Below are 72,089 nucleotides of genomic sequence, written 5' to 3'. Positions count from 1 at the left end.
GAACGCACAATAATGGTTCCTACTTTTTTGCCACTTTTGACAATGAGATGAACATTTTTAAAATAATCTTCAACTTCTGACAACTATAACTTTTAAACTATTAATAATTTGGAGATGATGTAAAATACTGATTTGTAATAGTTTGTCTCTAGATTCTGAATATTTAAAAAAAAAAAAAAAAAAATCATTTCCTTAGAAAAGTATTGTTTTACAACAAACTACATTTTTTAAGAGTGATGTGCCTCTTGAAACACATAATTTTTTTCTATAAATGATATAAACTCAATTCTTTCAAATTTTGGTTTCTAACATCAATATCCAAGGCTTGTTGTTGGTTTGATCATGATATGTTAAATTTTTTTTCATTTTATTAAGTTTTGAATTTTGACTAATTATAATTTAGACATAGGTTCAAGTTTGAACACATAACTTGTTCTATATCTATCGAAATTCAATTTTACTTTTTTTGTTAGAAGGAAGACATCAATACCTGGGGCATAGATTTTTTTTAGAATTTTTTTGAATTAGTTTCCTATTTTTCCTAATGCATTGAACAGAGAAGTTCATGTTCGGTGAAAAACCAATATTCCATAAAATTAAAAAAATAAGAACATAATAAATTCACAATGTAATAAAATTATACTCATTGGAAAGCTTTCTCCAAGCACTACCATCTTATATTTTTGGGTTATCTAGATTATTTAATTTATGCCTTGAACCAAAGGTCTGAAGGCAAAAACTTCTCAGAACTCTAAAAAAATTGGGGAGAGATCTCTAAAAAGGGGATTCGAATGAACAACGGTTCGAGTGAAGGGGGGTTCGATCGAACCTCTCAGGAAAAATAATGACACGTACTTTCATGTAATGGTTGGGTTCAAACGAACCCGACCTTTTATAACTATGAGCATTCGTTCAATCCTTGGTTGACCCAAAAAAAAAAAATTTACATTATTGTACAGTCATATAAACATACATAATTCTTTTCAATTTTTAACACACAAATGATTAAAAAAATTTGCATTTTTGGATGAAAGAAGATATTTGAAATTTATTTTGAGGGCAATAATTTTAAGATATCTGAAGGTTATTTTAAAAGCATAGGGAACAAGAAGAGAAGGAAAAATAAGACTTCAAGGAATTATTCTCCCAAAACGGAACAAAGATATCGAGAACAAAGAAGGCAAAGATATCATGATGCAAGTATGTATTTTTATTTTTATTTCTATTTAATTTTATATGTATTACATGTTAGTGTAGGTTTTTTATTTTCCTTATGTTAGGGGGTATTTATTTTTCCTACACATATATTATTTAAGCTTGCTTAGGTTAATATGAGTGGTTTATATGAGGACACGTGGCGAAATACTTTAGCTACATGTGTAACTCTCCACCTCACATGCGTAGTTGAGTTACACACCCTCTTTTGGCTTGTTGTGCCACCTCTCATAACCACTATTTTGTCATTTCCTAAGTGGGTTATGGGGTAGTTGGGTTTCACACCCTCTTTTGGCCTTATGTGCCAACTTTCACAACTCCTTTTTTGTCTTCATGTAAGAAGGTTATGCCACATGTTTTGGCATTTACCAAGAAGGTAAAACCTCTCACTTTTTTATGGGGAATAGGAGTTAATGCACTCCTTGGATGTATATGCTTATATTTTTCTATATAATAAGCAATATACTCTCACCTTCACTAGTTAAGTTAGTGGAGTGATAGCTCAGTGAGAGTGTTCTCCAAACCCTCCTCTTTGTCTCTATTTCTCTCTCATATTGAAATTATCTTCATTTAGCTATTTTGATCTTCGATCATCCGTTGTGCCTTCTTTCTTGCACTTTTCCTGATTCTTTGCAATCTTCTTTTCTACTATCATGGATGCATCTATAGTTCCACTTTTAACACCATATAATTATTTTGAATGGAAATCTAAGATGATAATATATCTGAAAAGACATGGATATCATCGTGTTACTATGGGACTTGAAACTGAACCTCCAGATGCTACAGAAAAGAATAAATGGTTTAATAAATGTGATGAAGCCTTTGGTACTCTATGTATGTTAGTCTCTCCAGACCTTCTTTTTCACATTGAATCTACCACTACACCAAATGCAGTGTGGACCACTTTGGAAAACCTCTTTGGTAAGAAAGATGAGCTAAGAGGTCATCAGTTAGAGAATGAACTCATAGGGTTGAATCCAACCAATTTTGATACTACACAAGACTTCTTCACTAAACTTAAGTCTATAAGATTGTAGTTGGAATGGTGTGGAACTAAGAAATATGATAAGCAACTAATCTTGAGTATTCTTTCTAAGCTTGGTCCTAACTATTCAGTGTTTGTTTCTACATTCTATTCTACAAAATGTGCCCTAGGTACCACATTCAAAATGTCTTCTTTGGATGAATTTGCTGCAGAACTCACTAGGGAGCAAGACAAATTAGTTCAAATGGGTACAATAAAACCCTCTAAGTCACATGCCTTAGTTGTAAATCAAGGCACAAAAGAACAAAAAGGGTCTAGTAAACAAGATAAGAAACAAAAGAACCAAGGAGAGAAGAAAAAAGATCTGAAATCTGCTACTTCAAAATCAGATAATCAAACTTCTTCATCAAGAGGTGAACAACCTAAGAAGGAGAAGGTCAAGTGTTCTTATTGTAAGAGGCCTAGTCATGATGAACATAAGTGTTTAAAGAGACAAATTGATCACCTTTCAAATCTTCTTGAAGAGATTAATATCAAGGTGCCTGATTCAGTCAAACAAAGTTCATTAGAAGGATCTTCTAAGGATACAGATAAGAGTAAAGGGAAAGGAAAGGGTAAGGCCCTAGTTGCTGTTGCTTCACAACCCAATTCTTGGATAATTGACTCGAGTGCTTCGCACCACATGGCTTCTTCAAAATATGATTTCACCTCTTTAGAGCCATGTTCTATGCCTTCCATACTAATGGGTGATGACACTCCTGTTGAAGTGCATGAGAGAGTGTCTGTTGATGTGGGTGAAGGAACATTTAAGGATGTCCTTTGTGTTCCATCTTTATCAACTAATCTCCTATCTGTTTATTAGATCACTTACACTGGTTCTAGCAAGCAAGTTGAGTTCACACCAGATACAGTGGTAATCAGTGAAATGCATAATGAGTCTACTATTGCTGTGGGAAAAGCAGATCATCAATCTAGATTATATCAGTTTTCTCACTTTGTTCCCGACTCTCCTTCGACAATTTTACTCACTCATGCAGATGAGATTAGTTGTTTGTGGCATCAACGATTTGACCACTTGAACTATCATTACTTGCAACAACTCAATCAACAAGACATGGTTTCAGGGTTGCCTTCTATTCAATTTTCTGATGGAGTTTGCCAGGGATGTATTCTTGGTAAGCATCCTGAGGACAAGTATGATAAAGGAAAAGTGTGGAGATCTCCACAACTATTGGAGTTGGTACATAGTGACTTGGCAGGACCATTTCCACAACCATCTTTTAGCAGGGCTAGATATGTCTTAACATTTATTGATGACTTTTCTAGATTTACATGGGTTTACTTTCTCAAACAAAAGTCTGAGGTATTTGAGAATTTTCTAGATTTCAAAGCTTTTGCAGAGAAACAATCTAGGAAGTTCATCAAGATTCTATGTACAGATAATGGGGGTGAATATGTTAATAATCAATTTGAACAATTTTGTGCTTCAGAAGGTATCAACATGCAGCACACAGTTCCATACAGTCCTCAACAGAGTGGTGTCACAGAACAGAAGAATAGGTCCTTGAAGGAGATGGCAAATTGTATGATTCACTCCAAGTATTTGGCACCTCAGTATTGGGCATAGGCCATCAATTGTGCATGTTACATCCAGAACTGAGTTCCTCATAAAGCTATGAAGGGGTAACTCCTTCTCAAGCTTGGACTGGTCGGAAACCTATAGTTAAGCATTTTAGAGTGTTTGGTTCTCTTGCATGGGCCCACATTCTAGCAGAGAAATGCAAGGCTATGGATCCACAGAGCAAGCCTTGCATATTTGCTGGGTATCCAGATGATGTCAAATGGTATAGACTTCTCCATCCCTCTACACATGAGTTGTTCATTGAGAGGATTGTTCATTTTGAGGAGAGTTCTTCTATTTCTTCTCATAACACTTCTCCATCCACTATCACATTGGAGACATTGCATGATGATGACAATTCTTCTAAGGATCTTAATCCTCCTAATCCTATTGAGGAGTCTTCTTCCTCCACTTTAGATGGTGATAGTGATGGTGAGGATTCACATTCTTCTCATAGTCATCCTTCATAGGTTGATGATTCTCCCCCAGACTCTCTAGCTTCAGTTCCTCTTTGGGCTTGATAAACTTTTGAGTCAGCAGGAGATTGGCTTGGTGATCCATCAGATTCTAGAAGAACTAGGTTACAATTTCAGCAAGCTCCACATCTCTTCATTGCTTCAACTTCTGATCCACAATTTTTTTGAGAAGCTACAGGTGTTCCCAAATGGGATGTTGTAATGCAAGAAGATTTTAATTCCTTGGAAAGGAATCACACATGGGATTTAGTTCCTCTTCCTAAGGGAAGGAAACTTGTTCAATGCAAGTGGATCTATCAAACAAAATTTGCAGTAGATGGGTTGGTTGAAAAGTATAAGGCTCGCTTGGTACCAAAAGGCTTTTCCTAAGTTCCAAGAGTTGATTACTCTGAGACTTTTACTCCAGTTGCTAAGATGAACTCCATCTAGCTTGTCCTTGCTATTGCTGCAACCCATCGTTGGGAAGTTCATCAGATGGATGTCAAGAGTGCATTTCTTCATGGTGACCTTCAGGAGGAAATCTACATGGAGCAGCCACAAGGGTTTTTTCAAGATCCTTCACTTGTGTGTCAACTTCGAAAGTCTCTCTATGGCCTCAAACAAGCTCCTCAAGCTTGGTATGCCAAGATGGACTCCTTCTTTCTGACAGTTGGTTTTACTCGATGTCATTCTGATCCGAACGTCTACATTCTATACCAGGATGATACTCTCACATTTCTAGTTCTCTATGTTGATGACTTATTGATCATAGGGAGTCACTTATCCACCATCAAGGTAGTTAAAACTACTCTACATGATAGATTTCTGATGTCAGACTTGGGTCTTCTACATTACTTCTTGGGAATTGAGATTACTCAATCTTCTTTAGGCATCTTCCTTGGACAACCCAATTATGCACTTGATATACTCTCTAGATTTTGCATGGTTGATTGTAAGCCTGCACCTACTCCTTTTTTGTCTGGGGTCAAACTTGAGGCTAAGTGCTCTTCACCCTTGGTTGATAGCACTTTATATTGACAAATTGTTGGGAGCCTCATCTACTTGACTCATAGGAGACCTGACATTTCATATGCAATGGGCATGGTCTCTAGATTCATGCAGGAGCCACATGAGTTGCATTGGAAAGCAGCTAAGTGGATTCTCGACTACATTCAAGGTACTCACAATTATGGAATTTAGTATGTAGTAGGCATGGATATTGACTTGGTGGGATATATGGATTCAGATTGGGTGGGTGATTCTCAAGATTGCAAATCCACTTTAGGGTATTGCTTCTCACTTGGTTCTGGTCCAGTTTGTTGGTCAAGTAAGAAGCAGTCTGCAATTGCTCTTTCATCAATAGAGGCTGAGTATCAAGGGGAAATTAATGCCACCACTGAGGCTATTTGGCTTCAGAATATTCTCACTGAGTTTGGTATTCTAGTTAGGAAGCCTACTATCATCTTTTGTGATAATCAAAGTGCTATACAGATCTCAAGAAATCTAGTTCATCACCAGAGGATGAAACACATTGAGATACATATGCACTATATTCAAAAGCTCATTCAGGAAGGCATCATTGATCTTAAGTATTGTTCTACAATAGAGCAAACTACGGACATCTTCACCAAACCCTTCACCGAAAGCAAGTTCCTTCATTTGTGATCTCTGCTTGGGATACGACAGGTGTCTACTTTAGGAGGGACTTCTTAGTCCTTCTTTCTTTCTTTCTTTCTCTCCTTATTGAGGGGGGGGCTATTCCTCTTATGGGGGCCTTCTTCTTTTGGGGGGGCTATCTATGTACATGGGTACCTAACATGGTTGCATTTACCGAGACCCATATTTTCACCCACCTAAGCTATGCTTAAGCGGGGGTGTTAGTGTAGGTTTTTTATTTTCCTTATGTTAGGGGGTATTTATTTTTCCTACTTATATATTATTTAAGCTTGCTTAGGTTAATAGGAGTGGTTTATATGAGGACACGTGGTGAAATAATTTAGCTACATGTGTAACTCTCCACCTCACATGGGTAGTTGAGTTACACACCCTCTTTTGGCTTGTTGTGCCACCTCTCATAACCACTATTTTGTCATTTCCTAAGTGGGTTATGGGGTAGTTGGGTTTCACACCCTCTTTTGGCCTTATGTGCCAACTTTCACAACTCCTTTTTTGTCTTCATGTAAGGAGGTTATGCCACATGTTTTGGAATTTACCAAGAAGGTAAAACCTCCCACATTTTATGGGAAATAGGAGTTAATGCACCCCTTGGATGTATATGCTTATATTTTTCTATATAATAAGAACTATACTCTCACCTTCACTAGTTAAGTTAGTGGAGTGATAGCTCGGTGAGAGTGTTCTCCAAATTCTCCTCTTTGTCTCTATATCTCTCTCATATTGAAATTATCTTCATTCAACTATTTTGATCTTTGATCATCCGTTGTGTGAGGAGTTGCATGTGATCTACGACCGACATCAAATCTTGGCTTGAGTCTCGCTTCTCACAAAATCTCACATTACATACCAAAAATTGTGTCTATTTGTTAGTATTAGTTAAATATTTTTTATCTAATATTTTTTATGAAAATTATTTTAAATAATATTAATTAAATTAAATTAATTTAATTTATATAATAATTCTATCTTAATTAATTTTAAATGATGTTATTTTTATTAAATTAATTGAAAATAGTAGGATTAAAAATAATCTCATTTTAATTAAAAATAATTATTTTTTAATTTGAAATATTATGTGTATTTGCAAATTTCAAATTCCATTAACTTGCTTGTTGTGTAATTGACATTTTCTCTCCCCCCTTAAGTCCATTTATAATAGATCATGGTTTTAATTTAATATTTAGATCTTTACGACCACCCTCTTTCCCATTTATTATTTATAATTTATAATTTAATTTAGATAGTCCATAAATATATAATTTAATTTAGATTTTGAAACCATGTGTCTTTATAGTTTAGCCATCACATCAATTGATGCTCTAAAATTAACAAACTTATCTTTTGTGTCTTCAGCAATAGGCCCTTTTTTTTTTTATTCTTAGAAAGGGGCATGCCTCCCGAGTATCCCTTAAGGCTCGGTGAGAGGGAACGGCCCAAAGTGATAACAAGCTAAAGACAAGCTCTTCCAAGCCACTATAAATAAATGTGTTTGTGACGAAAGTTGCAAGCAACAAATGTTACATGCTGCTATAACAACGTTATGACTCCGCATAAACCCTATAGAGTGCAACCTCTATAGGATGGGAGGCCTTCCATTTGATGGAGCATAACATGCTACTGATTATAGCCACCCGAACGAATTCCCTTACTAGACACCTTTTGTGTTAGAACCCAAAAACCTTCTAGTTGTTGGCGTAGGAGGTCAGACATTTGAAGCAGCTCACATTCTTATAGTTCTTAGTAGAGATACAATTTTTTTCACAAGGATTTTTCGTGGGGACTAGTGCTTGGCTGTCCTAGAGAAGTGAGTGTTGTGGAGGGGAGCTAGTGGGGTCAAGCACCTAAGTATCCACTTTGAATTGCATAGCTCAGGGTAACCTTCCAAGTGAGATTCAACAACTCTTGTCTCGTCCAGCCCTAAGATTTGTGCTTGCATGATCAAAACAATCAAACACTTTCAAACAAACAAACATTGTGTTTTCTTTGTTTTCAAGTGTATGCAAAAATATTTCACATTATACTTGAGTCCCCATAAAACCTATATTATGTGATACTAGGACCTATTATGTGATATTAAGACCTATTATATGCGGTAATACCTATCATAAATATGACATAATAGAACCTATTATGAAATAATAGGTCTTATTGTGACTTAATAACATGACCACGTATGCAAAACCATTTCACATTATATACTTGAGTTCGGGCCTTAAGACCTATATTTATGATATATTAGGGCATATTATGTACATGTGATAAATTAATGACCTATTGTCACATAATTTAGGTCCTAATATCACATACATAATAGGTCCTAATATTTGCATAATATAGGTCTTAAGGGGAGTCAAGTATACTATGAAATGTTTTTGCATATGTGGTCATGTATTAAATCATAATTAATAGGACCTATTATGTCATAATAGGTTCTAACTTATATCATATTTAAGACCTACTTAATTTCATGTGATAGGTCCTTTAATATCACATAATATATTTGTCTTAAGGGGTGTCAAGTATATTAATGTGAAATGTTTTTACATACGTGGTCATATTAAGTAATAATAAGGCCTATTATGTGATATTAGGACTTATTATGTGATTAAAGGTCTTAAATATGACATAAGTTTAGAACCTATTATGTCATAATAGGTTCTATTTATATGACTGGACGTATGCAAAAAGATTTCACATTATACTCAAGAGTCCCCTTAAGACCTATATTATGCAGATATTAGGACCTATTACATGTGATATTAGGAGGTCTATCATGCAATAATAGGTCTTAAATATGACATAATAGTCCACCTGTTATGACATAATTTTTAGGTCATACTAAATGACTTGAAAATTTGGTTTCAAATTAAACTTGGAATTTCATTGCATTAAAAATATTCTATCATCTTAAATTATGTGCAGAACAGGCTCGAGAAGAAGGGATTTCTCAAGCGAGAGTCGAGGCAAACAAAGTTGTTGAAGAACACAATATAGTTGATGAACATAGGGAGGATCTTGCCCAAGTTGAACCAATGGAGGCTGAAGGAGAGGGGTCAGGCTCCTTACCTCCTACTACCGGTATGGATGAGCATATTGTGGATCTAGCTAAATAGGTGAAGAGAAATATTTCTTATAAAAATTTAGTTCATTTACTTGAAATGGATGTGGATGAGTTGAAACGTCTCAGTGAAGAACCTAGACATACTAAAAGGAGGTCAATGAATAAAAGTGTAAAAGAAATAATGTCTCATTTCTACAATCTTGATACTACACTAGATAAAGATCAATTGTTATCAATTGTAATTACTCGTAAAGACTTAATAGATCCACTAAAAACATTGGGTATAGATACAACAAGTCAAAATAGGAAAACTTCTCAGCTACAAAAATCTATTGTTGATAATGTTAAGAAAGGTTTGGTGAACATTGGTAAAAAATATCAAACAATAGATAAGACCATTTCAAGAAGAGTGATGTTGACATCTTTAGTAAATGAAAGATTGCCTCAAAAAAGACAAATTTCTTCACTGTCATCTAAGTTTGGTTTTAGTAGAAGGACAATATCAAAATATGTGAAAAGGAGAAAAAGTTTGGATGATACTACCTTAGAAGGGAATTGGGCAATTATGTGTAGAGCTCCTCATTTTGATAGAACTGAAGATGTTGTTAGGAACTTTGTGACAAGTTTTCGGAATGATAATACTTGTCCTTCATCAAACAGTAGAGATGTTATCAAGCAAAGGATTGGCCTCGATCATTATGATCTTCATGTAAAACATTTGTTAGACACAATAAAACATGAATTTTATGTGTTGTTTACTAAAACAAACCCTCATATAAAGATTGGGGAAATCATGTTTGAACGGTTAAGGCCACATTATGTGAGGGTAAACAAAGTCTTTGAATCTTGTTGGTGTCGTTATCACATCAAATTTGATCTGTGCTATCAGGTGTTTCAAAATATTAGAGAAGATAGTGATGGTTATAAAAAAGCTCCTCCAAAATGAACAAGTCAATTCATAGCATCCATCTTATGTGATAAATCAGATGATAATGCAACCTGTCAAATAAATTGCCTTTGAGAGATGAAGATATTGTTGGCATTACAGTAAGAAATATTGTTGATATTTAATAAGGATATTGAGAAGGTTGTTGAAGATTATTGATATAACTGAAGAAGGATGATAATTATCTTTATAACATTATTTTTTCATTGATGTCAAGAAATTAATTATCTAATTGAGTATGATGTTGCCATATCTTAAGAAGATTGATTAGAAGAGAATTAAGATGTCGGTAAAAGACACAAAAAGAATGTGATGAATAAAGGGAGGAATAAGTTATTCAATGGGCAACTATTACTGAGTTAGACAATGATGAGATCATGATGTTTATATTGTTTTGATATCCTACATATGTTGTTGATTGTAAGGTTAATACTATACTATGCAACCAAGCAAAGAACCTAGTCGGTAAACCCTAAGGAACCTAGTCAGTAAACCCTAAGGTTATCAATATCGGTTAATGAAGGTGAAATGTCTACTGAGTAAAGTTTAGTATTTACCAAGTTGCAACCGAGTTATGACATTGTGCATTGCATGGATAAAATCATTATTTAATGAAGGACAATGATTAGCTGGAAATGTATAAATGATTGGTATGTCGTGCATGAAGTTTGTTAAGGATCTATGACAAAGGAAAATCGTCAGGAAGATCTATAGCATAGATTGAACCACAATAACCTTGTGAAAGTTATAAGAAGGGAATGCAACTCCTGAAGTAAGGTAAAACAAGGATACATTGAACCTAGTCAAGTTTGAAGATCTGATGGCTAAGATTGATCATGGGAAATGTGATCAAGGAGATTTAGTGGTTATCAATTGTTTATAAATAAGGAATTGTTAATAAATAATGTATGCAGGCAAGTGTATGCACAGGGATGCTACATAGTGATTACAAGGCACAGAAGCTTGAAGACCTATTTGAATAATAGAGTAGAGAGCCTAGTAGAGGGACAAGATAATTCCTATGACTAGATTATTTTGAGCAAATAAGAATCTACTTTAGCATTTTAGATGTGAAGTTACAGATAGATTTTTATTATTGTTATTTTGTAAGTGACAGAAAATCTTTTAAATGAGTGGACTTAACAATCTTATATATAAACCCTCTAGCAAGGTAACATTCTAAATGAGTGTTTGAAATCCTTTGACAAGGTCACTTCTAACAAAGTGAAGATCCTAACAGATCTGAGGGAAATCCCTTAACTGGGTCACATCTAGCAATGTGTTTGTAATCTTTAACAAGATTTTCTTTTAACCGAGCATACTCTAGAAGAGTATATTTCTTAGTGGGTCCGAAAACCCATAGTGGTTTTTTCCTATTTGGGTTTCCATGTTAAATCTGGTGTTATGAGTGTTATTATGATTGTGTGTTCATAAGTTTGCATGTTTAGCAGTTTTTTGGTTAAGTTGTTGAAGTATAAGTTACCGAGGTTGAATCTGTTGATTTTATGGAAGTTTAAGTTTGTATGATTCACCCCCCCCTCTCATCTTGTTAGCTATTGGTATCTATGCTTTACATTAAGTATCAAAACTAACAATTGGTATCAGAGCTTTGGACTCTAGAAGAAAAATTTTAAAGGTAATTGAGGAAAAGATTCGAAGATGTATAAAAGGGATGCATCGAAGCTGAACAAGTCAGGTTTCTCCACATGGCAGAAAAGGATGAAGCTGCATTTATCAGGAATTGGAGAATATGCAACATATTATCTGGAGAATGATTAAATTGCACCGAGCACCAACCCTATGTCCTTGGAAGAGATTAAGGCAAAGCAAGAACATATTCAAGCTATGATTGAAATAACATCAGCATTGACCAACTCGGAGTTTAATGATCTAGAAGGCTGTAATGATGCAAAAGCAATGTGGACTAAGCTCATATATGTGTATGGAGGTGATGAACATGTTCAAAGAGAAAAAGTAGATAGTCTAAGAGGACAACTTGAATCCATGAGGATGATTGAAGGTGAGAACATAACCCAATACAGCATGAGACTAAAGGAGATTGTCAATCAAATTAAAGAAGCAGGTGGAACTATTGAAGAAAAGGATATAACAAGTAAGTTGTTGAGAACCCTTCTACCAGCTTATGTTATTTGAGTCTCTGTAATCAATGAATTGAAGTCTATACCTAACATGTTAGTTTCTTTAGATGCTACTATTGGTAAGCTACATGCATTTGAGTTAAGTAATTTTGATAACAGTGGGTCTTCCGTAAATAAAGTAGAATCTGCATTCAGTTATTTTCATATTGGTGAATCTGATGATTACAATGATAGAATGAGTAAGTACTCTGAAGGGGATCATAGTGGAGCAAGTGAAAGATTTCACATGAAAATGGAAAAAGTGCACAAACTATATGAGGAAATCAAGAAGCAAGAAGAATTTGAAGCATTATTAGCTAGAAGGTTACCGAGAGGAAAAGGTAAGTATAAAGGAAAGCTACCTTTAAAATATTTCAATTGTGATAAAATAGGACATATGGCTTCTAACTGCCCTGACAAAGAATCTAGTGAAAAGAGAGAATAGCAAGATAACATGCAGAAAGATAACCAATACAGAGGACACCAAGACTTTAGAATGAGAGATAGAAAGACATGTCTAGTAGCAGATGAGGAATCCAATGATGACAAATCTGATGAAACTGATACTGAGGAAGTTGTTTATGTGGCTATTAAAGATGGATCTGATGAAGAAAGGTATGAAGAAAAAGCTCTAATATCTCACATAAATAATAATAATGATTCTTGGATCATAGACAGTGGATGCTCACATCATATGACAGGTGATAAACACAAGTTTGTTAAATTAGAAGACTATGATGGAGGCTATGTAAGATTTGGTAATGATGCACCATGTTCAGGAAAAGGTAAAGGATCTATAACACTTCTTGACAATGCTAAATGTGATGATGTATATTGGATTGAAGGTTTGAAATACAATTTGTTGAGTGTAGCATAGCTAAACAATACAGGATACCGAATAGAATTTCAGAAATGAATTGTCAATGTTCATGACAAGCATGGAAAGTTAGCTGCTACCGGGACACAAAAAAAAGGTAATACATTTCATTTTGACTCAACTCGGAACAAGTGTCTTTATGCAAAGATAGATGATACCTGGTTATGACATAAAAGGTTTTGTCATGTAAATTTTGATAATCTGATCAAAATAAGTAAGAAGCACTGAGTAAGAGGTCTACCGAGTCTTGAAAAACCTGAGAATGCTATGTGTCAAGAATGCCAGATGGGTAAGATGACAAGATCAAGCTTTAAAAGTAAGTCCTACACTCCTAAAGGAATTTTAGATATAGTACACACTGTTCTTTGTGGTCCTATGAAAGTTCAAATTTATTATGGTGATAAATATTTCATATTATTTGTGGATGATTGCTCAAGGATGATGTCAGTTATGTTTTTAAAAGAAAAAATAGAAGCTTTTCAAATGTTCAAATGGTACAAGGCAAGAGTTGAAAATGAAATAGGAAGACAACTGAAATGTCTTAGATCTGATAGAGGAGGAGAATTCACTTCTGATGAATTTAACTTATACTACAATGATCATGGTATAAAGAGGCAAGTATCTACACCGAGAACACCTCAGCAAAATGGGATATCCAAGAGAAGAAATAGATCAATTGTGGATTGTGAAAGAACCTTGATGATAGAAAAGAGGGTACCTCAAACATTTTATAGAGAAGCAATCAGCACTACAGTTTACACCCTGAACCAAGTTCAACTAAAGAAAGGAACTATGAAGATGCCATATGAGATCTAGTATGACAAGAAACCTAATGTAAGTTACTTTAAAATCTTTGGAAGTAGATGCTATGTTCTCAAAGATGACAGAAATGGAAAGTTTGATTAGAAAAGTGAAGAAGGAACATTTCTTAGTTATTCTTCTAGAAGTAAAGCATTTAAATGTCTGATCAAATCATCTAACAAAATAGTGGAAAGTGCAAATGTGAAAATTGATGAATTTACAAAAAGAAATGATGAAGGAAATTCCAAAGAACCAGAAGATTATGAAGAATTTGTTTATGTTCAACCAAGAAGTCCTACCGAGAAAGCTACTGAAGAAAATGAAGATAATGTCCAGTTACCGAGTGATGAAGAAGATCATACAAAACCTACTGAGCCTATATTAGCCAAATATATCAGAAGACATCATGCATCGAGTCAGATTATAGGAGATAAAGATGATCCAGTGATGACAAGAAACAAACTGAGACAGAACACATGTCTGATTTCTAAATTTGAACTGAGAATAGTGAAAGAGGCATTTAACCGTGAAGATTGGGTAAATGCTATGATAGAAGAAATTGATCAAATCAAGAAGAATGACACATGGACACTAATCCCAAGACCAAAGGACAAAAATGTAATCAGTACTAAGTGGATTTTCAGAAACAAGCTAAATGAAAAAGGTGAGGTCATTCGCAACAAAGCAAGACTAGTTTGCAAAGGTTATGCTCAAGAAGAAGGAATAGATTATGGTGAGACTTTTGCACCTGTGGCTAGACTTGAGGGAGTAAGAACATTGTTGGCATATGTTGCTTTCAAAAATTTCAAGGTATATCAAATGGATGTTAAATCTACATTTTTGAATAGTATACTAGAAGAAGAAGTTTTCATTGAACAACTTGAAGGATTTATTGAAGACATGAGTAAAGATCAGGTATGCAAACTAAACAAAGCCTTATATGGTTTAAAACAAGCACCTAGAGCATGGTATGAAAGATTGCACTCTTATTTAATCAAGATTGGTTTTATAAGGATAAGTGAAAACAACAATATATACATGAAGAAAAATGAGGACAATAGAATACAGATCTCAGCCATATTTGTTGATGACATTATATTTTGTGGTAATGACTCCTTATGCAAGAACTTTGGAAATGAAATGTGTAAAGAATTTGAGATGTCACTAATCGGTGAGATAAAGTATTTTATAGGTTTACAGATATTGCAAATGAAAGATGAGATTTTTATTACTCAATCCAAGTACATAAAGAAAATCTTGAAGAAATTTGGAACGGAGGACTTTAAACCAGTAAGTACTCCTATGACTACTAACTATAAATTATCAAAGAATGATGAATCTGCATCTGTTGATGAGACACTTTAGCGATCTATGATTGGAAAATTGCAATATGTTGTGTATAGTAGACCAGATATAGCACATGTAGTAGGTATTGTAGCAAGATTCTCTGCAGATCCCAAGGAAACCCATATGACAACAATCAAGAGAATTTTCAGATACCTGAGAGGCACTAAAGATTATGGCTTAGTATATGAAAAGAGGAATAATTTCAATTTAAAAGTTTATACCGATGTTGATTGGGTAGGCAACATAGATGATAGGAAAAGCACAAGTGGTGGAGCTTTCTTTTTGGGAGAAAGACTAGTAAGTTGGCTTAGCAAGAAACAAGGATGTATTTCTTAGTCTGTAGCAAAAGCTAAATATGTTTCTACAGCATTGAATTGTACCAATATAGCATGGATCAAACAACTGTTGGAAGGTATAAATGAGAAAGTTACTAAGCTAGTAACTATATTCTATGATAATACTAGTGCCATTAACATTTCAAAGAATCCAGTGATGCACTCCAAGACAGAGTATATATCTATAAAGTACCACTATCTCAAAGAAGAAGTTCAAGAGAAGAAAGTTGTGCTGGAATATATTAGTTCAAAGGAGCAATTAGCAGACATCTTCACAAAGCCATTGCCAAGGGACACTTTTGAGTATCTCAAAAGCAAGTTAGGGGTCCTACTCCTATCTTCTACTCACTGACTGACTTTGGTGAAAGCATCAATTAGATGAATCTACAAAATATTATGTGTGGATTGATGCCGATTTACACACTTTAGGAGGTCACCTTAAGTTGTGCAAGAAAAAGTGAATAGAGACAAGTTGATCTAACCGAGACTGAGATGTTACACAACAAGGCAAATCACTTCACAGAGGAAGAAATAATGATTTAGTTCTTTAACCTATGGCACTATTGTTAAAGGGGGAGAAGACTAAATGGTTGATTGCATGGTAAAGCCCTGAATGATGAAAATAACAGAAGACTAATGACAGGGGAAGTAGATTGCAAAAATGGAGAAGACTTCAGAAGACAATAGATCAAGGATAATAGGAGAAGTCTAACATCAATCTGAATCCAAATCAATTTGAATATCTTGTTGGTATTACCATTTAATTGTTGGTTTTGCCATCAATGCCAAAGGGGGAGATTGTTGGCATTACAGTAAGAAAGATTATTGATATTCAATAAGGATATTGAGAAGGTTGTTGAAGATTATTGATATAACTAAAGAAGGATGATAATTATCTTTATAACATTATTTTGTCATTGATGTCAAGAAATTGATTATCTAATTCAGTATGATGTTGCCATATCTTGAGAAGATTGATTAGAAGAGAATTAAGATGTTGGTAAAAGACATAGAAAGAATGTGATGAATAAAGGGAGGAATAAGTTATTTAATGGGAAACTATTACTGAGTTAGACAATGATGAGATAATGATGTTTAGATTGTTTTGATATCCTACATATGTTGTTGATTGTAAGGTTAATACTATACTATGCAACCGAGAAAAGAACCTAGTCAGTAAACGCTAAGGTTATTGAAATCGGTTAATGAAGGCGAAATGTCTACCAAGTAAAGTTTAGTATTTACCAAGTTGCAACCGAGTTATGATAGTGCACATTGGATGGATAAAAGCATTGTTTAATGAAGGACAATGATTAGCTAGAAATGTATAAATGATTGGTATGCTGTGCATGAAGTTTGTTAAGGATCTATGGCAAAGGAAAATCGACAGGAAGATCTACAGCACAGATTGAACCGCAATAACCTTGTGAAAGTTCCAAGAAGGGAATGCAAGTCTCGAGGTAAGCTAAAAAATTTTCAGATCAGAAGGATACATTGAACCTAGTCAAGTTTGAAGATCTGATGGCTAAGATTGATCATGGGAAATGTGATCAAGGAGATTTAGCAGTTAGCAATTGTTTATAAATAAGGAATTGCTAATAAACAATATATGCGGGCAAGTGTATGCACATGGATGCTACATAGTGATTACTGAGCACAGAAGCTTGAAGACTTGTTTGAATAACAAAGTAGAGAGCCCAACAAAGTGACAAGATAAGTCCTATGACTAGATTGTTTTGAGCAATCAAGAATTTGCTTTAGCATTTTAGATGTGAAGTTGTAGATAGATTTTTATTACTGTTATTTTCTAAGTGATAGAAAATCTCTTAACCGAGTTGACTTAACAGTCTTATATGTAAACCCTTTAGCAAGGTAACATTCTAAATGAGTGTTTGAAATCCTTTGACAAGGTCACTTCTAACAAAGTGAAGATCCTAATAGATTTGAGGGAAATCCCTTAACCGGGTCACATCTAGCAATGTGTTTGTAATCTTTAACAAGATTTGCTTTTAACCGAGCATACTCTAGAAGAGTATATTTCTTAGTGGGTCTGAAATTCCATAGTGGTTTTTCCCTATTTGGGTTTCCATGTTAAATATGATGTTATGAGTGTTATTATGATTGTCTGTTCATAAGTTTGCATGTTTAGCAGTTTTTTGGTTAAGTTGCTGAAGTATAAGTTATCGAGGTTGAATCTGTTGATTTATGGAAGTTTAAGTTTGTATGATTCACCCCTCCCCCTCTCATCTTGTTAGATATTGGTATCTATACTTTACATTAAGTATCAGAACTAACAAATACTAGCATGAGGAATATGGTAAATTGCAAGAGTTACAAGTACAAAAAATTTGAAGAAAAATTTGGAAAGGAATCTACAAGGTTAGATTATGTAGAAGAGGAAATACCTATTGGAACATTTATGGAAATTTTTGTAAGTTGATAAAACCATACACATGCCACGGTTTTTTTCCCAAGTGGCAATCAAAACAATTTAAAACATTAAGAGACACTTTTCCACTTGGAACTATTCTATCTGAAGTAAACTTTGCAGAAAATTACTCTTTTGCACATCAAAAAGAGATTCAATCAAAGTATTACTTTTCAGAGAAAATCATTATTATGGTGCATGTGTGTTATTGACATACACAAATGGATTTGGATGGTGTTGATAGTACATTTGAAAATTGTGTCATTAAGAAAGAGTGACACTTCTATGTCAGTGATGATAAGGAGTGTGACACACTTTTTGTACAACATTGATTTAAGTAGTTTTTTGAATATTTGGAAGAGAGAGGCATAGCAATAGTTAAACATTTTGTTTGGTTTGATGGATGTGTGATAGAATTAAAATCTTTGAGGTCATTTTATGCACTATGTAGATATCATAGAAATGACAAAATACCACATGTTTGGAGTTTTGTTTAGAGTGGTCATGGAAAGGGTGAACATGATGGTGCAGGAGCTTGTATCAAACGTGCTCTAAGAAAGCATCAAATAAATTATATAGGAGGTCATATAGATGATGCACATGATTTTATTGAATGGTGTAGGAAACACTTTGTGCAACCTAATTATCCTGGTGAATCATCATCGACAACATACAGACCCATTCCACATAAAGTGTTCTAGGAGATAACTGGTACGTGTTCTCTTTTAGTGTTTTATTTAGATGTTTTTTTAATTTTTAAAAATGTTCCTAGTTCAAATGTTTTAGTTTAACAACTTGATCTACATGTATGTTCGTGTACACATGTACATTTTGTAGATGTGGATAGAAGATCAATGCATGGATGCAAGAGCATGGAGAGGATAAGATTTTTGCATTGTGTCATGAGTACAAATAATCGCCCATGGACATTGTACACTAGGGATTATTCATCTTTTTGTTTTGATTGCATTTTGGAAAACTATGGTGATTAAAAGAACCAAGAGCTTGGATATCTTAGTGAATAGAAATTGGTGCCGCTAGATGTTTTTGACACATACGAGGATTCAAATGAGGACAAAATATTTGAAGACATTCCTTTGATTTCTAGTGATTATGACCATATTTCAAGATTGATTAAAAACAGTATATGACGTACACATATATTTAAATTATATATATTTATTTCCTTTAAAAATGTTGTGTACATGTAAATAAATTATATGTTTTAAATCAAATACATACATTTTAAATTTATTTAACTTAACTCAAATTGCAGGAGATATTTTTGCAGTCGTAGCAGAAGATGGAAATATAGAAGGTGTTAGTTATTATTTATTGTGTTGCACAGAAGAGAGAAAGAAGTTAACAAAATCTGAAATAAGCAATGTAATGTCCTTTCCCACAGGTTTGAACTGATTTGAACATTTAAATTATTTTAAATAAATTTATTTTAATCATGCACACATCTGCACATGTTTTAATTTTTATATGTACATAGCTTGCTTATGTGCAAATTTTAATTTCTTGTTTCTTATATACATGTACATGCAAGCTCATTTGTAGTGCAAGGGACATATTTCAAATAGGTTAAAATTGTTCAACATGAGATTCATTTCACTAAATACCAAATTGACAACAATGTATATTAGTATAGCCACTTGGTCATTATCATTGGCCTAATTCTCCATATAGTTCCACATCGCGGGTGGTCTCAAAAATGGAGACTAGATAGTGAAGATCATGAGAAAATATTAAGTGTTATTGAAGAGCAGTCTGAACCACTTGATGTGGTATGAAGTATTTAGTAAACCAAAGTACGTGTTTCAACCCATGAATTGAATTAATACTTGATAAATTAGAACTTAACTTGTTTTGAAACTTGGATAAATTATTAAATACATTAAAGTGTTTGAATTTAATATTTGATATATATAAATATGGCTTGTGTGGACCATATATTGTTTACTTAAATATTTGAAATTTTTAATTATATTAAATTAGGATGTATGAAGTTAATGTACATGTTAAATAATACTTACATGCACGTATGTAAAGTAAATCGGGACATGTGGATGAGTTGAAAATGTTTAAAGGCCCGATGTATCCACTTAATTAGGATGTATAGTCTATCTAATTCTAAATGCATGTATTCATATGTAATTTGTAAGTTGTTAAAATAATTTAGCATGTATATAAAGTAAATTAGGACATGTATTTATTTAATTAAAAATGCATATTAAATTAGGATGTACGTGTAAATTTGATATTAAATTAGGATGTGTGTGTAATAATTGAAGAGCAGTTTGAACTACTTGATGTGCTGTGAACTATTTAGTACACCTAGAAGTACATGGCATGAACTATTTAGTAAACCTAGAATTTAAATTATTGAATATGTTCATTGACTTGAGTTTGTTCATTTGATATGAACAAGTGTGATTTTTATATTGTTCATGGCTTTCACAGTGGAGTGGATATATTGCTCACAAATTCATTTAAATTCAATGCATATCTACATATACATGTTACATGTAGTAAAATTTAAAATTTAAAATTTAAATAAACATATCAATATTTTTTTAATCTATGTACATGTACACAAATTCAATCACAGATATATATAAATTTGGAAGTTTTAGAGAACTCTTTAAAACATTTTTAAAATTAAACATTTACACCAATTCAATCTAGATGATCTTACATAATATAATTTAAAAGAATAATCAAACATGCACATATATATACACGTGTGATCTAATAAGTTACATATAATAAAACACATCATTTAACTTAAATAAATATTTAAAGTATATATATCAAATGTGCAAATATGATCAAACACTTGAGTTGTACACACACACACACACACACACACACACACACACACACACACATATAAAGTGTGTAAGTAATCTAACATTTGCATGATCATATATAATTTGAATACAAATGATGTGATATATAAGCCAAGATCAAATGTACAAACTATACATATAAAGTATAATCTAAACATGCATGCACATGATATATATAATCCAGGATCAAACACAAACTATATAAAGTACATAATCTAACATACATGCATGAAATATATAATTTGATCAAACACAAACTATATAAAGTATAATCTAGAAACTTCATACATGCATGAATATATAATATGAAAGTCTAAAATATACATATATAAAAAGATAAACAAATGACCTATAAAGTCCAGCAAATCAACATGCATCATTTCAGCCACGAATAGAGTGACCATTTGAGAGAGAGCCCTGGTGAGAGTCTGGATGTCCAATAGACCCTTGAAAAAGTAGAATTTATTTAAATATTAAATATAGATCTCTACACAAATACATATGTGCATATTTTTAAATATAATCAGATCTGACTAGTTAAATTTAAATTAAAATATAAATTGTAATGCACATACATACATGTAATGCCCCGCTAGGAACCCTAAAGGAAAACAACACAACTAGGCAACTAAAGGGTGAAATATTTTTTAAAAAAAAGATTAAGTGCATTAATTATAACAATTGCACATTTAATAACACTGCGGAAGTCTAACATGTGATTTCCTAAGGGTTACCAACAAAGATTAATTCGCAGATTATATTAACACCATGGTTAATCCAATTGTCCATTTTAATTAGGTAAATTAAATGCTTGAGAATAAACCTGCACATACATCTAAATTCCATAATGAAAGAATCAAAGTATTCCAATGCATTTATTTATCCATAAACCATTTATACAAAAGATCAAAGCAACTGAATTAACATACATTCCACCGATATAATAATATTACAATAACCATAAATACATGGCTTCCAAAAATACCATGGAACCAAAAGTTACAAAATCAAGGTTACATAAAAGTTTGATACAATAACCACAAGGTCTCAACTAAACAATGATCATGAAAAAGAGTTGGTACATGAACCATGAACCAAGAAACACCAGCGAAGCCTTTCCTCGCTTGAAGATACAATCCAGAACATCCAATGGGAAGTGTCACTACCACCCGACCAAGTGATCCTGAAATGGAACCACCCCACCATGCTAGGAGATAGTATAAGACCCTCAAGCAAACAAAATAAGACAAGTACGACAAAACTACATGACTCCGCAAACATCCATGTGACTCAACTCACAAACACTAGTGACTCTAAGGAGAGAGTGTCATCACATTGCTTAAGGTGGTTACCCTGGTAGGCCTCCATAGGTCCCAACCCCCATCTTGGGTTATCCTGGTAACCTCTCCCGAACCTCCAGCTCCATCTAAGCCTCATGCGGACCCTACCAATCCTTTTGTGAAGACAAGGTGATAGGGTCACCATTCCGGGCCTTCTCACCACATCCTGAGCCTATACAAGTGTATACACATAAAAATTGGCTATGAGCAATTACATAAATATTTTATATTTATTTAATAATTATTCTTCTATTAAATAGTTTTTTTGAAAAGATATAATAATTTAATTCATTTTCATTCCTTTCTATTAATTAATATTTTATTAATTAAATCATTTATCCTATTCTCCTAATTAATTAAATATCTAATATTTAATCACTCCTCTAACCAAGTTAATTAAATATCTAATATTTAATTATCTCCTCCAAACAATTAAATATCCAATATTTAATAGTTATTCTCCTATCTTATAGTCTCAAGTATTAAATAATTCCTAAATTATTTAATCCTTCTTATCCAACTCACCCTCCATCTCCATTCCATCTTCCCTTTGCCAACTCATCAAACATGTGGCTAAGGAAATTAATATTTCTTAATATTAATTCATCATTTATCTCGAACCTCCAACTTAATGAAAATTGTGTACGTACACATATTTCATAACCATTTCCTATATTCTTTCCAACACTCCCTACATCTTAGGAAGCACTTGAGTCCACTTGTCCTATCATGCCTAAATCTTCTCCAACCATCCCTAGATTCTCTCAGTTAGCAACCTAGTCAAGGTGAGATGAGTGACACTTGTCTTCTCCTTCCTCCTTTCTCTCAACCTTCACCTTTGCTCACAACCATCCAAATCTGTAGATCTAATCATGACCGTTGATCTAAGCCACATCATCTCATCCTCTCAGAGTCTATAAAATCAAGAGCTTCAATTGAGAGAGAGTTAGACTTCAAGAGACTTCAAGTGCATTTTGCAAGCTAATCATATGCATCCGTGAGTTTTAGTTTTGAATCAAATAGCAATAGCAATTAATTATATATCATTTTAGCATAGTAGTATTTGCATATCATAGTATCTGTTAACTAGAAGTTATCAGTCCATTCTTCATATGCCATCATGGAAGCCATCAGTGCATTCTTTAAGAGCACACCATTTGCGACCAGGAACAGTGGAGTTAGGACACAATGAGACATAAGCCATGAAGGTAATATTAATATTTTATTTCATGTAGTTTCATTGGTTGAGTTTGGATTTCCTGTATGCATTTCCATTTGTATTTTGTGACACTAACTTATTAAAGTTAACATTCTGAGGATAAAATTCAAGTCGACACATTTTGGCGCCCACCATGGGGCTCATAAACCTCACATATACTTTTAAAAATCTCGTAAATAGTTAAATTAATGCATTTGTAATGCAGATTCACGTATCTGTGAATTCTGACAGTGCTTTTGTTCTACAGGTTAGTGCATTTGCACTATAGGTTAGCAAATGAGAATTCTTGGTTAGCGCTTTTATCTTAAAATCTAGGCATTTGCATTACAGGTTCGCGCATTTGTGCCCTAAGTTAGTGCATATGTCAAAGAAATCATGCTTTTGTATCCACAGAGCAACACTTTTGTAGTCTACGTTAGTGCTTTTGATCTGCAGGTTAGTGCTTTTGAGCAAAAAGAGAGTGCATATGTTAGATTAGCGCTTCTGTTTATAAAACTAACAAATTTTCTTGCAGGTCCGAATGTCCAAGAAATTAAATTTTTTCAGATTACTAAAATGCATGTGCAGGATGGCATTTAAGGCAAATTTTATGCATTTCATCATCTAGTTAATTAAAAGTCTTCATTTGGGAAGTAATATATTTTTAGTATTTTCTCCAAAATAGTTGCACATAGACTTTTAACAGGGCTAAAATGAACACCATGCTTGTTGGAGCAACATCTCCAAATAGGACTTAGCCAACAATTTATTTGAAAAGGTTAAAAAGAACTCTTGTATTCTATGTCTCGAAAGTGGTAGGTATATGCTCTTCCCTTAAATGGGTGACCAAAAAGCCAAACCAACTCTTTTACCCTTTCTTTACTTTCAAGTAATTAAATCCTTTAGAGGGTCTGCCTTCCTGAGCTGCATTGAGGGGGCCAGTGAGAAGGGAATGACCTAAAGTGGAAATGGGCTAATACCGAATCCTTCCAATCCACTATAAATAAATCGTGTTTGTGATGAAAGTACCAAACAACATGTGATGATAAGTTCATACTGACACTATGTTTCAACATAAACCCTATGGACCATAACCTCTATTGGCTGGGAACCTTTTGTATTTATAGAGCTGAAAGTGCCGCATGTATGGCCACATGACCAAAAGCCTTTACCAAAAACCACTTGTACTAGTTGCCAAAATCCTTCTAGTTGTTGGCATAGGAGGTCGGACCTCTGAAGCATCTCACAGACATACGATTCCTAGTAGAGATATAAAGTTTGCCATGGGGAGTTTTCATGGAAACTGGTGCTTGGCTGCCCCAAAGAAGTGAGTGCCAAGGGTGGAGCCAGTGGGGTCAAGCATCTAAATATCCGCTTTGAATAGCGTAGCCTTGAGGGAAACCCCACGTGAGATTCAACAACTATTGTCTCAGCCTGCCATAAGATTTGTACTTGCTTGTGCATTTTTTTATTAAACATTGTGTCTTCTATGTCTATAACATGTTCCAAATGGTCAAAAATTGAAGAATATTATCATATACGAGCGAGCAAAAATCCAACAATTTGCTAAAAAAAATTGATCAAAAGGGTAATACAAAGGCTTTCCAACAGTTGAAACATCAGATCAAACCAAGTGATCAGGGGTATATCATCCAACTATCTTAATGGCAACAATACCTAGATAGGTATTCAACTTAGTCAAGTCAAGTTTCCATATCAAGAGACTTTATCCATATCATATGACATACTTTGTCATAGGGGCCTATCGAACAAACCCTCTATTCGACTTAGTGAGCTTGAGTATCCGAAATGAAGTATCCATCAATTCAACAACATAAACCTATCTAAACTGAAACTTTGATCACTCATGTGATCATCCCTTGTCACTTGAAAAAGAAGAAAATTATTCAAAGGAAATGAATCCTAGCCTAAATCAAGATCAAGATATCATGGCTCTCCAATCTAATCCCGTTTTTTATCAAGATCCTACCAATCAAGAATCTTATGATGATCCCCTAAAATTTTGGTATTCCATCCATGATGATCCCATTCTATCTCAAGAGAAGAGTCCCATTCAACATCCACCTCCTAAGAAAGAGCATGATATCCCTTCCATCTCCTTCACTAATCTAATTAAAAATCAAGTGGAAAACATACACTCAAATGATCCTACTCCAGGTCAAGATCAAGAAAAATCTTCATCCCCCAAATCCATTTTAGGTCCTTTCGTTCCAAAGTCAGACTCTTCATCCTCTAAATCCATTTTAGGTCCTTTCATTCTAAATTCAATCTCTTTATCCTCCAAATCCATTTTAGGTCCTTTCGTTCAAAATTCAAACTCTTCATCCTCCAAATCCATTTTAGGTCCTTCCATTCCAAAGTCAAACTCTCTATCCGTTCCATCCATCTTGGGTCCTTACTTTCCTCCATCCACCATTCCATCACCTCAATTGATCCATAAGAAAGATCAACAATGGAACGCATCTTTGAACTTGTTTCAAACATCTATCTAAACATCTTTTCAAAACTATTATTCCATCATTTCCTTTATCTATTTTGGGTTCTTATGTCCCAAAATTTAATTTTCCTCCATCTATTCATCACTTCTCAAGTTGTTTACCAACACTCATCTTGAATACATTTCCATCTATCCTCACACAAATCTTCAAACATTCTGTCTATTATCCAACACATATTTTCTATCCTTCGATCCCTTCCATTCAATCCTTTGCAAAAATCTATCATCTATGAAATAGACATTTGTGTCATTTTGTCACATGCTTTCCCATGCTCAAATCTCATGTTCAATCCATTTCCTAGATATCTATTCATGACACACTTCAGAATCTGAGTTTATTCATCTTCAACATTATCTTTTGGTTGGGATACACACTCAATCCAGAAAAGAACCACTTATCGTATCTTGGTACCGACATCTTTTTGATTACTATATCTCGTACACTTAATCAATTACTCTAAATCATTGTGATCTCTTAGTCAAAGACATGGCTAGTGAAAAATCTAAAATCTTGCTTCAACGCCACTCTAATTATCAAACCCATGTAGGTTTCATTACTTACAAGCCAATGCAATCAAAATAAGAAAAGAAAAAGACAATATCAAAAGATCCAAAGCATGATCAGGAAAAGAAATATCCAGAAAAGAAAAGAAAAAATTCAAATATCAAAAGCTTGGCTATGGGAAAATGTGAGTAACTCCATCAAGGCTATGGATGCCTGGATGGCAATGGAGTAATATTTGTGATATTATAATGATAACCTCATTGGAGCTATGGATTCTTGCTAGCAGCGAGGCTCTATCCAGGATGCTTTTCAAGTCAAAGTAACTCATGTAGCTAACCATGTTGGATTACAAAGATTACAATGATCATATGAGCCAGAATGAACCCAATTGCACACAAATGGGTAATCAAATACTAAGTACCTTGATCCAAGTTGGGATTCTTCTTCCCTTATGAGTCTAATTCCTAGTTTCTAGATATGTTTGGTTTAATTTATCAGAGGTTCTAAGTGTGGGTTGGGTCTCTATCTTTGAAATGTTCAGGAACATTTATTCAGGTGGTGCTAAATACTATGACAATCTTACATATCACCTCTTTACAAATGGAGACTTCTATACTTGTGGTCAAAGTTTCATCCACTCTATTCTTCATACCACATCTCCCATTATCCTTCCTCCAGTATCCATTACCCTATCTAAATTCATCCAGTGCTATCTACGATCTTGCTTCATGCTAATCTATACCATCTATCCTAACTATTCATTTCTTCCATCATCTATTACTATCTATGATATTTTTTCTCCTATCCATATCCTATCTCCATCCATATCCCCTTTTTCCATCCTCGATCTTGATCAAAACTAAGGACAAAAACATGATTTCAAAAAATCTCTTGACGTGTCTCCTCATAAGCTACCTCCATCTTTCACCCATTCATCTTAAGCTCAACAACAAATCCATTCCTTGTCTTTCTATACATTGGGGGAACCAAATACATCTTTCTTCTAATCCAAAAAGGTCAAAAAATAAAAAATGTCAAAAAAAAAAAAAAAAAAAGAACAAAATTGAAAATCAAAGCATGAGCACATGGCCCTTCCATCAAATCAACAATATGAAAACTATCAAAGTCTACAATCAAACTGAATTAATCATCAATTATCAAATCTATCAAATCAAATTTAAGCAACTTAAGCTATCAAATCATTTTTTAAAAAACCTATCAATCATGGTTTTTTATCAATCATTGAGTTCTATCAAAATGATCAATCAAGCCATCAAATCAATCAATCAATCAATCAATCAAATCAATCAATCAATCAAATCAAGCAATCAATCAATCAGTCAAGTAATCAAATCAATCAATCAAGAAATCAAATCAATCAATCAAATCAATCTATCCAACAACATCAATCAATTGATCAATCAAATCAATTAATCAAGTCCTTATTTCATCATACATGTGCATCAAACACATTAAATCTAATCATCAAAGTGATTTTTAGCTTTTGCACTTATCAAATACTGCAATCAATCTACTCACATGTCTTGTTAATCAATTCATCACTTGAAATATATCAACATCAATGTGTCTTATACAGGGATAAGTACACTCAAAACCAAACAGATTGGTCTTACATGGGGTACTCACTCTTTGAAACTAGACATTCTTATCAATCATCGAACAAATCAAAATAATGACATAGATTAGTATGACTTTTTGATTCTATTCTAGGTAGTCTTATCTTTATCAATTGATGGCACGACATGGTTCATCTCTCAAAAATCAATAAAAAACATATAAAGTCCTAAAAAAATCAATAAAAAGCATATAAAGTCTTAAAATTTTTTTTTTTAAATGCAATAAATTTAGATAGTGAAAACTTGATAAACAGACGCTATCTAGAAAGAGAGTTCCTCCATTTCGCATCCATTGCTCTAAACCATTTAACAATAAATATACAGGTTACCAACAATTATCAATCTTTTACATACTTCTTGTAGTCACTGTCTTGGATTTTATCAAAATCAATCATATTTGCATTTGTATTTCTCCATGGTTTGTATCTTGATCAATTCATACATCCATAATAAATTTTTGTTTCCACTGGGGACAAAATCCTAATTCCTTTTGCTAAAATGATCTTTTGAATCTTTGAAAATCCAAAACATAAAAAAACCAAAAACACCTAGGGTTTTGAAACAGATAACGAGCAACAAAGTAACAAAAATCAAGGCATTACATCAACAACTGAATCATGCAACTTAGAAACCAAAGAATCAATTAACAAGTAATAAAGGATTATCAAAGATGATTCATCAAGATGATTATATCAGTTAATGACCATAAGAACATGTGAATGGCATACAAGATTCAGTGTTTATATCTTGATTTTATTGCTAATCATGTACTCTATGCAACTCAAGGATGTCCATGACTAGAGAAGCTATGATGGGGCATGATTATTTTCTTTGATTGTTGTCTGTGGTTTATCTCTTACTACGGTATGAACTTGTCTCAGGATATGACTGGCAAAAGATCAAGGAGGACGTTCCATGTCATGCATGAAAGGAGATAATCCTTGTATGTTCTGCAAGCAATACTCAAGTCAACTTGATCCATTATATCAATTTGCTTGTATTAACTTGCTATATCAAAATCCATGTAAGGAATACTCAGGTCATCTTGAATCATAATGTCAATATGATTGTATTTTCTTACAACATTTTAAATCTCAATGATGAAATCAAGCATTGTTACAAGATAGCATATGAAGAATGGCAGTACAATTTTTAATTAGATCATTTCATTAGCTCATTATTCATCTACATTATAAGCATTCATGGTCAGTTACATTATAAGCATATCATTTCATTAACATATCAATGGTCATAATTAAAGATTGAGTATACTTGGACAAACAAAAACAATTTGCATTTAATCATTATAGGTGCATTCATTTTTTAAGAAACATTTTAATCATCATCCATTGCATTAATTTGCATTCAATTTTGAGCATTTTTATTCATCATATAGTGTATCATCATTATAGTTTGCATTATCATTCCATTAATGATCATTTAGTTGCATCTCTGCACTTAGGTTCATAAACATTACATATCAAAATAAAAAACATTTCATATAGATTCATAATCATCATAAACTCTACATATCAAAATCAAAAACATTTCATGTAGATTCATAATCATCTTAAACATTACATATAAAAATTCAAAAAAAATTCATGTAGATCATTTACATCATCAAAAACAAATCAACCATTCATTTGCATTCCATGTAGATCATTGCATTTGCATCATTTTTGCATCATTTAAGTTAGTAATCATTTTCATTTGCATCCAAGATCATCAAAATCAAAAATCAACAAAAGAATTTATCATTGCATCATCATAATGAAAAGAAAAGATCATATCATCATCCATATAATCAATGCATAATAAATATCATTATCATATAAAGTCCATGTCTACAAATAGATCATCATAAAACAATAAAAGTCCAAGTATACAATGATATCAAATAAACAATACAAGTGCCTCATCAATACAAATCAAGTCAAGAATCATGACTACCTCTCGAGCCTGTGGCTCTAACACTAGGATCACCTGTGGCACTTGCACCAGCATCATCATCCAATGGAATCATTCTTCAATTTAATATCTTCAGCATTCATTCAAATATCATCTATCAAGTCTTATACAGGATGTATCTTTCCTGAAACCAGATGTTTTGATCATTTATCATGTCTTATAAAGGATGTATCTTTCTTGAAACCAGACATTTTGATCATCTATCATGTTTATACAGGATACATCTTTCCTGAAATTAGACATTTTGATCATCTTTTGTCTTATATAGGATGTATCTTTCCTGAAACCAGACTTGATCTCAATCCAATCAATCTTATCAATCTAGTTTATCTGATCAATCTACAATCTATTCGCTCATCTATCCTTCATATAACATTCTTCTTTTATCGAGAGATCATCCATGCATTTAATGCACAAACAATCTCTTGAGGGGGCATCATCATCAAATCAATATCCAAAAATTAGTATCTGGGGCACACAATCAGGATTTTTTTATCTTCGCCAGGCGCATTATCGAGACTTGATTTAATCTTTGAAACAATGTCATCTTAACATTATTTCAAAGAGGGGCAAAATGTATACACATAAAAATTGGCTATGAGCAATTAAATAAATATTTTATATTTATTTAATAATTATTCTTCTATTAAATAGTTGATTTGAAAAGATTAATTTATTTAATTCATTTTCATGTCTTTCTATTAATTAATATTTTATTAATTAATTCATTTATCCTATTCTTCTAATTAATTAAATATCTAATATTTAATTATTCCTCTAACCAAGTTAATTAAATATCTAATATTTAATTATCTCCTCCAAACAATTAAATATCCAATATTTAATAGTTATTCTCCTATCCTATAGTCTCAAATATTAAATAATTCCTAAATTATTTAATCTTTCTTATCCAACTCACCCTCCATCTCCACTTCATCTTCCCTTTGCCAACTCATCAAACACATGGCTAAGGAAATTAATATTTCTTAATATTAATTCATCATTTATCTCCAACCTCCAACTTAATGAAAATTGTGTATGTACACACATTTCATAGCCATTTCCTATATTCTCTCCAACACCCCCTACATCTTAGGAAGGACTTGAGTCCACTTGTCCTATAATGCCTAAATCTTCTCCAACCATCCCTAGATTCTCTCAGTCAGCAACCCAGTCAAGGTGAGATGAGTGACACTTGTCTTCTCCTTCCCCCTTTCTCTCAACCTTCACCTTTGCTCACAACCATGCAAATCTATATATCTGATCATGATTGTTGATCTAAGCCACACCATCTCATCCTCTCAAAGTCTATAAAATCAAGAGCTTCAGTTGAGAGAGAGTTAGACTTCAACAAACTTCAAGAGACTTCAAGTGCATTTTGGAAGCTAATCATATTCATCCGTGAGTTTTAGTTTTGAAGCAAATAGAAAATAGCATAATTATTTTAGCATAATCATGTAGTATTACATATCATAGTATCAAATAACTACAAGTTATCATTCCATTCTTCATATGCCATCTTGGAAGCCATCAGTGCATTGTCTGAGAGCACACCATCTGCAACCAGGAACAGTGGAATTAGGACAGAATGAGACATAAATCATGAAGGTAAAATAATGTTTTATTTTAGTATGCATTTCATGTAGTTTCATTGGTTGAATTTGGACTTCCTATATGCATTTCCATTTGTATTTTGTGAAACTAACTTATTACAGATAACATTCAGAGGATGAAATTCAAGCTCACACAACAAGCACTCAACCATGTGCGAGGAACATTATATTAATTAATATTTTAACTACCCACCCCCTAATCAATTATTAGGTTATCACTTCTTAACTGACTGTCGAGGGGTTATCCTGCCATCCACTTAGGGCACGACACTCGCTTGAAAGACACTCTCTCTCATAGGACACTAACAGGAGAGGTCTCTCTATGGGAACTCTATGGTGAAACAGACAGCCATATCTAATCCTAACAAACCACAGGTGAATGATACATAATCACTAACCCAGGATTGACCATTTGGAACAAACACACAATGGCTCACATCAACAGGGTTATACAACAACACTTGACCAAGGGGTATAACAACATGACATAATGACAACTCAACCAGAATTGCAACAAAATTAAGCTTGACTGTAAATACCATTTACACAAGATCCTAATACAGGCAATCTTTTCTTTAAACAACCAAAAGCATAAAATACTTGCAATTAAAGATTTTCCAGAAAATAAGAAAATACAACTATATTAATACAAGGAAATCAATGTTGTCATTTATCCAATAAGGTTAAATAAAATCACATAAAAATTAACCCCCTAATTATGTATTCATGATTAATTTACAAATAAACCTGATTAGATTATATCAATAATCTAAATTAAAATCCAAATTAAAAAGTATATATAATAGTATAATATAATTACATAAATATATATTCTTCGAATATAATATTATATAATTATATCACATTAAAATATATAATTAAAAAAAAGATTTAATAATGAAATAACTTTTATTTCCAAAATAACATAATAACCCACATAAAATACTATATATATATATATATAATATATATTTTTTTTAAAACATATTAAAAATTAAATAATTGAAAAGAACCGAAATAATAAACTTCGGAGAGTAATCACAAAAGATGGTGCAGTTTTATTTATACATGGCTGCCCCCCCTTGCTACCACATGGTAGCCTGCTACCATATGGTACCAAGTGATACCATATGGTAGCAAATGCTACCCTGCAGCAGCACTGCTACCATAGGGTAGCAACTGCTACCTCACGGTAGTAGTAGCTACCTTACGGTAGCACTGTTACCGTAGGTAGCAGTCACTACCTTGGGGTAGCATTGCTACAATATGGTAGCAGTAGCTATCGTGGGTAGCTTCTGCTCCCGTGGGGTAGTAGGCTCTGCCTCCCCCATTTTTTTTAATTAATTTTTTTTTTTATAATTTTTTTTTAAACTTCAATAACCTAAAAACATTAAATTTTATTTCCAATAAAATTTATTTCCAGGGATTCTAATTAATACTGATTTTCTCCAAAATAATAAAATAAAACAATTTTCCCATAACTTTTAATAACCCAATAAATTTAAAATTAAATTAAATTCATTATTGTATACACATAAAAATTGGCTATGAGTAATTAAATAAATATTTTATATTTATTTAATAATTATTCTTCTATTAAATAGTAAATTTGAAAAGATTAATTTATTTAATTCATTTTTCATATCTTTCTATTAATTAATTCATTTATCCTATTCCTCTAGTTAATTAAATATCTAATATTTAATTATCTCCTCCAAACAATTAAATATCTAATATTTAATGGTTATTCTCCTATCCTATAGTCTCTAATATTAAATAATTTCTAAATTATTTAATCTTTCTTTTCCAACTCACCCTTCATCTCCACTTCATCTTCCCTTCGCCAACTCATCCATCATGTGGCTAAGGAAATTAATATTTCTTAAATATTAATTCATCATTTATCTCCAACTTCAAAAATTCAATGAATATTGTGTACATACACATATTTCATAACCATTTTCTATATTCTCTCCAACACCCTCTACATCTTAGGAAGTACTTGAGTCTACTACTCCTATCATGCCTAAATATTCTCCAACCATCCCTAGATTCTCTCAGTCAGCAACCCAGTCAAGGTGAGATGAGTGACACTTGTCTTCTCTTTCCTCCTTTCTCTCAACCTTCATCTTTGCTCACAGCCATCCAAATCTGTAGATGTGATCATGACCGTTGATCTAAGCCACATCATTTCATCCTCTCAAAGTCTATAAAATCAAGAGCTTCAGTTGAGAGAGAGAGTTAGACTTCAAGAGACTTCAAAAGACTTCAAGTGCATTTTGCAAGCTAATCATATGCATCTGTGAGTTTTAGTTTTAAAGAAAATAGCAATAGCAATTATCATATATCATTTTAGCATAATCATGTAGTATTTGCATATCATAGTATTAGTTAACTACAAGTTATCAGTCCATTCTTCATATGCCATCTTGGAAGCCATCAATGCATTGTCTGAGAGCACAACATCTGCAACCAGGAAAAAATGGAGTTTGGACACAATGAGACATAAGCCATGAAGGTAATATTAATATTTTATTTCATGCAAATTCATTGGTTGAGTTTGGATTTTCTCTATGCATTTCCATTTGTATTTTGTGAAACTAACCTATTACAGGTAACATTCTGAGGATGAAATTTAAGTCGACACATTTTGGCACCCACCGTGGGGCTCATAAACCTCACAAATACTTTTAAAAATCTCGCAAATAGTTAAATTAACATATTTGTAATGTAGATTCATGCATGTGTGAATTCTGACAGTGCTTTTGTTCTATAGGTTAGCGCATTTGCCTTCTAGGTTAGCGCATTTGCACTATAGGTTAGTGCATGAGCATTCTAGGTTAGCACTTTTGTCTTAAAATCTAGGCATTTGCATTATAGGTTCGCACATTTGTGCCCTAGGTTAGCACATATGTCAAAGAAATCATGCTTTTGTATCCACAGAGTAGTGCTTTTGTAGTCTAGGTTAGCGTTGTTGATCTGCAGGTTAGCGCTTTTGAGAAAAAAGATAGCGCATATGGTAGATTAGTGCTTTTGTTTATAAAACTGACAAAATTTTCTTGTAGGTCTGAATGTCCAAGAAATCAAATTTTTCAGATTACTAACATGCATGTGCAGGATGGCATTTAAGACAAATTTTATGCATTTCATCATCTAGTTAATTAAAATTCTTCATTTGGCAAGTAATATATCATATCTTGTTCATCTAGTTTAACTAAGAGGATGAATTGACAACATGCAACTTTCATTTTAGTATTTTCTCCAAAATAGTTGCACATAGACTTTTAAAAGGGCTTAAATGAACACCATGCTTGTTGGAGCAACATCTCCAAATAGGACTTAGCCAACAATTGCTTTGAAAAGGTTAAAAAGAATGCTTGTATTCTGTGTCTCGAAAGTGGTAGGTATATGCTCTCCCCTTAATTGGGTGACCAAAAAGCCAAACCCACTCTTTTACCCTTTCTTTACTTTCAAGAAATTAAATCCTTTAGAGGGTCTGCCTTCCCAAGCTTCCTTTAGGGGGCCAATGAGAAGGGAATGACCTAAAGTGGAAATGGGCTAATACTGAGTCCTTCCAATCCACTATAAATAAATCATGTTTGTGATGAAAGTCCCAAACAACATGTGCTGATAAGTTCATACCGACACTATGTTTCCCCATAAACCCTATGGAGCGTAGCCTCTATAGGCTAGGAACCTTCTGTATTTATAGAGATGAAAGTGTCACATGTATGGCCACATGATCGGAAGCCTTTACTAAAAACCACTTGTACTAGTTATTGGCGCAGGAGGTTAGACCTCTGAAGCGGCTCACATACATACGTTCCTAGTAGAGATATAAAGTTTTCCATGGGGAGTTTTCATGGAAACTGGTGCTTGGCTGCCCCGAAGAAGTGATTGCCAAGGGTGGAGCCAGTGGGGTCAAGCATCTAAATATTTGCTTTGAATAGCGTAGCCTCGAGAGAAACCCCACGTGAGATTCAACAACTATTGTCTCAGCCTGCCATAAGATTTGTACTTGCTTGTGCATTTTGTTTATTAAACATTGTGTCCTCTATGTCTGTAACATGTTCCAAATGGTCAAATATTGAAGAAGATTATCATATACGAGTGAGCAAAAATCCAACAAATTGCTAAAAAAAATTGATCAAAAGGGTAATACAAAGGCTTTCCAACATTTGAAACACTAGATCAAAGCAAGTGATCAAGAGTATATCATCCAACTATCTCAACGACAACAATACCTAGATAGGTATTCAACTTAGTCAAGTCAAGTTTCCATATCAAGAGACTTTATCCATATCATTTGACATACTTTGTCATAGGGGCCTATCGAACAAGCCCTCTATTCGACTTAGTGAGATTGACTATCCAAACTGAACTGTCCATCAATTCAACAACATAAACCTATCTAAACTGAAACTTTGATCGCTCATGTGATCATCCTTTGTCACTTGAAAAAGAAGAAACTTATTCAAAGGAAATGAGTCCTAGCCTAAATCAAGATCAAGATATCATGGCTCTCTAATTTAATCCCATTTTTTATCAAGATCCTACCAATCAAGAATCTTATGATGATCCCCTAAAATTTTGGTATTCCATCCACGATGATCCCATTTTATCTCAAGAGAAGAGTCCCATTCAACATCCACCTCCTAAGAAAGAGAATGATATCCCTTCCATCTCCTTCACTAATCTAATTCAAAATCAAATGGAAAACATAAACTCAAATGATCCTACTCCAAGTCAAGATCAAGAAAATGTTTCATCCTCTAGATCCATTTTAGGTCCTTTCATTTCAAAGTCAGACTCTTCATCCTCCAAATCCATTTTAGGTCCTTTCATTCCAAATTCAATCTCTTTATCCTCCAAATCCATTTTAGGTCCTTTCGTTCAAAATTCAAAATCTTCATCCTCCAAATCCATTTTAGGTCCTTTCACTCCAAAGTCAAACTCTATATCCCTTCCATCCATCTTGGGTCCTTACTTCCCTCCATCCTGTTAGGGGTCCCATAGATACTGAGAGGGGGGTGTGAATCAGTATCTAACTAGTAATAAGAATTTCTCAAGTTAAAACATGTAGAACATAATATAATAGTGTACTAGTATGCAAGAAATAATGCAGTAAACAAAATCAACAATACCCACATGAAAAGTACACCATAACACAAGATGTTTAATGAGGAAACCCGGTGTGGAAAAAACCTTGGTGGGATTTGTGACCCACAATATTCAGTCACTGGCCAATAAGAGAATATTACTTACAATAGGAGCCTGCACATGCAGGAAGGCCAACTGCCTAGAGCTCACTGCTCAATGGGAATTCACACTGACTTACAATAAGGATTATACTAATCCAATGACTTGTACTGCTTTACAATAGCATCTCCAATGCCAGATTCAGTTTGGGTTCCTGCTCTTTTCTTTACATATACCCTTGACCTATAATTTGCACATTAGGTCTGCCTAATAAATTTCTTTATGCCCTTATGCCAATAATCTCCCCCTTTGGCATTGATGGCAACAGTCATGAGAAATTTCAAAAGTATCCAAAAATGTGTAGTCCAAATATGTTACCAAAAAAAATGTTTATATGTGAGCTCCCCCTGAGCATATGATTCCTGTGTTTTGAACTTTCTCATTCCACTACTCCCCCTTTGGCATTAATGACAAAGGTTGTCAAGATGTTAGTAGAGTTTGTAGTTACATCTATCCATATCCTCAACCCTGTAGCTGGGTATTTATTATCTGAAAAAGATGTCCCAAAGTTAAGTTTAAACTATCCATAAACTTTTTACTATCTTTTATTGTTGTTTCAGTCCTCTGTACTGTACCAGTGAGATGCTGCAAATGCTCTACCGGTGTTTTGCTTCCCTATATTAGTACCTCTGAGAATTTCTTCTGCAAAGATGCTAAATAGTCCAATCTTGGACTTAGTTTAGACCTCAGATGTTTTGTCTTGTTTATTATTCTTTCTTTTTCTCTTTCTAGTTTAAGGAATTCTTCCTCAAAATTTGCTATCTTCTCTTCAAAAACTGATAATGAATCTGGTGAGTTGACAAAATTGTCTGCAAGCTTATTTATCTCATCCTATGTCTTGCTTATTTTCTTGTCAATATCTATAGTCAAAAAGTTTATTTTACATGTATCTTTATACATATTTTTGTTTTCTTTCAACAAACTACATAGTTCCAATAGAAGTGTGTCAAAATTTCTATTACACTTCTTTATTTCCTCATCAAAGAATTTTTGTTTCTCTTTTTCTACCTTATCCTTTACTAATTCTTCCTTTATTTTCTCAATGTTTTTAGAAATATATTTACACAATGTATCCAATTGTCCTAAAGAATCTTTATTATCTATGTTGCAGTTTGGAGCTATTGCCTTCAAAATTGGTATTGGATCATCTATTGCTTTATAAGCCTGTGAACTGCAGTCAGTTATTTTCTGAATGGAGTCAAGTAGTACCTCAGTCAGATTTGTTGACTTGAATGTTGATGATGACCCAACAATCTGAGTACTGGTGGAAGTAACCATGCTTGTATTGACCTTTGGTAGGTTAGTTTGTGTCTTCATTTCTTTTAGCACTGGATTTCTTACTTCACTACTTACCGGTGGCACTGTTTCCTTGTGAACCTTTTCCGAAGTCTTTAGCTCTAATGGCTTCTCTGAATGTTGTCTTGTCTCTATCTGTGCTTTAGATTCTACCTTTTTCTCTTTGTCCTCTACTAGTTTCTCTGTTTCCCTTGCTACCGGAGGCTTTTTAGCCATATCTAACTTGTCAGTTGTATCTTTATCAACTATTATGTTGATCTTTTGGGTATCAACATTTACAGTATACAGAACCTCAGAATTAGGATTGCTATCCTCTACATCCATACTTTCTGCTGCTGGTTGATCTTTAGCAGTTGTAATTTTTACCGGTGGGGGTAGGTTGTCTTTAACCTTTATGCTTGGTGATCCACCAACTTTGCCTTTCCCCTTGTCCCTATCCTTCTGATATACTTTTATAGGCTTAGGTTTCCTGTGTTCTTCTTTTTTTTCTTTTTCAATCAAGAATATGTCCCAACCATCTTCTGTTTCCTCTGTTACTTTAGTAACTCTTCCTACCATTAGTGAAATTTGCCGGTGTGCAGTAGAGAATACTGACCAGTTCGCCTAAGCAATCAAATCATCAATTTCCTTGGGAGAGTTTACTGGATATACAACAAGTAGTTTTTCTATTTTTATTTTCTTATCTAATTCAATCACTGCTTGCCTTCTAGCTTCTAACCTTTTGAACAAATCATCAGGAATTTCATTTGCTACTTCCATCAAAAATTTCTTATACATGTCCATATGCAGTATCACACCTTCCTCAACTTGCTCTTTCTCATTAGCAGATAGAGTGTCATAAATTTTCTCTATATTTTTCAGTTTTCCTTCCTCTGTGATTTCATTTAACAATATATCTAGAGGTGAAAAGTCACTGTTTGTTCTTTTCTTTTTCTTTGGTGTTAGCTTCTTCTTGGGTGTGACCTTTCTGACCAGATATCTCACTGCTTGTTGCTTTTGCCTTGTCCTTCTAGATGAAGGAGTGGTTGCCAGTGAGGGATCTCTTTTTCTAACAACTCTTTTAAAAGTTGTTGGCATGTCACCTTCTGAAGAAGTACCTACCAGTGATAGATGAGCTTCAGGTTGTGGAGCTGCCAACTCATCTTCTGTTATGTCAGTTTTATTTAGTACATCTTCCTTAACGGCCTTTGCTTGCCTGGATCCTTTCCACACAAATGCCTCAACCTTCTTTACTCTTTTTTTTAATTGTATTTGGCTTTCTATACTCTCAGCACTACCAAATACTTCTTCCTTGGGTTCATTGGGAGCTTCCAGAAGTGCTTAAGCATAAGTTTCAACTATGTGATCATCTGTCTCATAGCCCATCTCAATTACCCAGATTGTCCTTGGGATGACCGCTTCCATCCATATTTCATCTTTTTTAGTAACAAAGCATATATCATCTTTGTATCTGTCTACTATTTTCTGGGATAACCTTATTCTTTGCTTCATTTTGGTCTTCAATGCTTGGAGAAAGTCATGAATATTGTTCTCCTTGTTTTCACCCATGGTATTGAACAATTATGTCAATTGCTTTCCTACCGGTATGTCATATCCAAGTTCTTTATAACCTATACTAGGAACTTGTTTTGTTATGTGTAGCATTAGACATACTAACAAATTTCCAAATCTGAAAGTTCCTTTCTTGTCCTTCTTTATCTTTCCAAGGTTGTCTATTAATTCATCCGTTAACCATTCACAGATGTCAATTTTTGCATTGTCTGTTACCATATCATAAGCACTCTTAATGCATAAACTTGAAACTGAGTTAAGTATGTTGGCATGAGTGGCTTTGTAACCTAATATCATACTTATGAATCTCACATTGATATCTTTTACATCATTAACCCTTAGAGATCTCTTATCGAATTTTGCACCAGTTAGTTTTATAACTAGGTCATTTGGAACCTTCTTGGTTTTGTCTGGTCTCTTACCGGTGGTCGGTAACCCTATGATAGCTTTCATAGCTTCCTTGGTGATCTTATGGATTGCATCTAGCCAGAAAAATTCTCCATGAACTCTACTTAACACTATCCTAATTACATCCTTAGGGAATTCAAGAATGCTAAGGATTTCTGTGAATCCTAGGGTTTCAATAACCTTGTATTCAGTTTTAACATTGTCATTGTCATCACATATTATGGTTTTATACATGGTTTTGATTTCCTCATCACCTAACTCTTCAATATTCTAGTGGATGTACATTCTAGGGTCTTTAGCATATACAACACCTTTAGGGATTCGAGAAAATGTACCTAAGGTATCATCCTTCTTCGCTATCTCAGGGACTAGCTGAAATACGGGCCTAGGTCTTTTAATTACCTCAACAACAGTAGGGTTTGCTATGTATTCAATTGTAGAGGTGGATGCCATGACTAAATACCTTTTTCGACCTTGGATGGATGATTGCTTGGAGTGTGCTTGCTTCCTGCTCGAAATGCTTTAGCTCAGAATCTTCGCGCTCTCTAAAAATTTGAAATCACAGTGAAATGAAATGGAGCCAAAACCTTATTTTATAATGTCTTTTCACCATCTACCACTTTAATTGCATGCCGGTTAAGTATTCACTTAACATTTTCTACTGCTAATAAGTAATTTTCAACTTCTTATCTCTAATCGAGGGAATAATTAGCATATGTGTCATTTGATTGCCAAACCCTCAAGGAAATTTTCTTCAATTAGATGAAGAGCTTCCTGCCAATGGAGCATTGCTCTGTCCTACCAGTGGAGCATTGATTGGTTCTACCAGTGGAGAAGTATTCTCAATATTTAGATCTGCTTTTCTAATCCATTACTTTGAGAATTCTTGCTTAACCTCTTCAACTTTTTCCTTACCTTTCAAACTAGCACTTTTGTTGTCTACCGGTGTACTTTTACTTCTACAAAATTTAGCAATATGCCCAATCTTGTTACATGCATAACAAGTTACATTATTCTTCTAAATAGCTTTCCCATAACTTATGTCGGTTTTTGTTCTACATTGGTTTGATAAATGTCCAAATCTTCCACAAACATAACATCTCACATTCATTCTGCAGTTTTTCAGAGTTATGACCAAGTTTGTTGCATTTTGAGCATTGATCGGTGGGTGTATTGATATTCTGATAATTCCTAGATCTACATTCATTTTCTCTATGATGATACTTATTATAGTTAAAGCATTTTCCATTGAATTTATAAGCATTAGGTTGTCTTACCGGTTTGTTGTGATCCTGAGTATTTGCAGTACCGGAGCTTTCACCAACTTCAAAGCCAATTCCAAAAGTGTCACCTTTAGGTTTTTGATTCTTTAGCAAGGTACCAAGTTCCTCTGAGCTTTTCTTGAATTTTTCTTTGTGTTGATTTGCAGTTTCCAGTTCCCTTTCCAAGATTTCTTTTTGTCTCATCAGTTCATTTGAGTCATTCTGAGTATGCATCAGATTTGTCTTCAACATGTCATTTTCATAGCTAAGTCTTGTGTTCTCATTTGCTACATCACTTAGTCTTCTAGTCAATTCTTCTTCATTCTTCTTCCTATCTTCAATCTCTTTGCAAAATCTTATAGTCATATCCTGCATTTCATTTTTTTTTGTCATGATCTCTTGTTTCAACTTGCTTATCATGTCATTGAGTGATTCATTTTCATCATTCCCATTTTGCAATTTTTCACAGAGTTCTCTTCTCTTATTTCTTGCAATAGTGAAATTTTCTTGAAGTGCCTGAATGATATCTTGAGCTGCTCTCAAATCATCTTCTAATTTGATATTTTTAAATTTCTCTGCATCATAGTCTATAAGAGCTCCTTCAAGTTGCTTCATTAGATTTTCCATCTTTACCGGTTTCAAGATCTTCCTCAAGCTGTTAGGCTTCTGAAAATAGAGGACCAGGCTCTGATACCAATTGTTAGGGGTCTCATAGATACTGAGAGGGGGGGGTGAATCAGTATCTAACCGGTAATAAGAATTTCTCAAGTTAAAACATGCAGAACATAATATAACAGTGTACCGATATGCAAGAAATAATGCAGTAAACAAAATCAAGAATATCCACATCAAAAGTACACCATAACACAAGATGTTTAATGAGGAAACCCAATGTGGGAAAAACCTTGGTGGGATTTGTGACCCATAATATTCACTCGCTGGCCAATAAGACAATATTACTTACAATAGGGGCCTGCACATGCAGGAAAGCCAACTACCTAGAGCTCACTGCTCAATGGGAAGTCACACTGACTTACAATAAGGATTATACTAATCCAATGCCAGATTCAGTACCGGTTCTTGCTCTGTTCTTTACATATATGCTTGACCTATAATTCTCACATTAGGTCTACCTAATAATTTTCTTTATGCCCTTATATTTTCTTCCATCACATCTATCACATCTACAAATGTCTATAATGATCTCCTTTATATACAAGAGTCATTTTACAATTTGTCAAGTCGGCTTACAATACAAAATATTACATAATAAAAATCTTGTCGGCCTTTGAGCCGGTATACATCTTTTCTTTTGTACCGGTGTCGGTATCTTTGTTGATGTCGGTGCACTATCTTGCCTGTGTAATGCTTTGTCGGTATGATGTCTTGGCAGTGCCATAGGATTGCAAGGTTGCCTGTAATACTTGTCGGTATGATGTCTTGCTCATGCCATAGGATTGCAAGGTTGCCATCAATGAAAAACCCTTCAATCACATACAATGTCTCATTGGAGTGTCCATATGCCAACACATCCACCATTTGATCACCTCAAATGATCCATAAGAAAGATCAACAAAGGACCGCATCTTTGAACTTGTTTCAAACAACTATCTAAACATCTTTTCAAAACTATTCTTCCATCATTTCCTTCATCTATTTTGGGTTCTTATGTCCCAAAATTCAATTATCCTCCATATCTTCATCACTTCTCAAGTTTTGTACCAACACTCATCTTGAATGCATTTCCATCTATCCTCACACAAGTCTTCAAACATTCTATCTATTATCCAACACATCTTTTCTATCCTTCCATCCCTTTCATTCAATCCTTTGCATAAATTCATCATCTGTAAAATAGGCATTTGTGTCATTTTGTGACATGCTTGCTGATGTTCAAATATCATGCTCAATCGATTTCCTAGATATCTATTCATGATACACTTAAGAATCTGAGGTTGTTCCTCTTTAACATTATCTTTTGATTGGGATACACACTCAATCCAGAAAAGAACCACTTATCATATCTTGGTACCAACATCTTTTGATTACTACATCGCATACACTTAATCAATTGCTCTAAATCATTGTGATCTCTTAGTCGAAGACATGGCTAGTGAAAAATCTAAAATCTTGCTTCAGTGCCACTATAATTATCAGACCCAAGTAAGTTTCATTACTTACAAGCCAATGCAATCAAAATAAGAAAAGAAAAAGATAATATCGAAACATCCAAAGCATGATCAAGAAAAGAAATATCCAGAAAAGAAAGAAAAGAAAAAATGAAATATCAAAAACTTGGTATGGGAATATGTGAATAACTCCATTGGGGCTATGGACATTTGGCTGGCAATGGAGAAATATTTGTGATGTTACAGCGATAACCTCATTGGAGCTATGGATTCTTGCTGGCAGCGAGGCTCTATCCAGGATGCTTTTGAAGTCAAGGTAACTCATGTAGCTAGCCACATTGGATTCTAAAGATTACAATGATCATATGAGCCAGAATGAACCCAATTGCACACATGGGTAATCAAAGACTAAGTACCTTGATCTATTTTGGGATTCTTCTTCCTTTTTGAGTATACTTCCTAGTTTCTAGATATGTTTGGTTGAGTTTTCCAGAGGTTCTAAGTGTGGGTTGGATCTCTATCTTTAAAAAGTTTAGGAACACTTATTCAAGTGGTGCTAAATACTGTGACAATCTTACATATCACCTCTTTACAAATGGAGACTTCTATACTTGGGGTCAAAGTTTCATCCACTCTATTCTTCATACCACATCTCCCATTATCCTTTCTCTAGTATCCATTACTCTATCTAAGTTCATCCAGTGCTATCTATGATCTTGCTTCATGATAATCTATACCATATATCCTAACTATTCATTTCTTCCATCATCTATCACTATCTATGATCTTGTTTCTCCTATCCATATCCCCTTTTCCATCCTTGATCTTGATCAAAACTAAGGACAAAAGCATGATTTCAAAAAAAATCTCTTAACGTGTCTCCTCATAAGCTACCTCTATCTTTCACCCATTCATCTTCAGCTCAATAATTCGTCCAATCCTTGTCTTGCTATACATTGGGAAAACCAAATACATCTTTCTTCTAATCCAAAAAACTCAAAAAATAAAAAATGTCCAAAAACTAAAAAAAAAAGAACAAAATTCAAAATCAAAGCATGAGCGCATGGCCCACCATCAAATTAACAATAGGAGAACTATCAAAGTTTGCAATCAAACTGAATCAATCATCAATTATCAAATCTATCAAATCAAATTGAAGCAACTTAAGCTATCAAATCTTTTTTTTAAAACCTATCAATTATGGTTTTCTATCAATCACTGAGTTCAATCAAAACTATGCTAAGCTCTTGCATTAGAAACTAAATCGGTTTCTTAGAGCCAATCAAATAAATCAATCAATCAAATCAATCTATCCAACAACATCAATCAATAGATCAATCAAATCAATCAATCAAGTCCTTATTTCATTATACATGTGCATCAAACACATTAAATCTAATCATCAAAGTGATTTTTAGCTTTTGCACTTATCAAATACTGCAATCAAACTGATCGCATGTCTTGTTAATCAATTCATCACTCTAAATCTATCAACATCAACATGTGTTATACAAGAATAGGTACACTTGAAACTAGACAGATCAGTCTTACATGAGGTACTCACTCTTTGAAACCAGACATTCTTATCAATCATCAAACAAATCAAAACAATGGCATAGATCAGTATCACTACTAGATTTTGTTCTGGGTAGTCTTATCTTTATCAATTGATGGAATGACATTTTTCATCTCTCAAAAATCAATAAAAAATCAAAATATGGAAAAAATGCAATAAATTTAGATGGTGAAAACCTGGTAAACAGGTACTATCTAAAAAAGTGAGTTCCTCCATTTATGAGATCGCTTTGTGCACCTATCCACTCCATCCTATCACATCTATTGCTTCCATCTATTTTAGCTTATCCATTCCATCTTTTGCATCCACTGCTCTGAACCATTTAGCAAAAAATATGCAGCCTACAAACATTTATCAATCTTTGACATACTTGTCGTAGTCATTGTCTTGGACCTTATTAGAATCAATCAATCTGCATTTGTATTCCTCCATGGTTTGGATTTTGATCAATTCATACATCCATAATAAATTTTTGTTTCCACTAGGGGAAAAATCCAAATTCCTTTTGCTAAGGTGATCTTTTGAATCTTTGAAAATCTAAAACATTCAAAAAACATTAAAAAAACCAAAAATGCCTAGGGTTTTGAAATATATAACGAGCAACAAAGCAACAAAAATCAAGGCATTACATCAACAACTGAATCATGCAAATCAGAAACCAAAGAATCAACTAACAAGTAACAAAGGATTATCAAAGATCATTCGTCAAGATGATTATATCAGTTAATGACCATAATAGCATGTGAATGACATACAAGGTTCAATGTTTATATCTTGATTTTGTTGCTAATCATGTACTCTATGCAGCTCGAGGATGTCCATGACTAGATAAGCTATGATGGGGCATGATTATTTTCTTTGATTGTTGTATGTGGTTTATCTCTTACTACAGTATGAACTTGTCTCAGGATATGATCGACAAAAGATCAAGGAGGACGTTCCAAGTCATGCATGAAAGGAGATAATCCTTGTCTATTCTTCAAGCAATACTCAGGTCAACTTGATCCATTATATCAAGTTACTTGCATTAACTTGCTATATTTAAATCCATGTAAAGAATTCTCAGGTCATCTTGAATCATTATGTCAAGTTTCTTGTATTTTCTTACAACATTTTAAAGCTCAATGATGAAATCAAGCACTATTACAAGATAACATTGAAGAATAGGAATACAATTTTTAGGTAGATCATTTCATTAGCTCATTATTTGTCTGCATTATAAGCATTCATTTGTTAGTTGCATTATAAGCATATCATTTTATTAACAGATCAACGGTCATAAATAAAGATTGAGTATACTTGGACAAAAAAAAACAATTTGCATTTAATCATTATAGGTGCATTCATTTTAGAATTATTTTAAATCATTATCCATTTCATTTAGTTGTATATAAATCATTTGCATTAGTTTTCATTCAAATAAGTGCATTTTATTCATCATATAGTGTATCATCATTATAGTTTGCATTATCATTTCATTTAAGATCATTTAGTTGCATCTTTGCACTTAGATTCATTATCATTATAAACATTACATATTAAAATACAAAAACATTTCATATAGATCATTTGCATTATCATAAAAAAAAATCAATCATTCATTTGCATTCCATATAGATCATTGCATTTGCATCATTTAAAAATAGTAATCACTTTCATTTGCATCCAAGCCCATCAAAATAAAATAAAAATCAAACAAAAGCATTTATCATGGCATCGTCTATATAATCACATCATCTATGTAATCACTGCATCTATATAATCACTGTATCCATATAATCACAACATACAAATCACCATCAAATAAGAACATACATGCATCATCATCATATAGAGTCCATGTCTACATATAGATCATCATAAAACAATAAAAGTCCAAGTATAAAATGATATCGGATCAATAATTTACAAAGTCCCATCAATACAAATCAAGTCAAGAATCATGACTACCTCTTGAACCTATGGGTCTAACACCTGGATCACCTGCAGCATCTCCACCAACATCATCATCTGATGGAATCATTCTTCAATTTAATATCATCATCATCCATTCAACTATTGTCTATCAAGTCTTATACAGGATGTATCTTTCCTGAAACCAGACATTTTGATCATCTATCATGTCTTATACAGGATGTATCTTTCCTGAAACCAGACATTTTGATCATCTTTTGTCTTATACAGGATGTGTCCTTCTTGAAACTAGACTTGATCTCAATCCAATTAATCTTATCAATCTAATCAATTTTGTCAATCTGCAATCTATTCACTCATCTATCTTTCATATAACATTCTTCTTCTATCAAGAGATCATTCATTCCTTTAATGCATAAATGCTTTCTCAAGGGGGCATCATCATCAAATCAATATCCAAAAATCAGTATTTGGGGCACACAAACAGGATTTTCAATCTTCATTAGATGCATTATCGAGACTTGATATAATCTTTGAAACAATCTTGTCTCGACATCATTTCAAAGAGGGGCAAAATGTATACACATAAAAATTGGCTATGAGCAATTATTTAATAATTATTCTTCTATTAAATAGTTAATTTGAAAAGATTAATTTATTTAATTCATTTTCGTATCTTTCTATTAATTAATATTTTATTAATTAATTCATTTATCCTATTCCTCTAGTTAATTAAATATCTAATATTTAATGGTTATTCTCCTATCCTATAGTCTCAAATATTAAATCATTTCTAAATTATATAATCTTTCTTTTCCAACTCACCCTTCATCTTCACTTCATCTTCCCTTTGCCAACTCATCCATCATGTGGCTAAGGAAATTAATATTTCTTAAATATTAATTCATCATTTATCTCCAACTTCCAAAATTCAATGAATATTGTGTACGTACACATATTTCATAACCATTTCCTATATTCTCTTCAACACCCTCTACATCTTAGGAAGGAATTGAGTCCACTTGTCCTCTCATGCCTAAATTTCCTCCAACCATCCCTAGATTCTCTCAGTCAACAACCTAGTCAAGGTGAGATGAGTGATACTTGTCTTATCCTCCCCTCTTTCTCTCAACCTTCACCTTTTCTCACAGCCATCCAAATCTATAGATCTGATCATGGTCGTTGATCTAAGCCACATCATCTCATCCTCTCAAAGTCTACAAGATCAAGAGCTTCAGTTGAGAGAGAGTTAGACTTCAAGAGACTTCAAGTGCATTTTGCAAGCTAATCATATGCATCCGTGAGTTTTAGTTTTGAAGCAAATAGAAATAGCAATTATCATATATCATATATCATTTTAGCATAATCATTTTAGCATAACCATGTAGTATTTGAATATCATAGTATCAGTTAACTACAAGCTATCAATCCATTCTTCATATGCCATCTTGGAAGCCATCAATGCATTGTTTGAGAGCACACCATCTGCAACTAGGAATAGTGGAGTTAGGACACAATGTGACATAAGCCATGAAGGTAATATTAATATTTTATTTCATATGTATTTCATGCAGTTTCATTGGTTGAGTTTGGATTTCTTGTATGCATTTCCATTTGTATTTTGTGAAACTAACTTATTGCAGGTAACATTCTGAGGATGAAATTCAAGTCGACACAATTACCAAAGTAACTAAATAATTACATAGAGATGTACAAATATAGACAGAACAACCATAGCAAAATATCAAAACCAATACCAATCCATAGGATGTTTTCTCTGGCATAACCCATTTCTCCCAAAACTTGCAATTTTCATGCACAGTAATAATCTTGGCAAAATTTTACTAGAATAATTTTTCCCAAATTTCTCAAAATTTTAATCTATAACACCCAGGAAATAACTTCTTTCCATAAACTAAAATTAATCTCAGGAATGGATTTTAGCCAAAATCATGAAATAACCAGAAAGGGATTTTGGATTTGACAAATATATTTTAACACACATCATTCAGAAAGAGGGAAGAAATAAAATATTTTCTTTAAAAACAACCAAAAGAGGCCACCTAACCTGTATAGCTTTCCTGGAAGATTCACATGGAAGAACTCAATCATGTATTGGTTATCCAAGCCAATCCCTCTTCCAGCAATCCTTTGATAATTTCTTCTTCAACAAAATATTGCTTCCAAAATAATTTTTCTTCCCCAAAATCTCTGCCCCCTTCTTGTGTACCAAAAAGAGAAAGATCTATTCTTTTTAACCTAATATTTTAGGTTGAACTTATTTTTCCCAAAAACCTAATATTTAATTTTAGTAATAAAAACAATTTTTTTTTTTTTTCTAATTGCTAACAAAGGGATAAATTAACATGCAATAAGCAAAAATCATTTTTTTTTCTTTTCTTTCCTCATGCAAATTAATTAATTTTCTAAACAAAGAAAATAAAGCAATACTTTAATTCTAATTTATTATTTTATTTATTTATTTAAAATTATAGGAAACAATAAATGAAATTAATTTAATTTATTTTTCACTAAAATTTAAATTAGATATAATTTGAATACAATGCAACTTGCAATCTAATTTAATAATTTCTTTTAATTAATTAAATTTAAAATCTCAATGCATAAAATAAATAATTCCAAAAATACCAACTATGAGATAACTCCATAAATTTAATTAATTAATTAAATCTACTAAACACACAAACTGAGAAAACCCCAAGCAAAGACTCATAAAAAGGTCAAATGACAAAATAAGAAGGTCGAACAAACTTACAAGATGACCAACTGACGACACTCACAAGAGTGTAACTGGGTAAAATAGGGTCAACTACTACCTCCTCCACTTCCATCAAAAAAATATAAGGCACGCTCAGACTTATGAAGTCAGGTGGAGATGATACCCTGTACCTACCCGATACTTGTACCTGTAATAATCTGCATCACCGAACCACACATGCATATATACAATATAGAAAACACAACATGGACACTGATGAAAGAGAATCGCGACGTTCCCTATCTCACCGGAGTGAGTGAAGGAAAATCATCCCCTTGCATCCAATACACTTGCAGACATGCAACATATAATTTCACATTGCATAGATAAAATAAAATGTCAGTACATAGCAATAATCCATAAAATGCCATAAATCACAAGTACTGAAATACTGCAAATAATTTATGAATCTCATATCCAGATAAAGCATAAAATTATGTCATATAAGTCTGAATAACATATCATGGTAATGTATCCCCTAAAAGTAAACAATAATAAAATATGAGTCTAATAAGTTCAAATGAGAAGGGGTACTACATTCTCCCCCCCAAAACTAGGCTTACTTCTGGAAGCCTAAAACAAACAAGAATACAACTCTCTCATCTTCACTGCATCCTCCCAAGTCACCAAGGTCTCATCATTTGGATCCCATAGGACCCTTACCTGGTCAATGGTATGACCCTAGAGGATCAAATTCCGACGTTGAAGAATGTTCATGGGCTCCATGGAAAGTTGCCCGTCCTCGACTTGCAAAGAGTTCCAATCAAGAACATGTGTCACATCAAGATGATAAGATCAAAGAACTAAAACATGAAAGACATCATGGATGTGGGATAGACTCAGTGGAAAGGCAAGACAGTAGGCAATAGGTCCTATCCTCTGAAGGATCTCAAAAAGGCCAACAAACTGAGGCGCCAACTTAGAACCCTTTCCATAACGGATCAGACTCTTCCGCAAATGTACTCGTAAGAACACACGATCGCCAACAGAAAACTGATGATCTACCCTATGAGCATCTGCATACTTCTTCTACCTATCTTGTGCAGCTACCAAATGCTCATGAATCTGCTCAACCTACTGCTCCATCTCTCGAAGAATATCCGATCCTATAAGCACCTTGTCCTCTAGCCGATCCCAACTCAAAGGAGTGCGGCAAGGACAACCATACAATGCTTGAAAGGGGGACATACCTATGGAGATATGATATCCAATGTTATAAGAAAACTCCACTAGATAGATATTATCCTCCCAGCATGACTGCTTGTCCATAATATACATGTGAAGCATGTCCTCCAAAACCTGATTCACTCACTCGGTCTGACCATTTGTCTCTGGGTGATAAGTTGAACTAAAGTTCAACTGAGTCTCCAAAGAATTCTGAAGTGAGGTCCATAATGCTGAGGTAAAGACAAGATCTCTATCAATGATGATCCACCTCAGAATCCCATGCAATCTCACCACATCTTCCAAGAAGACTCGTGCCACCAGTGCTGTCATATAGGAAGCTCGAATAGGAACAAAATGAGCAACCTTAGTCAATCTCTAAACTATGACCATGATAGAATCATGATGATGCGAAGAGATAGGTAAACCAACAATGAAATCCATGGAAATGATATCCCATTTGCAATCTGGTACCAAATTAGGCTGTAAAAGCCCTATCGGGTGCTAATGCTCTGCCTTCACCTGCTGACACTCTAAACACTTCAACACAAAATCAGCAATGTTGCATTTCATACCAACCCAATGTTAAATCTATCTAAGATCTTCGTGCATCTTCTTGACACCTGGATGTGCTGAATAAGGTGCATGATGGGCCTCAGTCATGATCAAAATACAAAGACCCTCCAAAGGAGGTACATAAATCCATCCAAGGTGACGAAGAAGTCCGTCTGCCTCAAGGTTATATCCAAAAAATCTACCCTCTAAAGGCCTTCTGGACTCTATCACGGCTCTAACATCCTAATACCAAGTATCCTGAAGAAAAAATCCAAGAATCCTCTCTCTCAAGTCTACTCCAAGGGACAATGCTAAAACTTCATGCCATCTATGACTCAAAGCATCTGCCACTACGTTCTCTTTCCCCTGAATATAACAAACCTCAAAATCATACTCACAAAAGAATTCCATCCATCTCCGCTATTGAGCATTCAAGTTCGGCTCCATGAATATACACTACAGACTGCGGTGATCACTATGCAGCTCAAACCAACGCCCTAACAGGAAATGCCACCATCTAACCAAAGAGTGAACTACAACTGCCAACTCTAAATCATGAACTGGATAGTTCAACTTGTGTTTCTTGAGTTTGCGAGACTCATAAGCAACCACATGCCCATCTTGCATAAGCACTACACCTATACCTTCCAAAGAGGCATCTATGCAAACCATAAAATCTCTAGATGGATCAGGAACTGCCAAAATTGGAGCACTCACAAGGAGTTCCTTCAAGGTATGAAAAGCTACCTCACACTACTCTAACCAAACAAACTTCTTCCCTTTTATCTGAAGAGAAGTAATCGGGTGTCCTATCTGGGAAAAGCCTTCAACAAAGTGACGGTAATATCCAGCCAAACCCATAAAGCTCTGAACTTCAAAAATCTTGGTTAGCATTGGCCAATCAACAATGGCTTGGATCTTTGAAGGATCCATGGATATACCTTCTCCCGAAACCATATTTCCAAGTTAGCTCACCTCAAACTGGAAGAAGTCACACTTCGCCAAATTGGCATAAAGTTGATTCTCCCTCAAGCACTGCAATACCTGATGTAAGTGACCCTCATGCTCTTCAATAGTTCTAGAATAAATCAATATATCATCTAAGAATACAATGACGAAACGATCAAGGTAGGTGCAAAAAACCCCATTCATGAGGCTCATGAAAACTGAAGACGCGTTCGTCAACCCACCACTGTGAACTCATAATGACCATAACGAGTACGAAACACTGTCTTAAGAATGCCTGCATCCACAACTGATGGTATCCAGATTTTAGGTCAATCTTAGAGAACACCTTGGCTCCCTCTACCTGATCGAAAAGATTATCTATATGAGGCAATGGATATCGATTCTAGATGGTTACCTTATTCAGTTGTCGATAATCAATGAATAATCGAAGAGAACCATATTTCTTCTTAACGAAGATAATAGGCGCACCCCAAGGAGAAACACTAAGACAAATGAATCCATTGGCCAACAATTCCTCTATCTGCAATTTCAACTCACTCAACCCCTAAGTAGTCATCTGATATGGAGCTCTCGAAATAGGTTCTGCACCAGGTACCAAATCAATGTGAAAGTCTATGTCTCACTTCGATGGCATACCAGGAATATCCAATGGAAACACATCAACATACTCTTGAAGAATAGGGTGACCATCAAGAGAGATTTCTCGACTCTCTGAATCATCCACATCCTCAAGAGTAACTGCAAAAATTTGACACCCTCTACACATGCACCGCTTAAGTTGCATAGTGGAAATCATAGGTAAGGATATCGGTCTCTGAACTCCAACAATCACCACTTCCCTGCCAAGGTCATGTAAACAATCCACTGTCTTCTTGCGATAGTCTACATGAGCCCTGTGAGTTGAAAGCCAATCCATTCCCAACACAACTCCATAAGAACCCAAAGGAATGACTCAAAGGTCAACTGAGGTAACTATGGTTCCTAGGTCCAACTCACAACTGGGAATAAAAGAATCTATGGAAACACGGACACTTGTAGCCAACTCTACTTTCCACCTATCCACCTGCTTAGCACACGTGATATCGCACCACTCCACAATGGATGAAGAAATGAAATAATCCAAAGCATCGGAGTCAAAAAGTACAGAGATAGCGGTTCCATGCAACATACCTACTGCCTTAATAACTGTACCCTGATGATCAGCTTGGCGGTCATCCACCATTGCAAACACTCTATGGGATCTCCCTGCATCTCTCCTTGTAAGCTTTGATGCTACTGGCCTCTAACTACCTGTATGGTGGAAACGTTGGGGGCACTGCGTGGCTATGTGGCCAAACTATCCACAAGAGAAGCAAGCTCCTCTACCTGGCCCTCTATTACCTATCGGCCCACTAGACTACTAAAAACTTCCCTAGCTAGGGGCGTGAAATGCACTCTGCGAGGACTGCCCTGAAGGGCCTCGTTTGCCCCTTTGCCAGTTCCTGTTCTTCCTATACTGAGAGTTGCCACCCTGCTGGCTCTAGAACTATTTCAGTTTCGACAGTTGTTGCTGCTACTACTATCCACCCTTAACGGGTGCCTGAGGAGTCCTAAACGGTATAGCTAACTGGGACTAATTTCCCCGAGCTCTATTCCCACTGGAAGGTACACTCCTTATCTACACACCTGACTGACCACCAAGTGCATGGCTAAGGTTTAGTTCAACCAATTTGGCTTTCACCACAACTATCTCAACTGAAGGTGGCTCAAACACCCTCACTCCTTCACTAATGTGGTCATTTAAACCTCTCAAGAAGTGTTGAACAAGCATAGCCTCATCATTACCAATCCTGACATACTGTTTGAGCTCATAGAACCTATATTCATACTAGTCTACTGTCATACCATACTAACGCAAGGCATAGAACTCATCTTCCCAAGTCTACCTCCACTGGGGTGAGAGAAATCATGCCTTGAATCTCTCTAGAAATAGCTCCCATGTTATGGTGTTAATGCACACACTGATCTTCTCCTCCTATAGTCTCCACCAAATCAAAGCAAAACTATCAAGACGCATGATAGCACATCTCGCCTTGGTGTTGCTACTATTTGGGAACATAGCAAAACACTGATCCAAACTGATAAGCTAGGTCTCTGCCTCGAGACCGGTACCCATACCATCAAAGAAAGGAGGGTTGGACCTCATCAAGTCCATTATGTGACCAAAAGAAGTTGGATCTCGATCAGCTGGAATCTCCCTCCTCCTGGGTGATCTCTCTCTCTCTCTCTCTCTCTCTCTCTCTCCTCTAGAACCTACTGATGCAACTCCTCAACCTGATATACAAAAAACCATAACTAACATGCCCACTAACAGCCTATGTAGCATTGAAAGAATCTCTCCTATGCACATGCTCAAAGCTCAAGCTAGGAGTGACATGAGCTAACTATTATGCATATACATATATACATGTATTTAAGGATTAGTCTAGGATCAGTTTAAATGATACAAGTTAACTTCTATTATTTATTAAATGATCTATATATATTTATCATACATTACAACATATACATCTTGTAAAAATTTAAACGCACGTGTACATACCTATGTATCAGGAGTAGGTTGTATAGTCTGATCATGTCATGTGATCATATCAACCACATCACTCATACCTACATATCTCTTTGTGGTTTGTACGTATGACTGAGGAGTGTAAGGGGCTAATTAGATGAATAGGCATCATGGATGAAGTGTCTGACTATAGTAGCATATCCATAAACCCAATATGGCTCAAACCTAGTAGTTGCTCCTCAAATGAGTCCAAGGCCTCATCTGTGATATGGACCTAATCAGCTTGTATCTCCTCCTCTATAGCAACAGAGTGATCTGTAGGTGGGTCAATTCCTAGAGAATATGTAGAGTGATGAGAATGTTGTGACTGCCTTGGGGTATGCATTGATGCAGTGGTAGCCTACCCGTCTCTAAGAATCTCCTCTCTAACAACAGCTAATGGTATCCTAAGTCGAGATGAAATAAAATGGTAAGATTGTAGTAGGTCCTCGGCTAAATGTTGTGACATCTATACATGTCTACCACCTCCTACTATAGCCGCTACCTCATCTGGGGAGGGGATACTAGCAGTAATATATTGATCATCTGAATCTGAAGCCACCTCATGACTAGAAGATGCATGATCTATGGATGATCTCGAACATGGTCGGCTCATCATATATCTGCCTAGCCTGTCAGATGATATGGTGGCTCTTGCTGATGCAATCTATCCAATCCTATCAATTTCTTCTCTTTGAGAAGCAATCACAACATGATCCGCTATGGGGGCAAGGGCTGGGACTATTGCTAGAAATCTCTCACCAACAAGGTCCCTATGTCTAGGCAGAGCTCTATCATGCTTATGATATGCATCTCTATCAACATTCCTACCCCTTCCCTATCCATAATATATAGGAATATCAAGGTAGTTTGGTTTCATCTAACAATGAACCTCAACAAATACCTATTGTGCAAATTATAAGGATATCTGGTTGTTATTAGGATAATGACCATGAGCATCTAAGAAGCATGGGTAAATCAATGATGCAACCTATGGATCAGTATATCTCATGACCTAATATCCTCTCACCTTACTCTTCTCCTAATACTATGGAAAACATCTCTCCTTGATGGTCTCCTTTGAGACCACCCTCACCACATCAGCAAAATAATCATGACCCCTCACCTTAATCCTCAACTATTTATAAATATCAGCTATAACCTCAGGTGAAAATGAGGTGTCACTAACTAAGCGGTCCCTCAATATCCACAAACTATCAAAAATGGATTTGCATGTACTCTTTGTCATGCCCAAAATTTAGGGCAAAAATAGAACAATTTTTTTTTAAAAACATACTAATTTAATTAACAAGTTCGCTCACACGACAAGCGTTATTGAAATTTCCATTATTAAATTCGAGCTAGTTCTGAGATGAACCAAGCATCAATAAATTGCTAAATATTATTTGTGGAAAATTAGCTAGTTTAATTTTATCTCCTTGATATACCTAGTCTTTAGGTTTATTAAATCAATCGCGTTAAAGAAAAGTAAGAGAGAAAAATTAATTTAATCTCCAATATGACTATATAGTCTAATCAACTATTTTTAAATTTCTCTTTATTATTTGTTCCAAATTATAACCAGGATTATATAAATGTATATATATATATATATATATTTATATATACATATATATATATATATATTTATAATTAAATACTTAATCCAAAATTATGACCAGAATTTATATATATACATGTATATATATATATATATATCCATATATATATATAGATACATATATATATATATTACATATATTAAATATTTTAATTCTAATTCAAAAGCACATTAACTTTCTAAATATTAATCCATATTTTCTCCAACCCTAATTAGGGTTCTAATTTCATATATATAAATTTTCAAATCTAAATATCATATTATTTTTTTAAAAATCCATCTACCCTAGCCCCACCCGGGCTAGGGTTTATCCCCTATATTTTTTTAACAGAGAATTTTTGCTGGGCCGAAACCCCTTGGCGACCCCCTTTTTTTCTTGTTTGCAGGTTACAGAGAATGGAGGCAGGTATGGCCGTGGCGCCACTGTGTGGGCGCACAGTGGGCGCCGCGGCACCACTGTGTGTCCACACAGTGGGCGCCGCTAGCGGCTCCCCACTGTGTGGCCACATAGTGGCGGCCACGGCCGTCCACTGTGTGTCCACACAGTGGGAGCCGAAGCGGCTCCACTATGTGTGCACACAGTGGGCGCCACACGGCCCTCGCTGTGCGTACACACGATGGGGTCCGCGTGGACCCAAAAACATCCCTCTTTTTTTTTTTATATAAATTTATAATCATAGTTTAAAAAGGGTGTATATATTTCTATATATATATATATATATATATATATTTTTTAAAGAAAAGATTTACATGCAAAAATTTTAAACTAATATAACAAAGGGAAAAGCATCAAGTTAATTCCGAAATATATATGTATATATATATATATATATATATATATATATATATATATATATATATATATATATATATATATATATATATATATATATATATATATATATATAACATTTATATTTATATATATATATATATATATATATGAGAAGCTCTTTAATCAACACTAACTAAAATACAATTTAGAATATACATTTTAAGAAATACAATATACTCACTAGAATAGAAAGATTCATTTTTCCTCTAATAAAATAATTACATCAAACATTTTTTTTTTTCTTTAATGTACTTAAGATCTTTCAGCATAAATAAACTTCTATTTTGCCACAAGTAAAATATAGATAAAATTTAAATGAAAACAATTCTCTTTATTTTTCTTATCCATAATTCAAAGAAGCTTTTGCATGCAACTCAAATTAGCTTTTCTTTTTCTAAAAACCAGAAGTAGAAATAAACAAGCTTTTCTTTTTTTTTAAAACAACTCTAAGATATTCTACCAATTTACAGGATATTTCTTTGAATAGTCACAACAATAAAACTTCAAGTCTGTTTTCAATAACTACAACTTGCTTCTCTTTTCTATGAATGAGACATACTTCTATAACAAATTTAAACAAATATCTTAAACTGAATTTAAGTATCTTCAATAGCAATCTTCTGTGTCTCTTTCATGGTTCCTATTCTCTTTCCTCTGACTTTCTTGCATAATAGAAAACACAAATATGACCATGGAGTGCTCACCTCCCAGCCTAGGCTAACTGGTAGCCACCCTCGAGCTCGGAGAACCAATTCCTAGATGGGTAACACACAGGAAAACACATAGAAAGCAATGCATACAGATATTCCAGACACATTCCCAACTTGGCTTTCACAGCACCACACTTTGGTGATGAACATTTTCAAAGGGTGGTAGTGGACCAATTCCCTGAGGATAACTGCAAGTATGAATTAAACAAGAAGCCACCTCATGGCACAATAATAATATCAAGAATCTCAACCCCTTATTCCTTATGCCCCCCAAAGGCATTCTAGCCTTATATCCCTCCTTATGACCCCCATTGCACAAACAGGCCATGCAGCAAGGGTCACACAAAGATCCCTTGTGATCGCTCTCAAAGAGAGTCTCTCACTCAAGGGTTGTCACTGCTACCACCCTCAAGATCCTCTTCTCTCCCAAGAGTAAGAGACCTTGAGAAAACTCCCAAAACACATCAAATCATAAAGCAAAAATACCAAAAGATTTTCTACACAAACTTTCAAAAACACAGATTTCTTACACCAACAAACTTCCAGACATAAACAAGAAGAAGACATTAAAATGAATAACTGAAACCAACCTTAATCTGCCAAAAGGTATTATGATATTTGATGAAGAGCTGCCCAATCCACAAATCTTTTTCCTTCTACCCTTAATCAATTTTTCTATTCCATAACATTCTTTTCTATTCAAATTTTCTCTTGTCTCCAAAAATGGAGAGTGGGTGATTACCCTCCAATTCTCAAAAATCTTGCTTAAGAAGCTCACTCACAGAGTTCTCACAAGATTCTAAAAAAAACCAAAAAAAGAAGGAAGAAAGCAAAAATGCAAAAAGACTCTCATTCCAAAAGGAAAAACCCTGATTAGATTTAACTTCTAATTTTCAATTTTCGCTCAACTCAGAAAAGCCAATTTTTAAAGCATTAAAAAGATCATTATAAAGCAGAAACTTGCCTAAAATTACCCCTAACCCCTAGGTATACCTTATGGGCTTTAGGAAACCCTATTAAACTACCCGTAGGTGTTCATTTAACCCATCTTAAACCCCTCTGAAGTTTATTTTCGGGTCAAACATAAGTTGACCACCCCAAATATTATATTCCAAAGTATTTATGACAACACATTATTTTATTTAAGAAGAACTATAATTAAACACTTTCCCACCAAGAGACATAAATAAAACATTTAAATTTAAATCCACACATGTGTCAAGTGACACAAATACAACACTTTTACAAAAATAAAACATGAAATTGTCTCTTGTGGTTTTTACATAATAAATTTAATTAACACTTAACACTCATGCAGCATATACTGTTACGAATAAAATACAACACAAACGGGGTGTTGTCTCTTCAAATAGACAAACCCTGGCTTAAGAACATACATAAGTCTAGGTTTGATTCTCCGTAATTTTCCATGGTCACATGGTAAATTTCCTGCACATCTCAATTTACACATTAGTACCTCCAAATATCCACATATAATATAATTCAATAATATAACAATACACATCATTACTTGCATACAATTTTCATCTGCACGGATTGAATACATCTTTTATCAAGCAAATTCACATAAGCAATTTCATCCCAATTCACATAAACTAAACATACATCATAGTTCTATATTCAAATTAAAGTCCTGCAAATTCAATAACGACATCTATCATTGCAATATCATCCTATCTAACAATCATGTAGTGTTCTATCTCATAAAGCATGTAAGTGAATCATCAAATCATAGCAATGTTATCCAAATCCTGAAATCATATAAGTTCTAAGTCTGAAAATGCATCAAAATAAAGTATCCATAATAGTCTAAAATATAAAATCCACTGAATGTCAGACTGAGTCGAGGTGAGGCCTCACATCCTCCCCCTCTAGGCATGAACTTTCTCCTGGAGTTCATCAAAGAGGTGAGGGTACTCTGATCTCATACGTACTGCGTCCTCCCATGAAGCCATAACCTCATCATAACAATCCCACTGGACCCTAACCTGGTCCAGCTCTCGACCTCGAAGGGCCAATGTCCGGCATGCCAAAATGCGAATGGGCTCCAAAGCTAGCTGCCCGTCCGACTCCACCTGCAAGGCATCCCAATCTAGAAGGTGAGACTCATCATAAATATATTTTCTCAAAACTGAAACATGAAACACATCGTGGATGCGTGACAGGCTAGGTGGTAAAGCTAAGCGGTAGGCAACTGGGCCTATCCTCTCCAAAATCTCAAAAGGTCCTACAAAGCGAGGTGCGAGCTTAGAACCCTTTCCGTAACGGATTGGACTCTTATGCGGTCGCACTCTCAAGAAAACTCTGTCTCCAACCAAGTAGCTACGATCTATCCTCTTTGCATTGGCATACTTCTTCTGTCTATCCTGAGCCTCTCTGAGACGCTGCCTAATCAAATCCACCTGCTGTTCCATATCCCGAACTAACTCAGGACCAATGGCAACTCTATCCTCTATGCGATCCCAACTCAAGGGCATCCTGCAAGGCCTGCCGTATAAAGCCTGGTAGGGTGGCATCCCCAAAGAAGTGTGATGCCCATTGTTATAGGCAAACTCCACTAAGGGAAGATACTCCTCCCACCGGGTCTGGTGGTCCATGACATACATACGAAGCATATCCTCTAACACCTGATTGACCCTCTCTATCTGACCATCTGTCTCCGGGTGATAGGCTATACTGAAATTGAGCTTAGTGCCCATAGCTGCCTGTAATGACTTCCAAAAGGTAGAAGTGAAAAGAGAATCTCTGTCAGAAATAATCTTGCAGGGTACGCCATGAAGTCTAAAAATGTCTCGCAAGAACACCTGTGCTGCTGCTGGAGCTGTGAATGTGGTACGAACTGGTGAAAAGTGAGCTACTTTGGTCAACTTGTCAACTGTCACCAAGATAGCATCATGGCGACGAGAAGACATAGGGAGACTAATGATGAAATCCATGGATATAGTATCCCACTTCCACTTTGGTATAGCATGAGACTGAAGCAACCCTCCTGGATGGCGGTGCTCCGCCTTTACCCTCTGACACTCGAGACATCGAGCTACTATCTCAGCAATGAGCTGCCACATTCCCAGCCAATGATATAACTGTCTCAAGTCAGCATGCAACTTCTTAACCCCGGGATGTGCTGCATAAGGAGCTCTATGAGCTTCCGTGACAATGAACTCTCGCAACCCTTCGGAGGAAGGTACATAAATGCGCCCTCTATGGCGTAACAGTCCATCGGACTCCAAAGAATAATCCACATATTTCCCTTCTAGAGTAACCTGAGAACGTAATACCTGACAAACCTCTGCATACCATCCATCCTCTGACAAGTGCCAAAGTATACGGTCTCTCAAGTCTATGCCCATGGATATGGTGTAAACCTCATGACGTCTCCTACTCAAGGCATCTGCAACTACATTTTCCTTTCCTTTGATGTAGTGAACGTCAAAATCATATTCGCACAAGAACTCCATCCATCTCCTCTAACGTGCATTAAGGTTCGGCTGAGTGAAGATGTACTGAAGACTCTGATGGTCTGAATGCAACTCAAAGTGATGTCCTAGAAGGAAGTGTCTCCACCTCACAAGTGCATGCACTACTGCTACAAGCTCAAGGTCGTGAGTGGGATAATTAAGTTCATGAGTCTTAAGTTTCCTAGACTCGAAAGCTATGGCCCTACCATCCTGCATAAGAACTGCCCCTAAACCCTCTAGAGAAGCATCTGTACAAACCATGAAGTCCGCTGAAGGATCTGGTACAACAAGGATAGGAGCGCTAGTAAGTGCCTTCTTGAGTTCCTGAAAGGCCTTCTCGCACTTCTCTGTCCACTCAAATTTCTTCCCTTTACGCTGAAGAGAAGTAATAGGGTGTGCGACTCTAGAGAAACCCTCAACAAAACGTCGGTAATACCCTGCTAAACCCATGAAACTCCTGACCTCTGTCACACTGGTAGGCGTTGGCCAATCCATAATAGCCCTAATCTTTGATGGGTCGACTAAGATCCCATCACCGGAAATAACGTGTCCAAGGTACTTGACCTCAGATCGAAAGAAAGCACACTTCGATAGGCTGCCAAACAACTGGTTATCCCGCAAACACTGCAATACCTATTTCAGGTGCTCCTCATGCTCCTTCTCATTCTGAGAATATATCAGTATATCATCGAGGAACACAATAACAAAATGGTCCAGAAAGGTACGGAACACCCCATTCATGAGGCTCATAAAAATTGCTGGGGCATTCGTAAGTCCGAAGGGGACTACGGTAAACTCATAGTGACCATATCTAGTGCGAAATGCGGTCTTGTGGATATCACTTTCCACTATTCTCAACTGATGGTATCCTGACTTCAGATCTATTTTGGAAAAGACTTTGGCACCCTGAAGCTAGTCAAATAAATCATCAATTCTGGGCAAAGGATATCGGTTCTTGATGGTTACTTTATTTAGCTACCGATAATCCATACACAATCGGAGAGATCCATCCTTCTTCTTAACGAAGATGACTGGTGCACCCCACGGGGATACGCTAGGATGGATATGACCCTTCTCAAGAAGTTCCTCGAGCTAAATTTTAAGTTCATTAAGCTCATTTGTGGTCATCCTATAAGGTGCTCTGGAAACTGGCTTGGCTCCTAGTACTAGGTCTATATGAAAGTCAATCTCTCTGCGGGGAGGCATTCCCGATAACTCTAAAGGAAATACATCTAAATATCCCTTAAGGATAGGATGGTCATCAAGCGACATTTCTTTTTCCTCCTCTTCCCCTCTGTCACTGATCGTGATAGCAAAAAGCTGACATCCCTTTCGCATGCTCCGCTTAAGATGCATTGCGGAGATCATACGAAGAGACAAGGGCCTCTGAATCCTGGTGATAACTATGGGTGAACCATGATCATCCTCACACTCGATCCTTTTCAGGCGGCAATCCATCTTGGCTCTGTAGGCATAAAGCCAATCCATGCCAAGTACGATTCCATAAGATCCAGGTGGAGTCACTCTAAGGTCTACTAAAGTGGTGGTCTTGCCAATCTGCAGCTGACATGCCTTAACCTCTGATTCCACTGACACTCTAGCCCCTGAAGCTAATTCCACTTCCCAATTGACACCCTGTCTAGATGCCACTAGCCCACAATGCTCCACAACCAATGGAGATATAAAGGAGTCAGTAGCTCCTGAATCAAACAAAATAGATACATTGTTACCTTTGATTATACCTGAAGATTCGATAACCGTAGCCTGATGATTAGCCTGGTGGTTGTCAACCGCTGTGAATACTCTATGGGACCTGCCCATATCACCAATTGTCGGCTCTGAAGCGGCCATCCGCTGACTCCCTGCTACCTGTCCCTGAGGGCAATCCCTCGCCAAATGACCCATGGCTCCACAAGTAAAGCAAGCACCCCATGCCTGGAACTGGGCACCCTGAGGCCTAGAGAATGCCTGACCTCCTGTCCTACTGGATCCGCTGTACCCACCCCTGGAGGACTGTTGAGTCCCCGCCGGCTGTGTGTACTGCCCCTGTGCTCTCTGATCACGTTTCTGTCCCTGAGTCTGCCACTATTTGGGCTTAGAGCCCTGCTGATACTGTGGAGGCTTCTGCCTCTGGTTCTGTGGTGTCTGTTGTGGAGGAGGGGGTTTGGAGAACCCCTGAGAATTTCGGTTGTTCCCTTTCCAATGTGGTTTCTAGAATCCATAAGTCTGAGGTGCGGGATTTTGGTTCTGAAACCGATCCCTATTGTCCTGTGGTCTAACCTGAATTTCCTCGGCAATCAGTGCCTTCTCTACAGCAACCCGAAGGCTCTCTAGAGCAGACATCCTAACAAGCCCGGCTATACCGGCATTTAATCCCCTGATGAAGTGGTTTACAAGAAGTTTCTCATCCTTTAGATAATCTACATAAGGCAACAACTCAAAGAATTTACTCTCATACTGGGTTACTGACAAGCCTTTTTGTTGGAGATCATGAAATTCATCTATATGACGCTGCATGAAGTGTTTTGATAGGTACCTCTCATGGAACCTCTCTGTGAATATCTCCCAAGTGAGTGTATCAGGAACTAATCCACATTTGTACTCTTCCTGTCTCCACCAAGTGGAGGCTGTCCCTCTCAGAAGATGAACTGCAACACGTGCTTTCAAGTTGCTCTCATAAGAACGCAACGTAAAGCACCTCTCAAGACTCAAAAGCCATGCCTCAGCCTCTACTCCATCTGTAGAACCTCCGAAGGATGGTGGTTGGAGGCGCATGACCTCCCTGATGAGATCCCCTGGATCTCGACGACCTCTCTCAAAATAAACTGGTTCCACCGCTGGAGGTGGTCCTGGCATATGCACTAACTTTGGCTCATTTCCACCCTGACTCTCTACAGGAATCGGAGCTGGGCTCCTGCTTCATTCTCTATCAATAGATCTATGACTCCCAGAGTCATGACTCCTAACCTGAGGGTTCTCTGCTGGGATCCTTTCCTGAACAATGCCAATAAGATTCTGAATGGCTGCTAAGAGGTCTCGGTTAGGTTCATTTGGCTGTTCGGGAGGTGCTTCTGGGTTCTCCTCTGGAACCGATGCCTCCCTCTCTACCTCATCGCGTGCTATGCGCACACGTCTAGGACCCCGTCCACGCTTGCAAGCTTGTCGCGTCGTCGGAGGAATCCTAAGAGGAAAATAAGGCAAAACAATTAATTTATTTCTTTTAGAATTAAATTCAATTAAATTCAAAAATCAATTTAACAAAATAATTTTAAATATTCTAAGGCGAAACGTAAGTGAGTAAGGTTCCTAGTGTGGAAACCTTGCTCTGATACCAAAATGTCATGCCCAAAATTTAGGGCAAAAATGGAACAATTTTTTTTTAAAAACATACTAATTTAATTAACAAGTTCGCTCACACGACAAGCGTTATTGAAATTTCCATTATTAAGTTCGAGCTAGTTCTGAGATGAACCAAGCATCGATAAATTGATAAATATTATTTGCGGAAAATTAGCTAGTTTAATTTTATCTCCTTGATATACCTAGTCTTTAGGTTTATTAAATCAATCGCGTTAAAGAAAAGTAAGAGAGAAAAATTAATTTAATCTCCAATATGACTATATAGTCTAATCAACTATTTTTAAATTTCTCTTTATTATTTGTTCCAAATTATAACCAAGATTATATAAATGTATATATATATATATTTATATATACATATATATATATATATATATATATATATATATATATATTTATAATTAATTACTTAATCCAAAATTATGACAAGAATTTATATATATACATGTATATATATATATAGATACATATATATATATATATATATATATATATATATTACATATATTAAATATTTTAATTCTAATTCAAAAGCACATTAACTTTCTAAATATTAATCCATATTTTCTCCAGCCCTAATTAGGGTTCTAATTTCATATATATAAATTTTCAAATCTAAATATCATATTATTTTTTTTTAAATCCATCTACCCTAGCCCCACCCGGGCTAGGGTTTATCCCCTATATTTTTTTAACAGAGAATTTTTGCTGGGCCAAAACCCCTTCGCTACCCCCTTTTTTTCTTGTTTGCAGGTTACGGAGAATGGAGGAGGGTATGGTCGTGGCGCCACTGTGTGGGCGCATAGTGGGCGCCGCGGCACCACTGTGTGTCCACGCAGTGGGCGCCGCTAGCGGCTCCCCACTGTGTGGCCACACAGTGGCGGCCGCGGCCGTCCACTATGTGTCCACACAGTGGGAGTCAAAGCGGCTCCACTGTGTGTGCACACAGTGGGCGCTGCGCGGCCCTCGCTGTGCGTACACACAGTGGGGTCCGCGTGGACCCAAAAACATCTCTCTTTTTTTTTTTAAATTTTTTTTTTTTTTTTTTTAAATATAATATATATAAATATATATATATATATATAAATGTATATATATATATATATATATATTTATATTTATATAAATTTATAATCGTAGTTTAAAAAGGGTGAATATATTTCAATATATATATTTTTTTTTAAAGAAAAGATTTACATGTAAAAATTTTAAACTAATATAACAAAAGGAAAAGCATCAAGTTAATTCCGATATATATATATATATATATATATATATATATATATATATATATATATATATATATATATATATATATATATATATATATATATATATATATGAGAAGCTCTTTAATCAACACTAACTAAAATACAATTTAGAATATACATTTTAAGAAATACAATATACTCACTAGAATAGAAAGATTCATTTTTCCTCTAATAAAATAATTACATAAAACATTTTTTTTTTCTTTAATGTACTTAAGATCTTTCAGCATAAATAAACTTCTATTTTGCCACAAGTAAAATATAGATAAAATTTAAATGAAAACAATTCTCTTTTTTTTTCTTATCCATAATTCAAAGAAGCTTTTGCATGCAACTCAAATTAGCTTTTCTTTTTCCAAAAACCAGAAGTAGAAATAAACAAGCTTTTCTTTTTTTTTAAAACAACTCTAAGATATTCTACCAATTTACAGGATGTTTCTTTGAATAGTCACAACAATAAAACTTCAAGTCTGTTTTCAATAACTACAACTTGCTTCTCTTTTCTATGGATGAGGCATACTTCTATAACAAATTTAAACAAATATCTTAAACTGAATTTAAGTATCTTCAATAACAATCTTCTGTGTCTCTTTCATGGTTCCTATTCTCTTTCCTCTGACTTTCCTGCATAATAGAAAACACAAATATGACCACGGAGTGTTCACCTCCCAACCTAGGCTAACTGGTAGCCACCCCCGAGCTAGGAGAACCAATTCCTAGATGGGTAACACACAGGCAAACACATAGAAAGCAATGCATACAGATATTCCAGACACATTCCCAACTTGGCTTTCACAGCACCACACTTTGGTGATGAACATTTTCAAAGGGTGGTAGTGGACCGATTCCTTGAGGAGAACTGCAAGTATGAATTAAACAAGAAGCCACCTCATGGCACAATAATAATATCAAGAATCTCAACCCCTTATTCCTTATGCCCCCCAAAGGCATTCTAGCCTTATATCCCTCCTTATGACCCCCATTGCACAAACAGGCCATGCAGCAAGGGTCACACAAAGATCCCTTGTGATCGCTCTCAAAGAGAGTCTCTCACTCGAGGGTTGTCACTGCTACCACCCTCAAGAGCCTTTTCTCTCCCAAGAGTAAGAGACCTTGAGAAAACTCCCAAAACACATCAAATCATAAAGCAAAAATACCAAAAGATTTTCTACACAAACTTTCAAAAACACAGATTTTTTACACCAACAAACTTCCAGACATAAACAAGAAGAAGACATTAAAATGAATAACTGAAACCAACCTTAATCTGCCAAAAGGTATTATGATATTTGATGAAGCGCTGCCCAATCCACAAATCTTTTTCCTTCTACCCTTAATCAATTTTTCTATTCCATAACATTCTTTTCTATTCAAATTTTATCTTGTCTCCAAAAATGGAGAGTGGGTGATTACCCTCCAATTCCCAAAAATCTTGCTCAAGAAGCTCACTCACAGAGTTCTCACAAGATTCTAAAAAAAACCAAAAAAAGAAGGAAGAAAGCAAAAATGCAAAAAGACTCTCATTCCAAAAGGAAAAATCCTGATTAGATTTAACTTCTAATTTTCAATTTTCGCTCAACTCAGAAATGCCAATTTTTAAAGCGTTAAAAAGATCATTATAAAGCAGAAACTTGCCTAGAATTACCCCTAACTCCTAGGTATACCTTATGGGCTTTAGGAAACCCTATTAAACTACCCGTAGGTGTTCATTTAACCCATCTTAAACCCCTCTGAAGTTTATTTTCGGGTCAAACATAAGTTGACCATCCCAAATATTATATTCCAAAGTATTTATGACAACACATTATTTTATTTAAGAAGAACTATAATTAAACACTTTCCCACCAAGAGACATAAATAAAACATTTAAATTTAAATCCACACGTGTCAAGTGACACAAATACAACACTTTTACAAAAATAAAACATGAAATTGTCTCTTGTGGTTTTTACATAATAAATTTAATTAACACTTAACACTCATGTAGCATATACTATTATGAATAAAATACAACACAAATGGGGTGTTGTCTATCCAAATAGACAAACCCTGGCTTACGAACATACATAAGTCTAGGTTTGATTCTCCGTAATTTTCCATGGTCACATGGTAAATTTCTTGCGCATCTCAATTTACACATTAGTACCTCCAAATATCCACATATAATATAATTCAATAATATAACAATACACATCATTACTTGCATACAATTTTCATCTGCACGAATTGAATACATCTTTTATCAAGCAAATTCACATAAGCAATTTCATCCCAATTCACATAAACTAAACATACATCATAGTTCTATATTCAGAGTAAAGTCTTGCAAATTCAATAATGACATCTATCATTGCAATATCATCCTATCTAACAATCATGTAGTGTTCTATCTCATAAAGCATGTAAGTGAATCATCAAATCATAGCATTGTTATCCAAATCCTGAAATCATATAAGTTCTAAGTCTCAAAATGCATCAAAATAAAGTATCCATAATAGTCTAAAATATAAAATCCACTGAATGTCAGACTGAGTCGAGGTGAGGCCTCACACTCTTGTACATGCCATCAGTCTGTGGATCATCTAATATGACCCTCAACCTTTGTAGCTCACGGTCATTGTAGTGGAAAATGGTAGCAATATCAGGAAATGGGGGATCCTGGTGTGGAGGATCTATATCACCATGTGGCTCCTAATCGGGAGCCTATGTAGGTGGATCTTGATCATGTACATGATCATGCACTGGATCCTGGGATGCCATCCTAGGATCTTGCAACATATTTTGATTCTGTTGTTGATAAAGATGTACAACTTTGTTTCTTACTCAACCAAGAGACTAATCTGTTTCCAAGAAAGAATGCTCTGCTGATGGTGCTTTTTCTATCATCCACATCTCCCACCCAATTTGCATTTGTGTATGCACATAATTCAAAGTTTTCATCTCTGGGGTACCATAATCCATGATTTATAGTGCCTTGTAAGTACCAAAAAATCCTTTTTATTGTTGATTCATGATTTTCTCTAGGATTACTTTGAAATCTTGAAACAATACATTCTGCATTCATAATATCAGGTCTAGTTTGTGTCAAATACAGTAAATCTCCTATCATAGATTTGTATCTAGTTGGATTAACAGGTGTAGTTTCATCTCTAAGTGATAATTTGTCATTTGTTGTCATAGGTGTGCTTACCGGTTTAGAGTTCTCCATCCCAAATATCTTTAGTAACTCTTTTAAGTATTTGGATTGACTCAAGAATATACCTTTATCAGTCTGTGAAATCTGCAATCCTAAAAAGAATTTTATTTCTCCAATCATGGACATTTCAAATTCTTGCTGCATTTTAATAGAAAATTCTTTACATAATCCATCTTCTCCTCTAAAGATTATATCATCAACAAATACTTCTATAATCAAGATGTCATCATTAGTTACTTTATAATATAAATTGTTGTTTGTATTTCCTTTAGTAAAACCAATCTTTAAAAGATACTTATCCAATCTTGCATACCAAGCTCTTGGAGCTTGTTTCAATCCATACAAAGCTTTTCTTAACCTGCAAACCATATCATTGTCATCTGTCAAATAAAATCCATCAGGTTGTTTAATGTATACTTCCTCTTCAAGATCTTCATTCAAAAATGCACATTTAATATCCATTTGATAAACTTTGTAGTTCTCGTGTGCTGCAAAAGCCAAAAATAATCTGACTACCTCAATTCTAGCTACCGATGCAAAGGTTTCATTGTAATCAACTCCTTCCTTCTGAGAATATCCCTTACACACTAGTCTTTCTTTATTTCTGACAACCTTACCATCTTCATTAAGTTTGCTTCTAAATACCCATTTGATTCCAATTACATTTTTATCTTTAGGCCGGGGAACTAATGTCCAAGTGTTGTTTTTCTCAATTTGTTCTAATTCTTCTTCCATAGCTTTGATCCAAAATTTATCTTCACATGCCTCATTAACAGATGATGGTTCAATTTGAGAAATAAGACATACCTCTTCATTTGCCAATCTTCCTCTTGTCATAACTCCTTTAAACTTGTTTCCAATTATCTGATCTTCAGAATGATTTAGTCTTACATACCGGGGTGTCTTTGTTTGTTGTTGTTCCTCAGTTATTGTAGAATCCTCAGATGATACCGGGGTAACTGGATCTTCATTCTGTACCAGTGGATTCAGTGTAGGTTCATTTGTCAAAATTTCTGTTGTCGATTCAGAGTCTATATACCTTCAAGTTCCTTTGAATTGTTCATCAATCTTTACATTTGTACTTTCAACAATTTTCCGCAATCTTTTGTTAAAACATCTATATGCCTTGCTCTTAGATGAATAACCAAGAAATATTCCTTCATCACTTCTAGGATCAAATTTGCCAATATGCTCATCTCTTTTGATATAACATTTACTTCAAAAAATTCTGAAATACTTAAGAGTAGGAGTATTACCAAACCATAGTTCATGAGGGGTCTTACCAGTTTCACCTTTGATGTGAACTTTGTTGAATGTATAGACCATTGTACTGACTACCTATCTCCAATATACATGTGGTAGGTTTGCTTCTAATAACATACTTCTTGCTGCATCCAAGATAGTTATGTTTTTCTTTTCAACAACTACATTCTACTATGGTGTCTGAGGTGCTGATAGTTGTCTTCTAATTCCATTCACTTCACAGAATGTATTAAATTCCTTAGATGTAAATTCACCTCCTTGATATGATCTTAGACATTTGATTTTCTTACCATTTTAATTTTCTACCATTGCTTTGAACAGTTTGAACTTTCCAAGTGCTTTTGATTTTTCTCTGAGAAAAGTAACCCAACACATTCTAGAATAGTCATCAATGATTAGCATGAAATATCTATCACCTTGTAAGCTTTTAGTTCTAGCTAGACCACATAAATTAGTGTGAATCAAATCAAGAGCATTATTGTATTTTTCTGGAATACTTTTGAAACTAGCTCTAACTTGTTTTCCAAATTGACATTCCTTACATGCTATATTATGAGGTTTGACCATTTTAGGTAAATCTCTAACTGCCTTAGTAGTACTGATCTTTACCATGCAATCAAAGTTTACATGACAGAGTCTCTTATGCCATAACCAACTTTCATCTATATGTTCAATTAAGCATGTCTTTTCACTGTTATTCAAATGAAAGATATTAACTCTAGTCTGATTACTGGTTGCAATTTCCAAACCAGTTCTATTCATGATTTTGCATTTTCTATTTTTGAATTGTAACTGAAATCCTTTCTCAACTAATTGACCAACACTCAAAAGATTATGCTTTAATCCTTCAACATAGTAAACATTGTCAGTGTTATGCTTACCATCAAGAGATATTGTACCCTTACCTTTGATTGAACAAGCTTTGTCATCTCCAAATCTCACTAAGCCTCCATTGTATTCTTGAAAGTTCAAGAATTTACCTTTGTCTCCTATCATATGATGTGAGCATCCTGAATCAATGATCCATTCATCCTTTACTTCAAATCTACCTGCCAAGGCCTATACTACCGGTTAAGCAGTAGGTGTCGGTTGATCTTCTGTTATAGCAACAAAAACCCATCCATTGTCTACTGGATCCTCATCAGAATCATCATTCACACCTTCATCAGCAATGTAACAATATTTTCCTTTATTCTTCTTAAATCTATATCTTTGATATTTAGGGTTAGGTTTGTATGTTCTAGCTTCTTATCTTAGTCTAGCATGTCTATCAGGGCATCTTGAAGCCATATGACCAATCTTATTGCAGTTAAAACATTTAAAGGGTGCTTTACCTTCATACTTACTTCCAACTGGACCTTTAGGCATTTTCCTTGCAA

Source organism: Cryptomeria japonica, chromosome 1, assembly GCF_030272615.1.
Source record: "Cryptomeria japonica chromosome 1, Sugi_1.0, whole genome shotgun sequence".
NCBI classification, from domain to species: Eukaryota; Viridiplantae; Streptophyta; class Pinopsida; order Cupressales; family Cupressaceae; genus Cryptomeria; species Cryptomeria japonica.
Note: the sequence above shows the minus strand (reverse complement) of the source record.